The sequence below is a fragment of the Oncorhynchus gorbuscha genome, linkage group LG02 (genome assembly GCF_021184085.1).
Source record: "Oncorhynchus gorbuscha isolate QuinsamMale2020 ecotype Even-year linkage group LG02, OgorEven_v1.0, whole genome shotgun sequence".
In the NCBI taxonomy this organism is placed as follows: Eukaryota; Metazoa; Chordata; class Actinopteri; order Salmoniformes; family Salmonidae; genus Oncorhynchus; species Oncorhynchus gorbuscha.
This window is the reverse complement of record NC_060174.1, coordinates 35,774,223-35,827,491: the sequence shown is the minus strand read 5'-3', so window position 1 is coordinate 35,827,491 and position 53,269 is coordinate 35,774,223. Positions and strand designations below refer to the sequence as shown.

Here is a 53,269-nt window from a genome sequence, read left to right as displayed (position 1 = left end):
GGAATGAGGTAGTTGGGTGGGCTATGTACAGGTGCAATGATCAGTAAGCTGCTCTGGCAGCTGATGGTTAAAGTTAGTGAGGGAGATATGACTCCAGTTTCAGTGATGTTTGCAATTCGTTCCAGTCATTAGCAGCAGAGAACTGGAAAGAAAGACGGCTAAAGGAGGAGTTGGCTTTGGGCATTGACCAGTGAAATATACCTGCTGGAGCGTGTGCTATGGGTGGGTGTTGCTATGGTGACCAGTGAGCCGAGATAAGGCAGGGCTTTGCCTAGCAAAGACATAGATTACCTGGAGCCAGTGGGATATAAAGCGAGGGCCACCCAACGGGGGCATACAGGTCGCAGTGGTGGGTAGTATATGGGGCTTTGGTGACGACACGGATGGCACTGTGATAGACTGCATTCAATTTGCTGAGTAGAGTGTTGGAGGCGATTTTGTAAATGACATCACCGAAGTAAAGGATCTGCAGGATAGTCAGTTTTACGAGGGTGTTTGGCAGCATGAGTGAAGGAGGCTTTGTTGCGAAATAGGAAGCCAATTCAAGATTTAATTTTGGATTGGAGATGGCTAATGTGAGTCTGGAAGGAGAGTTTACAGTCTAACCAGATTTGACACACTGAACTCAGTAGTAGTTGGTGAACCAGACGAGGCAGTCATTTGAGAAACCAAGGAAGTTGAGTCTGCCGATAAGAATGTGGTCATTGACAGAGTCGAAAGCCTTGGCCAGGTCGATGAAGACGGCTGCACAGTATCGTCTTTTATCAATGGCAGTTATGAAATTGTTTAAGACCTTGAGCATGGCTGAGGTGCACCCATGACCAGCACGGAAACCAGATTGCCTAGCGGGGAAGTTACGGTGGGATTTGAAATGGTCGGTGATCTGTTTGTTAACTAGGCTTTCAAAGATTTGGAAAATATAGGCAGGATGGATATAGGTCTATAACAGTTTGGGTCTAGAGCGTCTCCCCCTTTGCAGTGGGGTATGACTGAGGCAGCTTTCCAATCTTTAGGGATCTCAGACGATACGAAAGAGCAGTTGAACAGGCTAGTAATACGGGGTGCGGCGGATCATTTTAGAAAAAGGGTCCAGATTGTCCGGTCCAGCTGATTTGCAGCTCTTTCAGAACATCAGCTATCTGGATTTGGGTGAAGGAGAAATGGGGAGGCTTGGGCAAGTTGCTGTGGGAATGGGTGCAGAGCTGTGACCGGGGTAGGGGTAGCCAGGTGGAAAGCATGGCCAGCCGTAGAAAAATGCTTATTAAAATTCTCAATTATAGTGGATAAATCAGTGGTGACACTGTTTCATAGCCTCAGTGCAGTGGGCAGCTGAGAGGAGGTGGTCTTATTCTCCATGGACTTTAGTGTCCCATAACTTTTTGGGACTTTGTACTACAGGATGCAAATTTGTTTGAAAAGGCAGCCTTAGCTTTCCTAACTGCCTGTGTATATTGGTTCTAACTTCCCTGAAAAGTTGCATATTGCGGGTGTTATTCGATGCTAATCAAATTTTATTTATATAGACCTTCGTACATCAGCTGATATCTCAAAGTGCTGTACAGAAACCCAGCCTAAAACCCCAAACAGCAAGCAATGCAGGTGTAGAAGCACGATGGCTAGGAAAAACTCCCTAAAAAGGCCAAAACCTAGGAAGAAACCAGGCTGTGGGGTGGCCAGTCCTGTTCTGGCTGTGCCGGGTGGAGATTATAACAGAACATGGCCAAGATGTTAAAATGTTCATAAATGACCAGCATGGTCGAATAATAACAAGGCAGAACAGTTGAAACTGGAGCAGCAGCACAGTCAGGTGGACTGGGGACAGCAAGGAGTCATCATGTCAGGTCGTCCTGGGGCACGGTCCTTGGGCTCAGGTCCTCCGAGAGAGAGAAAGAAAGAGAGAATTAGAGAGAGCATATGTGGGGTGGCCAGTCCTCTTCTGGCTGTGCCGGGTGGAGATTATAACAGAACATGGCCAAGATGTTCAAATGTTCATAAATGACCAGCATGGTCAAATAATAGTAAGGCAGAACAGTTGAAACTGGAGCAGCAGCATGGCCAGGTGGACTGGGGACAGCAAGGAGTCATGTCAGGTAGTCCTGGGGCATGGTCCTAGGGCTCAGGTAATGCAGTATGCCACAGGATGTTTTTGTGCTGGTCAAGGTCACTCAGGTCTGGAGTGAACCAAGGGCTATATCTATTTTCACTTCTACTTTTAAAGAATCAGTAGGCATCCTCTACTGATGGGATTAGGTCAATATCCTTCCAGGATACCCGGGCCAGGTCGATTAGAAAGGCGGAGCGTTTGACAGTGATGGGTGGTCTTTTAACCGCGGACCCATTACGGACGCAGGCAATGAGGCAGTGATCACTGAGATTCTGGTTGAAGACAGGTGTATTTAGAGGGCAGGTTGGTCAGTATAATACCTATGAGGGTGCCCTTGTTTGCAGATTTAGGGATGTACCTGGTAGGTTCCTTGATAATTTGTGTGAGATTGAGGGCATCTTAGAATGTAAGACAGCCAGGTTATTAATCATATCCCAGTTTAGGTCACATAACAGTACGAACTCTGAAGATAGATGGGGGGCAATCACTTCACATATGGTGTCCAGGGCACAGCTGGGGGCTGAGGGGGGGGGGGGGTCTATAAACAAGCAGCAACAGTGAGAGACTCATTTCTGGAAAGGTAGATTTTTAAAAGTAGAAGCTCGAACTGCTTGGGGCACAGACCTGGATAGCATGATTGATCTCTGCAGTCTCACTCTGCAGTAGATTGCAACTCCACCCCCATTGGCAGAATATGTTGTAGTTGGGGGTGGAAATGTCAGAATTTTTGGTGGCCCTCCTAAGCCAGGATTCAGACACGGCTAGGACATCAGGGTTGGTGGAGTTTGCGAAAGCCGTTTTATTCACTAACTTAGGGAGGATGAAAGGTGACTATAGAGGGGAGGACACTTCCATTCACCTACTAACAAATTGACATCTTATCAGTTTAGTGGCTTTTTCACGTTTGGGAAAAAGTCCATTGAAAGACTGTCCTTCCCGCCTCGATAGCCACCTGTTGGTGAGGAAGCACAAGTGTATCCTACCTCGGAAGAGTTTTGATATCTGGCAGTCCCCCTTTGAATCGGATAATGTATTGTCAGAGGAGGAAAGAATGCACACATTTAAAAACTATATGCTACTTATCCTTTCATCTATAAAATGTCTTGCACAACTTATCACTTTACACATTTTGGGATCCACTTCTGTAAACAATTTGCCTAATGGCATGCGAGTGGAGAAGCTTCTCATTTCATACAAGCACATTTTTCCAGACGCCTCTCCTCGATTACTTCTGACTTTAAAAAAAAAAGAGGCGAGGATGGAAGCGAGGACGCAGGAGATAAGCAAACCTAATTGAGAAAAGGCCCAGAATTGAGAAAAGGCCCAGGTCACAGAAGGTAGAGGATGGATTTTTACCAAATGAGAAAATGCCAAAGACTACCTTGGTAGTTACAAAACTGTTTCAAAATGGGTGCATGTTGCAGGTCATGCAATCATGCTGCAACATGTCAGGAACCACATTATGGTTTATGCTGTAACAGGAACAAACTGCTGTTTGCACCAATGTATTTAAATGAGTCATTTACCAAAGCTATTTATAATAACATTCTGTAATGGAGGCTGAAGGGGGGTAAAGTTGAAAAGATACAGTACTAATACATTCAAAGTAAACACGTGTATGTTTTATTTTTAAGTCTCCTCTCAATAGTGCCAGTACATGCAGAGGCGCAACATACAGTAGAAACCAGCCTGCACTAGATCCAAAGTGCTTTATTGTTAGTCCCTTCCCTCTACTCCCTTAGCACACAGACTGATCCAGCTGTAATAAAGCTGTATTTGATGGAAAAATAGTCCTCAATTTCACTCTAAGTATTCACAATCTTAAATTCCTCATAACCTGTGCTCGGGGCAGGCCTTGAGTGCCAGAGGAGATATTGAGGATGAATCTTAAAAGCCTTTTCCTCAATTCCTCAAAACAGAGTGAAACCCTCTGATTTGTTTTATTAAGGAGGCAGAGAACAGACACAAGGAATCAAGGAAAAGATTTGAGATTCTTCTATAGGTTGCATCAGGACTCATCAGGAGTCGTACAGTATCACTCATCCACATACTGTACATGTCACAGGTGTAAGACACTTGTCCTCAGCATCTCCATTAAGTCAGTCATTACCAGTACAACAAAGACTCTTAACATTCAGAGCACAATAACACTGGCAGGTCAATACGGATGAGCTCTGCAGTCTCTCTGGCATCTGTTGGTTCCCCGGTGTAGTGTCATGGCACAACTGGTGCACTTCCTCTACTAGTGATTGACAGGCAGGTGAGGGGGTGATAAGGGTTGGGGCTAGGCTGTGCTAGTCCTCTATGGATCGGATGTATCTCTCATAAGCCTTCTCATCCATCAGAGCATCTAGCTCCTTAGGGTTGGCAATGGTCATCTTCATCAGCCAACCTGTCCCAGCAGGGGTTACATGTCAGAGGTTAGCCTAGACATCAGCCCTGTTTGAATATTCTTTCTTTCCTAAAAATAGTCACTGATGTGTGCACGTGTAGACTAGAGTATGCATGCATGTCTGCAGGTGTAGTGTGTATGTATGCTCACCCTCTTTGTAGCAGGACTTGTTGACAAGGCCGGGGTTGTCTGCAAGGAGTGTGTTGACCTCTGTGACTTCCCCGGTTAGAGGAGAGTACAACTCACTAGCTGCCTTCACACTCTCCAATGCTCCAAACTCATCTAAAAAATGACAGCGATGGGTCAGGTCATGAATAGGTCTTGGGGAAGGGTGACTAGTATAACCCTAGAGGACCAGCAGTTGCGTTACCCTCCTCACAAGTCTGTATGGTAGTAATTGCTCCTTACCAGTCTGCGCCAGCTGCGTGCCAACATCTGGTAGTCCACAGTACACCACATCTCCTAGAGCCTCCTGCATGACAGATTTAGATAATGAGAAATTAACCAAATGTGTCACTTCATGATCCGTGTGCCACAACACACGCTAACATTGGGTATTTAAGACCACAGGTCCCAATGCGGCTCATACGAACCAGTGGGAGCATAGGCTCGTGAGAACTCACCTGAGCAAATTTGCTGATGCCAACCGTTCCTACCTCTCCCTCTACTCGTATCCATTCGTGTTTGTCTGTGAATTTAAGAGCTGCGGAATTCAAGAGAAAAGTCAAATTAGTTCCGAGTACACAAACGTAGACACAAACCGAAAAACAGTTATAGCTACACGCTTAACAAGCTACGTTACGGTCGTGCTATGCGTTCTTGCTATGAACCACCTGCGTTACGAGGTCCACAAGCCAAGTAACGTTACCTGATGAGAGTCGGGTGGTAGTGGACAAAGTCCGTAGTAAGTATGCCCTGGATACCAGCCCAGAGGGAGGTAGCTGTGCCAAACGGTAGAGCAAGGCAGAGGTAAAGTTGGAAGATAAGCAACGTAGCATCACACATGTAGCCATTATCGTCGCGTTTTGACGACTGCAGTGACTGTCGCCTTTTTTAGACGTCATCATATCAGACGCCACTAGGGGCGCGTTCAGCAGGCACAACGTTATGAAACGTTAGAGTTACAAATAGCCTTGTGGCATGTTTTATGTAAAACAAACATGCATTTTTGACATGTGGAATACAGATAGGCATACATCCAGAGAATAACATATTCATTTATTTTTTTAAATATGGACAATGGGAATAGAAAATACAAAGTTGTTGATTCGAATAAAGAGGCTTCAGGCTACCAAATAAAATGTTATTGGTCACATACAAATATTGTAGCGTAATTAGGTGATAGTGGGGTAAGCCAAGCCAATTTTTACATTCAGCATCACTCCGTCAAGGGAAATATAGTATTCTTACTAACAAAGATATCTATATATATTTAACAATATTGTGTATCCCTGAAAATAATCCAAATCCATGTAAACAACAGATTTGAAAACATAGCTTGTCCCAAAAAAAAAGTGGTCTCTTGGCACAACTTGCCCCGGGTATAGGGTAAGTTTAGCCCTTATCGTGACTCTCAGTTCCATTATACTAACTACCACCGTATGAGTCATAATACCCATAAAACCTAGTGGTCAAACAGTAAAATGGTTCCAATTGTTTTTCACATAGGGGATTTTGGATAAAGGCTTACCCTGGTGTGACTTTTTGATAACTGTGTAAATCTCTCTGGGACAAGGTGACTTTTCATCAATATATTCGCTGGTATTTAACACCCCCCCCCCCCCCCCCCAAATGAAAGACTAATTAGCTGCTAATGCGGCTATCACAAAGAGCTACAAATGCCCTGATGATCTGGATGAGACTGCCGAATCGAGGCAAAGGTAAGAATCTCTGTATTAACTAACTAAATGTAATAGTGAATAAATTGGCTACATTTCTTTAAATGGACAATTGTGTAAACTTTCTTGTGCAAGTTTATATGGACACAATACCTGTTAACAAACGTGTCAGCTAGAAATGACTTGCAGGAGCTTGCAGGGATTTGTAGTTTTGGATGTGTACTTTGATGCTAATTACCATTTTCAAATCTAAGAGTGAATAGAGCCAAATATATTGATGAAAGTCACCTTGTCCAATAGAGACTTCTATGGTTATAAAAACGTCATGCCAGGGTAAGCCTACATGAAACACAGCCCTTATTTTTAGTGTTTCTAAAATCCCCTATGGAAAAGTGAATGGTGGAAAAACAATTGGAACCATTTCCTTGTTTGACTGCTAGGTTTTATGGGTATTATCATACCTCCACTGTGGGGATCTACTAGACATACAATGTTAGTCATTGGATGAAGACATCTACTATAGGGGGGAGTTTTGTTCGAGATCCCTGACGCTCTGTATGAATATTAACATGTATCGCTTGCAGTGCAGTTTTGGAAGCACCTTATCTTACATATCAGCATTAAAGAAAATAAGGTTAAATTGATACACATCTTGATAGGGTTAGTGTTTCAAAACAGCCATATCTCCATGTTACAGTGCTTGTTTATGGAAAACAGACGACCACCTGTGCTAATTACTTAACTAGCTTGCTCTGAACACCTGTGTGTAAGCGTAACTTGGGAAGTGTAGTTTCCTTAGATGGAGGCACCCATAGTTGAATGGGTCTGTGCAAAAACTGTTACAGTAAGGGTATCTTTTTTATTTGAATGATTATTTCTCAGGATGAAAGATATGGTCCATATGTTTCAAAAGCTGCATCGCAAGCGATGATTATTTATGTTTCTAAACGTTAAAACACAGCGTCGGGATTGTAGTTCACATGAGGCAGTCGTGGGCGACGCTAACAGCTGAGACCTGTAACGAGAAAGAGGAATGCCGCATAGGGTTTTCAAGAACTACAGGGTAAGTTAAGCCGCCTACACAATTCTGTACTGAATTAAATATTACCACTACCTTTTTAAAACCATGTCTATCTTTATTTCCCAAACACTATATATATATTTTTTGTCTTTTAATAATTTTAATCATCTTTTAACACCGGTGTGACAGGTTTAACACCTAACAAAACACCTTTTAAAAAAACAACAACACTTTTAACATAGGCCAGGCCCTGTTGTTACCTCATATCCCAGCCATAATGCCTTGTGTTACCCCTGGGAAGAAAACACTTCAATTTGCTCAATTTGCCATTGGCTCAACTTACCCAACTTACACTTGGACTATATTAGCCCAAACAGCTATAAGGATGCACTTTCATGCTAGGTTTAGGGCCTCATATTGAAGCTAATAGAGACTGAGGAAATGATGACCTCTTCCTAAATATTTGGTCAAATGATTAATTTCGTTTATGGTTTCCTAAATTTACCCTTTTGGCTCAATTTACCCCACTCTCCCCTACAGGGCATACAGAAAGAGAGTATACAAGAGAGAGAGAGAGACTGTAAGTGAGTATTGAAGAGGCTTTTTAGGTCCAATCCCTCAGTACTTGTCACAAGCAGTCATCTGCAGATGATGTTCCTGAGAGCGTCCCTAGCAACCCAGTCACCCTCTGCTCAGTCAATGGGTTCAGAGCAGCACAGAGTTTAGTTTAGCTAACCTGCCTACACAAAGCTATCAGAGACTGGTAACACACACTCCCCTCACCATGGCGATACTGGGAAGGGAAAGTGTGTCATCTCGCCACCCCCAACCGTTCCCTCCGCCCCCTCTATCACTCCACTCTCACTCCCTCTCTCCTCCCTCCACTCCACCTAGTTGCCCCCTCCTGCTTTAATTCCCTCAATCCTCTTTGTAGGACTGACGTCTGCTACAGTCACAAACAGAGCTAAGACAAGAGAGGAGAGTGGAGGAAAAAGAGTCTGGTAGACTCAGAATCAAACTGCTCTTTGTCTCTCACACTTCCACTAGCTCAGCTCCCAGGGCTCTCCAGGACTCAGGGGGGGTGCTCTACCCTCACAGCATCCTCTCCTCGCTCCTTGTTGGGGCTCACCTCACTGCCTGAGGCCGGGGAACATCCAGGGGACATCTAGGTGACACTCACTCAGCCTCACCCAGGACCTGGGACTTCAGCTCCAGCTCGGCTCTCTAAAATCGGGTCCTCCTCAAAGGCCTTCTGAGCCTGCAACGTGACCCACCCTTCTTCTGTCTGACTGAGAGAGAGAGGGAACTGTCATTCTATCTCAGGCCTCAACTCCCATGCACTGTATCTGCAGAGAAGCTAGAAGACAGGAGAATACCCTAAAGACAGAGACCAGATGATTTCAATTTGTCCTACTGATATCGTCATAAGAGATAAGACACAGCAGTGTGAGTGTGTGTCTGTGTATTTCTTATAACGAGTGTGACACAGACCACTCTGTGTCAGCTGTGTGTTAGAGAAAGAACACACACTGGGGAAGACTTTTCTTGTGGCATTTGATGTGCAGATGTGTGAGTGACATGTCAGGTGTGTGACTCATTGTAGTTGTCAGGTATTGAATGTGCATTTGAGACGTGAGTGTGGCCTTAAGTGTGCGAGAGGCTTCGTTTTCCTCTGGATTTCTCTGGGATGGAGGGTCAAGGCTACGACAGGTTTGGTGAAGGTGAGCGTGACACCTACCAGATCGACTACCGCCGTATCGTTGGTGATACCGAGCCTGCTAGGCCGCGTCTCTTGCCCCTCGAAGGGGAACACACACACCCCAACGCCAACACCCATGGAGCCTACACACACACCAACCCTCACGGCCACGAGACAGCCGCGCAGAGATACAGCGCCACACGCATCCAAGCCGGATATGAACCTGAGAGGTGAGTCAGACACACACACACACACACACACACACACACACACACACACACACACACACACACACACACACACACACACACACACACACACACACACACACACACACACACACACACACACACACACACACACACACACACACACACACACACACACACACACACACACACACACACACACACACACACACACACACACACACACACACAGGTGAGAAACAAAACCGCTATACTGTGCCAGTCATAATCAGCTAACCTTCAATTGCCCTAACAATCAGGAACGAAGCCCTTACAGGGTCCCAGAAGCCACTAGTCTAGTGAATTACTGGCTTTCATCCACATGAACTACAGTAACTGCCAAAATATTAATATGCCAGTCAAGGTTTTTTCATTGAGGTGGTCAGTGAGCTTTATAAATCCTAGTTAGCTGCTACCCAAGAGACAGTGATGTAACTAAAGCTTCTTACCTGCTGCCTGACCATCACACAGACTGAGTTTCCATTGACAGGGTTATAGAGTCTGTAGGTTGGCCAACACATCCAGACTACAGAGCCAACGTATTTATGTAACCAAGAGGTAAACAACCACACTGAAGGTAAACTTGTGATGTTGTCCTTCATCCATCCATAATCATAAGGTGCTGAAGAAAGACCACTACATTCAGTGTATTCCCTTGTATCACGTAAAAACAAGGGTAGGTTACAGCCAGCTCTCCACATCAGTGATGTGGTTAAAAGAAAAATAGGTGGGTAAACTCTGACCGCTTGTCGCAGTGAAAAAAGTAATGCTCCTTATACTTTCAATGCATTTTTACGCAAAGTTGGATAAACTGTTGAGCAACAACAACAAAAAATGTAGTTTACTTACGATCATGTATTCTACCCAGGCGCTCTTTGAATTTTCACAAACAGTCATGGAGATGAAACATAAAGATGCGGTATTATGGGGGATTACATCATTAAATATGTCCATGTTTAATCTGCAGGGTGAAAACTACAAATCCTGCATTAGAGTAGATTCTAGAAGCTCTTCGCCTCCATTATGGTCAACAGGGTTATGCCTATGGACAGTATATGGGAGAGAGAAAAGAATGTAAGTGTGTGTGTGTGTTTCAGCATGGCTGACTATCTGATCAGTGGAGGGACAGGGTACGTGCCTGAAGATGGACTCACGGCTCAGCAGCTCTTCTCTGTCGGGGACGGACTCACATACAAGTAATATTTTGTATACATTCTACCAGAGTTAGAGAGCAGCATTTCCAATGATATTGATTGAAATTGCTATAATTGTGCAATTTAAAGTTATGAAAGAGGGAGTCCATGAAGAGGCCTTCAGCTTGTAGCCACACCCTCAACAGGTGTGTGGCGCTATCTATGACAGCGGTGCTGAAACACGTTGTTGCTGATTGCTGAATTGTTTACTTATGTGGCAACTACAGAAGTATAACAGATGTGCTCACAGTTCCCGATAACTCAGAGAGCTCTGAAACGCATGTATAAGACCCTGCCGCCAGGTTGACTGTTGTGGTCATATAATTTGGCAAACTTCAGAGCCAGACATCATGTTGCTGCCCCGAGAGTAAAAACAAACACTCACTGACTGCTGAGATGATATGGTGAGACCAGAACAGTAGAATAAGGATCATTATGCATCCTTACTTTAACACTTATTGTGCTCATTCTAATTTTATCAGCCCTAATGGAGGTTTACACAGAGAGACAATCAAATCGTCACATCCAGTACAGTGGGAGCATTATAAAGAGGCTTTATCTCCAATGCACACTGTGAGGGTGTATGTGTGATATGCAGAGTGGTTAAGGGTGTAGGGATGTGATGCTGTGCTGGCCAGGGGTTAGGGTTCAGACAGAGGACTGGTGATGGGAGGCAAGGAGTGGGGAGAATTCACCAATCAGTTTTCTCACTGTTTGGCAAAAGGACTTGTGTCTGACCGTACAATGTTTTCTCTCTCTCCCCTCCCCCTCTTTCTACAGTGATTTCCTGATTCTTCCTGGTTTCATAGACTTTAACTCTGATGACGTGGTGAGTTTGTTTGACCTTTTCATTGCTAATAACAACAAAGCTACATATACAATATTATAGCCGTGCTACAGCTTTAGTCAACTCCATTGCTGTTGTCTGGAACATACAAATAATAATATAATAATAATATATGCCATTTAGCAGACGCTTTTATCCAAAGCGACTTAGTCATGTGTGCATACATTCTAAATACATATGATATATTAACCAGACGTACATAGAAGTCGTGTGTGTGCAGCAACTTCTCTCATGTGGTCCTCTGTCTCTCTGAGGACTGGAGGTTGCTGAGTGTTTCTCTCAGTTGAAAAACGTGCACACACACACACACACACACACACACACACACACACACACACACACACACACACACACACACACACACACACACACACACACACACACACACACACACACACACACACACACACACACACACACACACACACACACACACACACACACACTTGAGACCTCAAAGGGATTCTGTGCCTGTGCAAACATGCCCAGGGCAAAACACACACGCACACACACACACACACACACACCGTGGATAGATGGCAGCATCCGTGCAAAACTGAAAGAGCGAACCACCACATTTTACTACGTTAAGGTAACTGGGAACATGGACGAGTACAAACATCCCAGCTATTCCCTCAGTAAGGAAATCAAACAGACAAAATGTCAGTACAGAGGTAAAGTAGAGTTGCAATTCTATTTTGTAGAGACTCCAGACAATCACGGATTTTGAAGGGAAAACAAGCCACGTCACTGACCCCGACGCCTTGCTCCCGGACAGGTTAAACACAATCAAGGATAACACAGTGCCGTCGCTCACGACGACTGTAAGCTCTCGTTCTCCGTGGCCGACGTGATTTAGACATTTAAGTGTGTTAACCCTCACAAGGCTGCCTGCCCAGACAGCATCACGAGCCGTGACCTTAGAGCATGTGCAGATCAGCTGGCTGGAGTGTTTACGGACCTGTTCAATCTCTCCCTATCCCAGTCTGTTGTCCCCACTTGCTTCAAGATGTCCAAATTGTTTCTGCACACTGCCTCAAAAGGTCAACATGAGGGCCCCAAAAGAGTGGGTGCTCAGCCCCCTCCTGTACTCCCTGTCTACCCATGACCGCGTGGCCACGGCCGTCTCCAACTCAGTCATCAAGTTTGCAGACGACACAACAGTAGTAGCCTGATTACAGCCTACAGGGAGGAGGTGAGGACCCTGGTGGAGTGGTGCGAGGAAATAACCTCTCCCTCAACTTCAACAAAATGAACGAACTGATCTTGGATTTCAGGAGACCACAGAGGGAGCACGCCCCCATCCACATCGACAGGGCCGCAGTGGAAAGGGTGAAAAGATTGAAGTTCCTTGGCGTGCACATAACTGACAACCTGAAATGATCCATCCACACTAACAGTGTGGTGAAAAAGGTGCAACAGTGCCTTTTCAACCTCAGGAAGCTGAAGAAATGAGTCTTTAGTCCTCTAAGACCCTCACAAACTTCTAGATGCACCACTGAGAGCATCCTGTCAGACTGTATCACCGTGTGGTACGGCAACTCCACCGTCCGCAACCGCATGGCTCTCCAGACAGTGATGCGGTCAGCCCAACGGTACACCAGGGGTACACTGCCTGCCCTCTAGGACATGTGTTCCCCAGGGGTACGCACAATGCTGTCGGGGTGATTCACATTTTTTTTTAAGTAGTTTTTTTCTCTCACCTGAGTAGCCTCGTTTCACTGCCAAAAATAAAATGAAACCATCTAGTGTTCAACGAAATAACAAAGACAATGCCAAATACGGGTAGCCTAGTCAAATAATTAACATCCAATCACATTAACCGTTACTCTCTCATGGGGATTCCACTAACGGTTCATATGTAGCCAAACGTAGCTGCTGCTCATTCTGTTCACTCGAAAAAATTATAAATGGTTAAAAAAAGTATGGCCCGCGTCCATAAAGACACATACCAGCTCTATTGGTAGTACTGCTACTACCAGCAGTACTACATCTACACCTGTCGACAACACAAGTTGTTCTGCTTCCACGAGCATATCCAATGCTAGCATCAGTAATTCTACATTTGTTGTTAGCCCAGCTAGCATGGACACTGGCTGCATCAGATTCACAACTGTCAAAGAGCTACTGCCCACTTACCCGGGAAAGCACTGAACAACAGACAGAGACATTGGACTATCGAAGAGGCGCAAATATGATGAGAACTACATTGATTTGTGGTTCACTTATATTGGGAGTAGTGCCTTTCCTCAGCCACAGTGTGTTATATGTGCAAAAGTATCTCATAACTCGATGAAACCTTCACTCTTGCACAGACTTTTAGAAGCAAAACATGCCAATTTCAAAAACAAGCCGTGGGAGATTTTGAGCGAGAATTAAGAATTTGAGTAGTAAGACATGAATAAAAGCAACAGATGCCATTAATAAGAAAGGGCTAGAAGCATTTTATATGGTGAGCTACCGAGTGGCTAGGACAGGCATGCCCCATACTACCGTGGAGGACTTAATTCTTCCTGCTGCCACGGATATGGCTGGGATAATGCTGGGGGAAAGGCCAAAAAAACTATACAGACAATTCCTTCATCAAACAACACTGTTTCATAATGCATCAGTGACATGGCAGGAGATGTTTTGAAAAACAATTACTGCTTTGCATACAAGCCAGTGAAATCTATGCGTTACACCTGGATGAGTCAACAGACGTGGCGGGCCTGGCACAGCTTCTGGTATATGTTCGTTACATTTATGGGGGGTCAATTAAGGAAGACATTTATGGGGGGTCAATTAAGAGGATATTTTTTAAGTACTGGACAGCTTTGTGACATTAATTGAACTTTGGTAGTCAAGATGTGTTGGTATCTGTACTGATGGCGCAAAAGCCATGACAGGGAGACATAGTGGAGTGGTAACGAGCGTGCAAGCAGTTGCTCTCGACGCCACTGCAGCATCCACCGAGAGGCTCTTGCTGCCAAAGGAATACCTGACAGCTTGAAAGATGTTTTGGACACTACAGTGAAAATGGTTAACTTTGTTAATTAAAGCAAGGCCCCTGAACTCTAATATATTTTCTGGACTATGCAATGATATGGGCAGCGATCATGTAACGCTTTTACAACATACAGAAGTGCGCTGGTTATCAAGGGCAAAGTATTACATTTTACATTTACATTTAAGTCATTTAGCAGACGCTCTTATCCAGAGCGACTTACAAATTGGTGCATTCACCTTATGGCATCCAGTGGAACAGTCACTTTACAATAGTGCATCTAAATCTTAAGGGGGGGGGGTGAGAAGGATTACTTATCCTATCCTAGGTATTCCTTAAAGAGGTGGGGTTTCAGGTGTCTCCGGAAGGCGGTGATTGACTCCGCTGTCCTGGCATCGTGAGGGAGTTTGTTCCACCATTGGGGGGCCAGAGCAGCGAACAGTTTTGACTGGGCTGAGCGGGAACTGTACTTCCTCAGTGGTAGGGAGGCGAGCAGGCCAGAGGTGGATGAACGCAGTGCCCTTGTTTGGGTGTAGGGCCTGATCAGAGCCTGGAGGTACTGAGGTGCCGTTCCCCTCACAGCTCCGTAGGCAAGCACCATGGTCTTGTAGCGGATGCGAGCTTCAACTGGAAGCCAGTGGAGAGAGCGGAGGAGGGGGGTGACGTGAGAGAACTTGGGAAGGTTGAACACCAGACGGGCTGCGGCGTTCTGGATGAGTTGTAGGGGTTTAATGGCACAGGCAGGGAGCCCAGCCAACAGCGAGTTGCAGTAATCCAGACGGGAGATGACAAGTGCCTGGATTAGGACCTGCGCCGCTTCCTGTGTGAGGCAGGGTCGTACTCTGCGGATGTTGTAGAGCATGAACCTACAGGAACGGGCCACCGCCTTGATGTTAGTTGAGAGCAACAGGGTGTTGTCCAGGATCACGCCAAGGTTCTTAGCGCTCTGGGAGGAGGACACAATGGAGTTGTCAACCGTGATGGCGAGATCATGGAACGGGCAGTCCTTCCCCGGGAGGAAAAGCAGCACCGTCTTGCCGAGGTTCAGCTTGAGGTGGTGATCCGTCATCCACACTGATATGTCTGCCAGACATGCAGAGATGCGATTCGCCACCTGGTCATCAGAAGGGGGAAAGGAGAAGATTAATTGTGTGTCGTCTGCATAGCAATGATAGGAGAGACCATGTGAGGTTATGACAGAGCCAAGTGACTTGGTGTATAGCGAGAATAGGAGAGGGCCTAGAACAGAGCCCTGGGGGACACCAGTGGTGAGAGAGCGTGGTGAGGAGACAGATTCTCGCCACACCACCTGGTAGGAGCGAGCTGTCAGGTAGGACGCAATCCAAGCGTGGGCCGCGCCGGAGATGCCCAACTCTGAGAGGGTAGAGAGGAGGATCTGATGGTTCACAGTATCGAAGGCATCCGATAGGTCTAGAAGGATGAGAGCAGAGGAGAGAGAGTTGGCTTTAGCAGTGCGGAGCGCCTCCGTGATACAGAGAAGAGCAGTCTCAGTTGAATGACTAGTCTTGAAACCTGACTGATTTGGATCAAGAAGGTCATTCAGAGAGAGATAGCGGGAGAGCTGGCCAAGGACGGCACGTGCAAGAGTTTTGGAGAGAAAAGAAAGAAGGGATACTGGTCTGTAGTTGTTGACATCGGAGGAATCGAGTGTAGGTTTTTTCAGAAGGGGTGCAACTCTCGCTCTCTTGAAGACAGAAGGGATGTAGCCAGCGGTCAGGGATGAGTTGATGAGCGAGGTGAGGTAAGGGAGAAGGTCTCCGGAAATGGTCTGGAGAAGAGAGGAGGGGATAGGGTCAAGCGGGCAGGTTGTTGGGCGGCCGGCCGTCACAAGACGCGAGATTTCATCTGGAGAGAGAGAGGGGAGAAAGAGGTCAGAGCACAGGGTAGGGCAGTGTGAGCAGAACCAGCGGTGCCGTTTGACTTAGCAAACGAGGATCGGATGTCGTCGACCTTCTTTTCAAAATGGTTGACGAAGTCATCTGCAGAGAGGGTGGAGGGGGGGGGAGGATTCAGGAGGGAGGAGAAGGTGGCAAAGAGCTTCCTAGGGTTAGAGGCAGATGCTTGGAATTTAGAGTGGTAGAAAATGGCTTTAGCAGCAGAGACAGAGGAGGAAAAGGTAGAGAGGAGGGAGTGAAAGGATGCCAGGTCCGCAGGGAGGTGAGTTTTCCTCCATTTCCGCTCGGCTGCCCGGAGCCCTGTTCTGTGAGCTCGCAATGAGTCGTCGAGCCACGGGGCGGGAGGGGAGGACCGAGCCGGCCTGGAGGATAGGGGACATAGAGAGTCAAAGGATGCAGAAAGGGAGGAGACGAGGGTTGAGGAGGCAGAATCAGGAGATAGGTTGAAGGTTTGAGCAGAGGGAAGAGATGATAGGATGGAAGAGGAGAGAGTAGCGGGGGAGAGAGAGCGAAGGTTGGGATGGCGCGATACCATCCGAGTAGGGGCAGTGTGGGAGGTGTTGGATGAGAGCGAGAGGGAAAAGGATACAAGGTAGTGGTCGGAGACTTGGAGGGGAGTTGCAATGAGGTTAGTGGAAGAACAGCATCTAGTAAAGATGAGGTCGAGCGTATTGCCTGCCTTGTGAGTAGGGGGGGAAGGTGAGAGGGTGAGGTCAAAAGAGGAGAGGAGTGGAAAGAAGGAGGCAGAGAGGAATGAGTCAAAGGTAGACGTGGGGAGGTTAACGTCGCCCAGCACTGTGAGAGGTGAGCCGTCTTCAGGAAAGGAGCTTATCAAGGCATCAAGCTCATTGATGAACTCTCCGAGGGGACCTGGAGGGCGATAAATGATAAGGATGTTAACCTTGAAAGGGCTGGTAACTGTGACAGCATGGAATTCAAAGGAGGCGATAGACAGATGGGTAAGGGGAGAAAGAGAGAATGACCACTTGGGAGAGATGAGGATCCCGGTGCCACCACCCCGCTGACCAGAAGCTCTCGGGGTGTGCGAGAACACGTGGGCGGACGAAGAGAGCGCAGTAGGAGTAGCAGTGTTGTCTGTGGTGATCCATGTTTCCGTCAGTGCCAAGAAGTCGAAGGGACTGGAGGGAGGCATAGGCTGAGATGAACTCTGCCTTGTTGGCCGCAGATCGGCAGTACCAGAGGCTACCGGAGACCTGGAACTCCACGTGGGTCGTGCGCGCTGGGACCACCAGATTAGGGTGGCCGCGGCCACGCGGTGTGGATCGTTTGTATGGTCTGTGCAGAGAGGAGAGAACAGGGATAGACAGACACATAGTTGACAGGCTACAGAAGAGGCTACGCTAATGCAAAGGAGATTGGAATGACAAGTGGACTACACGTCTCGAATGTTCAGGATGTTAAGCTTACGTAGCAAGAATCTTATTGACTAAAATGATTAAAATGATACAGTACTTCTGAAGTAGGCTAGCTGGCAGTGGCTGCGTTGTTGACTTTGTAGGCTAGCTGGCAGTGGCTGCGTTGTTGACACTACACTTGTTATGCAGGTGAATGAGGACCCAAAAGCGACTTGGCGAAAACAGAGTCTTTATTCCAGTAAAGGAAATAGGCAATACTCCTGGACAATCAGAGCAGAAAACAAAACATAAACTTAATTCCACTCGTAGTGACGAGGACAGACTGGAGACTCGACCATTAACTGTAGGTTGCCTCGGGAAGGCACCGACCGTAGCAGACTCAGACACCTGCTCACACGCAGCATCTGAGGGAAACAAGACACGACAGGGCGAGACAAAGACACAGCACGGCGAACATAATACAAGGATCCGACAGGACAGAAACGGAAAACAAGGGGAGAAATAGGGACTCTAATCAGAGGGCAAGATAGGGAACAGGTGTGAAAAGACTAGATGATTGAGTAGGAGAATAGGAACAGCTGGGAGCAGGAACGGAACGATAGAGAGAGGAGAGAGAGGGAGGGAGAGAGAAAAAAGGGAACGAACCTAATAAGACCAGCAGGGGGAAACGAACAGAAGGGAAAGCAAAATGACAAGACAATATAAGACAAAACATGACAGTACCCCCCCACTCACCGAGCGCCTCCTGGCGCACTCGAGGAGGAATCCTGGCGGCAACGGAGGAAATCATCAATCAGCGAACGGTCCAGCACGTCCCGAGACGGAACCCAACTCCTCTCCTCAGGACCGTAACCCTCCCAATCCACTAAGTATTGGTGACCCCGTCCCCGAGAACGCATGTCCATGATCCTACGTACCTTGTAAATAGGTGCGCCCTCGACAAGGACGGGGGGAGGGAAGACGAACGGGGGTGCGAAGAAAGGGCTTGACACAGGAGACATGGAAGACAGGATGGACGCGACGAAGATGTCGCGGAAGAAGCAGTCGCACAGCGACAGGATTGACGACCTGGGAGACACGGAACGGACCAATGAACCGCGGAGTCAACTTACGAGAAGCTGTCGTAAGGGGAAGGTTACGAGTGGAAAGCCACACTCTCTGGCCGCAACAATACCTAGGACTCTTAATCCTACGTTTATTGGCGGCTCTCACAGTCTGTGCCCTGTAACGGCAAAGTGCAGACCTCACCCTCCTCCAGGTGCGCTCACAACGTTGGACAAACGCTTGAGTGGAGGGAACGCTGGACTCGGCAAGCTGGGACGAGAATAGAGGAGGCTGGTAACCCAGACTACTCTGAAACGGAGATAACCCGGTAGCAGACGAAGGAAGCGAGTTGTGAGCGTATTCTGCCCAGGGGAGCTGTTCTGCCCAAGACGCAGGGTTTCTAAAAGAAAGGCTGCGTAGTATGCGACCAATCGTCTGATTGGCCCTTTCTGCTTGACCGTTAGACTGGGGATGAAACCCGGAAGAGAGACTGACGGACGCACCAATCAAACGACAGAACTCCCTCCAAAACTGTGACGTGAATTGCGGACCTCTGTCTGAAACGGCGTCTAACGGGAGGCCATGAATTCTGAACACATTCTCGATGATGATTTGTGCCGTCTCCTTAGCGGAAGCAAGCTTAGCGAGGGGATTGAAATGTGCCGCCTTAGAGAACCTATCGACAACCGTAAGAATCACAGTCTTCCCCGCAGACAAAGGCAGACTGGTAATGAAGTCTAAGGCGATGTGAGACCATGGTCGAGAAGGAATGGGAAGCGGTCTGAGACGACCGGCAGGAGGAGAGTTACCTGACTTAGTCTGCGCGCAGTCCGAACAAGCAGCCACGAAACGGCGCGTGTCACGCTCCTGAGTAGGCCACCAAAAGCGCTGGCGAATAGAAGCAAGAGTACCTCGAACGCCGGGATGACCAGCTAACTTGGCAGAGTGAGCCCACTGAAGAACAGCCAGACGAGTAGAAACAGGAACGAAAAGAAGGTTACTAGGACAAGCGCGCGGCGACGCAGTGTGCGTGAGTGCTTGCTTAACCTGTCTTTCAATTCCCCAGACTGTCAACCCGACAACACGCCCATAAGGAAGAATCCCCTCGGGATCAGTAGAAGCCACAGAAGAACTAAAGAGACGGGATAAGGCATCAGGCTTGGTGTTCTTACTACCCGGACGGTAAGAAATCACAAACTCGAAACGAGCGAAAAACAATGCCCAACGAGCTTGACATGCATTAAGTCGTTTGGCAGAACGGATGTACTCAAGGTTCTTATGGTCTGTCCAAACGACAAAAGGAACGGTCGCCCCCCAACCACTGTCGCCATTCGCCTAGGGCTAAGCGGATGGCGAGCAGTTCGTGGTTACCCACATCATAGTTGCGTTCCGATGGCGACAGGCGATGAGAAAAATAAGCGCAAGGATGAACCTTATCGTCAGACTGGAAGCGCTGGGATAGAATGGCTCCCACGCCTACCTCTGAAGCGTCAACCTCGACAATGAATTGTTTAGTGACGTCAGGAGTAACGAGGATAGGAGCGGACGTAAAACGTTTCTTGAGGAGATCAAAAGCTCCCTGGGCGGAACCGGACCACTTAAAACACGTCTTGACAGAAGTAAGAGCTGTGAGAGGGGCAGCAACTTGACCGAAATTACGAATGAAACGCCGATAGAAATTAGCGAAACCTAGAAAGCGCTGCAACTCGACACGTGACCTTGGAACGGGCCAATCACTGACAGCCTGGACCTTAGCGGGATCCATCTGAATGCCTTCAGCGGAAATAACAGAACCGAGAAAAGTGACGGAGGAGACATGAAAAGAGCACTTCTCAGCCTTCACGTAGAGACAATTCTCTAAAAGGCGCTGGAGTACACGTCGAACGTGCTGAACATGAATCTCGAGTGACGGTGAAAAAATCAGGATATCGTCAAGGTAGACAAAAACAAAGATGTTCAGCATGTCTCTCAGAACATCATTAACTAATGCCTGAAAAACAGCTGGAGCATTAGCGAGACCAAACGGCAGAACCCGGTACTCAAAATGCCCTAACGGAGTGTTAAACGCCGTTTTCCACTCGTCCCCCTCTCTGATGCGCACGAGATGGTAAGCGTTACGAAGGTCCAACTTAGTAAAGAACCTGGCTCCCTGCAGAATCTCGAAGGCTGATGACATAAGGGGAAGCGGATAACGATTCTTAACCGTTATGTCATTCAGCCCTCGATAATCCATGCAGGGGCGCAGAGTACCGTCTTCTTAACAAAAAAAAACCCCGCCCCGGCAGGGGAGGAAGAAGGCACTACGGTGCCGGCGTCAAGAGACACAGACAAATAATCCTCGAGAGCCTTACATTCGGGAGCCGACAGAGAGTATAGTCTACCCCGAGGAGGAGTGGTCCCCGGAAAGAGATCAATACTACAATCATACGACCGGTGAGGAGGAAGGGAGTTGGCTCTGGACCGACTGAAGACCGTGCGCAGATCATGATATTCCTCCGGCACTCCTGTCAAATCGCCAGGTTCCTCCTGAGAAGTGGGGACAGAAGAAACGGGAGGGATAGCAGACATTAAACACTTCACATGACAAGAAACGTTCCAGGATAGGATAGAATTACTAGACCAATTAATAGAAGGATTATGACATACTAGCCAGGGATGACCCAAAACAACAGGTGTAAAAGGTGAACGAAAAATCAAAAAGGAAATAGTCTCACTGTGGTTACCAGATACTGTGAGGGTTAAAGGTAGTGTCTCATATCTGATACTGGGGAGATGACTACCATCTAAGGCGAACATGGGCGTAGGCTTCCCTAACTGTCTGAGAGGAATGTCATGTTTCCGAGCCCATGCTTCGTCCATAAAACAACCCTCAGCCCCAGAGTCTATCAAGGCACTGCATGTAGCACCCGAACCGGTCCAGCGTAGATGGACCGACATAGTAGTACAGGATCTTGATGGAGAGACCTGAGTAGTAGCGCTCACCAGTAGCCCTCCGCTTACTGATGAGCTCTGGCTTTTACTGGACATGAATTGACAAAATGTCCAGCAAGTCCGCAATAGAGGCACAGGCGGTTGGTGATCCTCCGTTCCCTCTCCTTAGTCGAGATGCGAATACCTCCCAGCTGCATGGGCTCAGTCTCTGAGCCAGAGGAGATGGTTGCGATGCGGAGAGGGGAAACACCGTTAACGCGAGCTCTCTTCCACGAGCTTGGTGACGAAGATCTACCCGTCGTTCTATGCGGATGGCGAGTGCAATCAAAGAGTCCACACTGGAAGGAACCTCCCGGGAGAGAATCTCATCTTTAACCTCTGCGTGGAGTCCCTCCAGAAAACGAGCGAGCAGCGCCGGCTCGTTCCAGTCACTAGAGGCAGCAAGAGTGCGAAACTCTATAGAGTAATCCGTTATGGATCGATCACCTTGACATAGGGAAGCCAGGGCCCTAGAAGCCTCCCTACCAAAAACTGAACGATCAAAAACCCGAATCATCTCCTCTTTAAAGTTCAGGTAATTGTTAGAACAATCAGCCCTTGCCTCCCAGATAGCTGTGCCCCACTCTCGAGCCCGGCCAGTAAGGAGTGATATGACGTAAGCAACCCGAGCTCTCTCTCTAGAGTATGTGTTGGGTTGGAGAGAGAACACAATATCACACTGGGTGAGAAAGGAGCGGCACTCCGTGGGCTGCCCGGAGTAACAAGGTGGGTTATTAACCCTAGGTTCCGGAGGCTCGGCAGACCAGGAAGTAGCAGGTGGCACGAGACGAAGACTCTGGAACTGTCCAGAGAGGTCGGAAACCTGAGCGGCCAGGTTCTCAACGGCATGACGAGCAGCAGACAATTCCTGCTCGTGTCTGCCGAGCATGGCTCCTTGGATCTCGACGGCAGTGTTACGAGAATCTGTAGTCGCTGGGTCCATTCTTGGTCGGATCCTTCTGTTATGCAGGTGAATGAGGACCCAAAAGCGACTTGGCGAAAACAGAGTCTTTATTCCAGTAAAGGAAATAGGCAATACTCCTGGACAATCAGAGCAGAAAACAAAACATAAAAAACTTAATTCCACTCGTAGTGACGAGGACAGACTGGAGACTCGACCATTAACTGTAGGTTGCCTCGGGAAGGCACCGACCGTAGCAGACTCAGACACCTGCTCACACGCAGCATCTGAGGGAAACAAGACACGACAGGGCGAGACAAAGACACAGCACGGCGAACATAATACAAGGATCCGACAGGACAGAAACGGAAAACAAGGGGAGAAATAGGGACTCTAATCAGAGGGCAAGATAGGGAACAGGTGTGAAAAGACTAGATGATTGAGTAGGAGAATAGGAACAGCTGGGAGCAGGAACGGAACGATAGAGAGAGGAGAGAGAGGGAGGGAGAGAGAAAAAAGGGAACGAACCTAATAAGACCAGCAGGGGGAAACGAACAGAAGGGAAAGCAAAATGACAAGACAATATAAGACAAAACATGACAACACTAATCAAGTCGTTCCGTTGAGTGTAATAGTTTCTGCAGTGCTGCTATTCGGGGGCTAGCTGGCTAGCTAGCAGTGTTATTTACGTTACGTTGCGTTAAAAGAACGACAATAGCTGGCTAGCTAACCTAGAAAATCGCTCTAGACTACACAATTATCTTTGACAAAGACGGCTATGTAGCTAGCAATGTAGCTAGCTACGATTAAACAAATCAAACCGTTGTACTGTAATGGGGCGGCAGCGTAGCCTAGTGGTTAGAGCGTTGGACTAGTAACCGGAAGGTTGCAAGTTCAAACCCCCGAGCTTGACAAGGTACAAATCTGTCGTTCTGCCCCTGAACAGGCAGTTAACCCACTGTTCCCAGGCCGTCATTGAAAATAAGAATATGTTCTTAACTGACTTGCCTGGTTAAATAAAGGTTAAAAAAAAAGAAAAAAAAAAAGAAATGAAATGAAAATGTTCGGTAGACGTTGGCTAGCTGTCGGCTAGCTGTCGGCTAGCTGTCGGCTAGCTGTCGGCTAGCTGTCGGCTAGCTGTCGGCTAGCTAGCAGAGTCTCCTACGTTAAGGACGACAAATAGCTGGCTAGCTAACCTCGGTAAATTAAGATAATCACTCTAAGACTACACACTCTAAACTACACAATTATCTTGGATAGGAAGACCGCAAAGACAGCTATGTAGCTAGCTAACACTACACTAATCAAGTCATTCAGTTGAGTGTAATAGTTACTACAGTGCTGCTAATCGGTGGGCGTTTGCTAGCTGGCTAGCTGGCTAGCTGCTGGGCAAATAGCAGTGAAGATGACGAAATACGATAATTATGCAATTATCTTTGATACAAAGAAGGCTATGTAGCTAGCTAAGAAGAAATTGCTAAGATTAGACAAATCAAACCGTTGTACTATAATGAAATGTAATGAAAAAGTTATACTACCTGCGGAGCGAAGTGCCGATGTGACCGCTCGCTCCAACCCGGAAGTACACACAAGTATTGACACGTTTTTTTTTTTAATTGAGAAATGGGCTTCAAGTTCTTTACTGACCATAATTTTCGCTCGTCTGACCCCATGCATGATAACAAGTTTCTCACACAACTGGCCATCTGGGTGATGTTTTTTCTCAACTGAATGATCTGAATCTAGGATTACAGGGACTCTCCGCAACTATATTCAATATGCTACTCAATGTGCAATGATTAAGCAGTTGGAGCTCTTCTCTGTCTGTATTAACAAGGACAACTCACAGGTCTTTCCATCATTGTATGATTTTTTTTGTGTGCAAATGAACTCAAGCTTACGGACAATGTCATGTGATGTAGCGAAGCACCTGAGTGAGTTTAGTGCGCAATTACGCAGGTACTTTCCCGAAACGGATGACACAAACAACTGGATTTGTTTTACCTTTCATGCCCTGCCTCCAGTCCACTTACCGATATCTGAATGCGAGCCTCATTGAAATTGCAACAAGCGGTTCTATGAAAATGGAATTTAGTCAGAAGCCACTGCCAGATTGCTGGATTGGGCTGCGCTCAGAGTATCCTGCCTTGGCAAATCGCTCTGTTAAGATACTGATGCCCTTTGCAACCACATACTTATGTGAGAGTGGATTCTCGGCCCTCACTAGCATGAAAAACTAAATACAGGCACAGACTGTGTGTGGAAAATGATATAATACTGAGACTCTTTCCAATACAGCCCAACATTGCAGAGTTACAGTGCCTTGCGAAAGTATTCGGCCCCCTTGAACTTTGCGACCTTTTGCCACATTTCAGGCTTCAAACATAAAGATATAAAACTGTATTTTTTTTGTGAAGAATCAACAACAAGTGGGACACAATCATGAAGTGGAATGACATTTATTGGATATTTCAAACTTTTTTAACAAATCAAAAACAGAAAAATTGGGCGTGCAAAATTATTCAGCCCCCTTAAGTTAATACTTTGTAGCGCCACCTTTTGCTGCGATTACAGCTGTAAGTCGCTTGGGATATGTCTATCAGTTTTGCACATCGAGAGACTGAAATTTTTTCCCATTCCTCCTTGCAAAACAGCTCGAGCTCAGTGAGGTTGGATGGGGAGCATTTGTGAACAGCAGTTTTCAGTTTTCAGGTCTGGACTTTGACTTGGCCATTCTAACACCTGGATATGTTTATTTTTGAACCATTCCATTGTAGATTTTGCTTTATGTTTTGGATCAATGTCTTGTCGGATGACAAATCTCCGTCCCAGTCTCAGGTCTTTTGCAGACTCCATCAGGTTTTCTTCCAGAATAGTCCTGTATTTGGCTCCATCCATCTTCCCATCAATTTTAACCATCTTCCCTGTCCCTGCTGAAGAAAAGCAGGCCCAAACCATGATGCTGCCACCACCATGTTTGACAGTGGGGATGTTGTGTTCAGGGTGATGAGCTGTGTTGCTTTTACGCCAAACATAACATTTTGCATTGTTGCCAAAAAGTTCAATTTTGGTTTCATCTGACCAGAGCACATTCTTCCACATGTTTGGTGTGTCTCCCAGGTGGCTTGTGGCAAACTTTAAACAACACTTTTTATGGATATCTTTAAGAAATGGCTTTCTTCTTACCACTCTTCCATAAAGGCCAGATTTGTGCAATATACGACTGATAGTTGTCCTATGGACAGAGTCTGCCACCTCAGCTGTAGATCTCTGCAGTTCATCTAGAGTGATCATGGGCCTCTTGGCTGCATCTCTGATCAGTCTTCTCCTTGTATGAGCTGAAAGTTTAGAGGGACGGCCAGGTCTTGGTAGATTTGCAGTGGTCTGATACTCCTTCCATTTCAATATTATCGCTTGCACAGTGCTCCTTGGGATGTTTAAAGCTTGGGAAATCTTTTTGTATCCAAATCCGGCTTTAAACTTCTTCACAACAGTATCTCGGACCTGCCTGGTGTGTTCCTTGTTCTTCATGATGCTCTCTGCGCTTTTAACGGACCTCTGAGACTATCACAGTGCAGGTGCATTTATACGGAGACTTGATTACACACAGGTGGATTGTATTTATCATCATTATTCATTTATGTCAACATTGGATCATTCAGAGATCCTCACTGAACTTCTGGAGAGAGTTTGCTGCACTGAAAGTAAAGGGGCTGAATAATTTTGCACGCCCAATTTTTCAGTTTTTGATTTGTTAAAAAAGTTTGAAATATCCAATAAATGTCATTCCACTTCATGATTGTGTCCCACTTGTTGTTGATTCTTCACAAAAAAAATACAGTTTTATATCTTTATGTTTGAAGCCTGAAATGTGGCAAAAGGTCGCAAAGTTCAAGGGGGCCGAATACTTTCGCAAGGCAATGTATGTGCATCCTTTCAAGCACACCCTTCTCATTAACCGGTGATGAGTTATTCACAATTTTCAATCAACAAATAAAGTTTTATATGTAAGATGGCTAAATAAAGAGCAAAATGATTGATTATTATTATTTGTGCCCTGGTCCTATAAGAGCTCTTTGTCACTTCTCACGAGCTGGTTTGTGACAAACTCATTCTCATATTTAATAAATGTGTAGTGTGTGTGTGTGGCAGGCTTACAATGATGGCAAAAATCAACATTTGAGAGTGCACTGGTCCTGGTGCTAGAGAGGGTACGCAGCTGGAGGTTGAATGTTTGAAGGGGTACGGGACTATAAAAAGTTTGGGAACCACTGCTTTAGGACATCTACAGCACCCGGTGTCACAGGAAGGCAGAAGATCATCAAGTACCTCAGCCACCAGAGCCACGGCATGTTCACCCCGCTACCATCTAGAAGGCAGAGACGGTACAGGTGCATCAAAGCTGGGACAGAGAGACTGAAAAACAGGACACTGTTAAATAGTCACCACTAGCTGGCCTCTGCCCAGTCACTTTTTAATAAGATTTACATACTGTTTTACCCACTTCATATGTATATACTGTATTCTAATGAAGGCTCAATCTATATAACTACTGCTGTACACACCTTTTCTATTCATATACTGTCCATACTGTTTATACACACCATCATATGAGTATATACTTACATTCCGGACTCTGACATTGCTCGTTCTAATATTTCTATATTTCTTCTTAAATCCTTTATTTATTTTGGGGGGGGATTTGTGTGTATTGTTTTGTACTGCTCTGTTGGACCTAGGAACATAAGAATTTTCTCTACACTTGCAATAACATCTGCAAAATATGTGTTCTCGACCAATAGAATTTGATTTGAACAACACTGATGAGAACAACAACACTAGTCCCTCATGGCTGCGAGTCCGATTCATGTCCTGTGTAATTGCTTTAGTAGGCTACAGGTGCTGGTGTTTTTAGCTTGTTTGTTCTTTACTGCCAGAAGGGTATATCCCCTGTGGTATTTGACTGTATAATCAGGATTTAACAGGGACAGCTCATGTCCATGGTGCCACCTAATGGCAATGAGGTATTGCATGTTCTGATTGGTCTTGCCTCAGTCACAGATATTTGGTTGACAGGATGCTATTATTTTTGTAGTTACGTTTCTTTTCCATCCCTGTAATGTGATATTAGTGTGACGTTGTCTACTTCCTGTTCCCAGGACCTGACTTCAGCTCTGACCAGGAAGATCACCCTGAAGACTCCTCTAATCTCGTCTCCCATGGATACAGTCACTGAGTCCTCCATGGCCATCGCTATGGCTGTGAGTATAGAGCCACTACACCTTCTCACCCAGCCAACACCAATAAGACAAGGCCACAAATCTGTCACAACACTTCATATACTAGTGGTATTTTTGGTTGTGGGTTTTTATGTATTGCGCCCCCCAAAAATGTGTGATAATACCTGGACTCTGGTATATTGAAGTCTCATTGGGCAAACATCTTGTTTGGCTAACCCTGATTGGTCAGTTCACTGTGTGTCGTAGCTCATGGGCGGGATCGGGATCATGCACCATAACTGTACTCCAGAGTTCCAAGCAAACGAGGTCCGCTTGGTCAAGGTAAGATGGAGGCTAGCGTTGGACAACCTACAGATATATATTGATTTACAAATATATTGATATACCACTACATCAACAGTATAAAGTCTCATGTCAAATTACATTGTGACAATGTAACAGTATGTGTATACACTCAAACCTCCTGGTACATTTGCTGAATAATGTTTCTTACATTATTTATTTGTGGTCAGAAATTTGAGCAGGGTTTCATCACAGACCCGGTGGTAATGAGTCCTCACCACACGGTGGGAGACGTGTTCGAAGCCAAGGTCCGCCATGGCTTCTCTGGCATCCCCGTCACAGAGACGGGAAAGATGGGAAGCAAGCTGGTGGGTATCGTCACCTCCCGAGACATCGACTTCCTTTCAGAGAAAGACCATGACAAACCCCTGGAAGAGGTGTGTGTTTGTGCTTGACATGTTTGAAAGACATGTTTGTTTGGACATACAGTCATTACAATTGTCAACACATGTATTGTTAACTGGGTGACTTGTCATATTGAATACTATTCCTGTGAGGTTTAAATGTATGGTTGATTCTTGCAGGCCATGACAAAGAGGGAAGATTTAGTGGTTGCACCAGCTGGTGTAACACTGAAAGAAGCCAACGATATCCTGCAGCGCAGCAAGAAAGGTACCATATGGTAGTAACAGAATGTTCTGTAGAGACTTTTTACTCAGACAGGACATGATCAAATATCTATCTCTGTTTGGTAAATGAAATAATATTTAGAGAAGTTCTCCTTTTGTGTCCTCTGTCTCTCTTAGGTAAGCTGCCCATAGTGAATGACAGTGATGAGCTGGTGGCCATCATAGCAAGGACAGACCTGAAGAAGAACAGAGACTACCCTCTGGCCTCTAAAGACTCCAGGAAGCAGCTGTTGTGTGGAGCTGCCATTGGAACCAGAGAGGAGGACAAGTACAGACTGGACCTGCTGATGCAGGCTGGTGTCGACATGGTGGTGCTGGTGGGTCTGGGGAAGGAGTTGGGTTATAATATTGTATTTTTGCGTTCCACTCCTCTAACCCATGTCTGTTTACCATGTAGGACTCCTCTCAGGGGAACTCTGTCTATCAGATCAACATGATCAACTACATCAAACAGAAATACCCTGAACTACAGGTGGTGGGAGGAAACGGTGAGTCTGCTCTCCTCTACTTTCTCTAGCAATGCCTCTCACGTTAATCTCTCTTGCATTTCCACTCTCTGTCTCTCTCTCTCTTTCTCCCCATCCTCTATTTTCATTCTCTGTAGTGGTGACTGCAGCACAAGCTAAGAATCTGATAGATGCGGGTGTGGATGCTCTGAGGGTGGGGATGGGCTGTGGCTCCATCTGCATCACCCAGGAAGGTACGGAGAGACAGAGCAGAATAGCAAATGGGGAGGGAGAAGGAGAGGGAGGGAGGAGAGAAGTTTGACTGTTCAGTTAAAAATACAAACTATTTGTGAATTGCTGACATGTTGCTTTGTGCTGTGTGCCAGTGATGGCATGTGGGCGTCCCCAGGGTACATCAGTGTACAAGGTGGCAGAGTATGCCAGGCGTTTCGGTGTGCCTGTCATCGCAGACGGAGGCATCCAGACCGTTGGACACGTGGTCAAAGCTCTCGCTCTCGGGGCATCCACAGGTGTGTGTGTGTGTGTGTGTTGAACCCACCCAGCATATTTAACCTTTTTCCATAAACAGGAAAATCCACATCATAGGCTACTATTGATGGTCAGACTTTTACCTCCTTTCACTTCTGACACCTGACCTCTGTGCCCTCAGTGATGATGGGGTCATTGCTCGCGGCTACCACGGAGGCCCCGGGGGAGTATTTCTTCTCGGACGGCGTGCGACTAAAGAAGTATCGCGGGATGGGCTCCCTTGACGCCATGGAGAAGAACAGCAGCAGCCAGAAACGCTACTTCAGGTCGAGAGAGGGAGACAGATTGTTTTGTTTATTTTCAGTAATAGTGCTAAGGAGAGAGATGTGTGTAACTTCACAGTGAGGGGGATGTGTGTGTGTGTCTCGACAGTGAGGGGGACAAGGTGAAGGTGGCTCAGGGTGTGTCAGGGTCGGTCCAGGATAAAGGCTCCATCCATAAATTTGCCCCCTATCTCATTGCTGGCATACAACATGGCTGCCAAGACATCGGAGCCAAGAGCCTCTGCATACTGCGGTTTGTCTATGAACAGATGTCAGACTGTGTTATTGTATTCCACTTCTTTGATAAGATCTGTGTGTCTCTGTTCCATTTTTTGTGATGTATTGTTGTATGTTATTCCAGGTCCATGATGTACTCTGGGGAGCTGAAGTTTGAGAAGAGGACCATGTCAGCTCAGGTTGAGGGGGGAGTACACGGGCTGCACTCGTAAGTCTGGTATCGCTTACACATCCTTTCCTCTGGAATTCCTTATAGATCTTGTGCTCCTCTCCTCTGTGATCGACTAACCTGTCCTTTTGTCTCATGTTCTGTCCGACGTGTCCTTTAACTTTAACTTTGCTCTGGGTGGTAGTGCGTGTGTGTGTGTGTGTTTGTTCTCACCAGTGGCGTCCGTATCTCCTTGACTACATGTTTAGGAGTTGCTACTTAAACCGGGGATTGGCAGTCTTACCATACGAGGTCCATTGTGGGTGCAGGCTTTCGCTCCAGCCAAAGCAGTAACAGCAGATGCAAGTAATTACGTTTTGACTATGATTGGTTAATTTATTGTGCTAGAATTGTAACCGCTCTAGCTGGGGCCTAATCCTGCAACCACACTGGCCATTTGCGGATATACAGTGCATTCGGAAAGTATTCGAACCCCTTCCAGGTTTCCAAATTGTATCACATTACAGCCTTATTCTAAAATGTACCTCATCAATCTACACAAAATAACCCATAATGACAAAGTGAAAATAGGTTTTTAGACATTTTTGCAAATGTATTAAAATTGTAAAACAGATAACTTATGTAAATAAATACTCAGACCCTTTGATATGAGACTTGAAATTGAGCTCAGGTGCATCCTGTTTCCATTGATCATTGAGATGTTTCTACAACTTGATTGGAGTCCTTGGTCAGGGAGGTGACCAAAAACCTGATGGCCACTCTGACAGAGCTCCAGAGTTCCTCTGTGGAGATGGTTGTCCTTCTGGAAATTTCTCCATCTCTGCAGCACTCCACCAATCAGGCCTTTATGATAGAGTGGCCAGACAGAAGCCACACCTCAGTAAATGGCACATGACAGCCCGCTTGGAGTTTGCCAAAAAAGCACCTAAAAACTCTGACAACAAGATTCTCTGGACTGATGAAACCAAGATTAAACTCTTTGGCCTGAATGCCAAGCGTCACGTCTTGAGGAAACCTGGCAACATCCCTACGGTGAAGCATGGTGGTGGTTGCATCATGCTGTGTTTTTTAAATTCAGTGGCAGGGAATGGGAGACTAGTCAGGATAGAGGGAAAGATGGAACGGAGCAAAGTAGAGAGATGCTTGATGAGAATCTGTTCCAGAGCGCTAAGGACCTAAGACTAGGGTGAAGGTGCACCTTCCAATAGGACAACAACCCTAAGCACACAGCCAAGACAAAGCACGAGTGGCCCAGCCAGAGCCATCTCTGGAGAGACCTGGAAATAACTGTGCAGCGACGCTCGACATCCAACCTGATGGAGGTTGAGAGGATCTGTAGAGAAGAATGGGAGAAACTCTCCAAATACAGGTGTGCCACGATTGTAGCGTCATTCCCAAGAAGACTCAAGGCTAATCGCTGCCAAAGGTGTTTCGACAAAGTACTGAGTAAAGCATCTGAATACTTATGTAAATGTGATATACAGTGCCTTGCGAAAGTATTCGGCCCCCTTGAACTTTGCAACCTTTTGCCACATTTCAGGCTTCAAACATAAAGATATAAAACTGTATTTTTTTGTGAAGAATCAACAACAAGTGGGACACAATCATGAAGTGGATGACATTTATTGGATATTTCAAACTTTTTTAACAAATCAAAAACTGAAAAATTGGGCGTGCAAAATTATTCAGCCCCTTTACTTTCAGTGCAGCAAACTCTCTCCAGAAGTTCAGTGAGGATCTCTGAATGATCCAATGTTGACCTAAATGACTAATGATGATAAATACAATCCACCTGTGTGTAATCAAGTCTCCGTATACAGTTTTATATCTTTATGTTTGAAGCCTGAAATGTGGCAAAAGGTCGCAAAGTTCAAGTGGGCCGAATACTTTCGCAAGGCACTGTATATATATATTTTTTATACATTTAAAAAAATTCTAAAAACCTGTTTTTGCTTTGTCATTATGGGGTATTGTGTGTAGATTGTAGAATTTAATCAATTTTAGAGTAAGTCTGTAATGTGGAAAAAGTCAGGGTCTGAATACTTTCCCAATGTACTGTAATTGCCTACCCCTGAGTATAACAGTAGTACTGAAGGAAGTTAAGTCAAAATGTCTTCTCTCTTTCTCTTACTCATGCTCTCATCATAGATATTATTTTGTGCCATGTAAGTACATTCTCCCTGTGCTCACAACCTTTCCTACTGCAATTTTCTCTTTGTTATCTTTTTTGTTTTCAGGAAGACTCAGGGTTAGAAGTACAGATAAGGACTTTTTAAAGCCCTAACAACTTGATAAAACCCTCAATCTAGAATATCTAGTCTAATATGAGTTTCAATGAGACTTGACTTGCATTCCTGATTGTTGCCTGTGTGTTGTCCTCCTGTAGTTATGAGAAGCGGCTATACTGAGGGAGGAGCGAGAAGAAGCACACGAGCAGCTCCCAGCGTACCCCCACCAGCAGCCACCAGGCACAACAGAAACATGTGACCTACCTATGTGACCTACCTACAACCACTACTCAATTCAACCATCACATAACCTTTTGGCTATACATAAGACCGCTGACTCCTCTCTTCTCCTCCCACCCACTATCACTCTCTTTCTCTGTGTTGTAAGATGCTTTTGAGGGACCATAAAGGCACCTCTGACTTGATTGATGTTATGACATAATCTACAGGGACTAGGGACTAACGTTCAATGGTCACATGTACCTGGGTCATGGCACAGAGCCATCAGGCTGTATAAGGTATGTAGCGCATGTAGAACTGTGAATACTGTGAACTACTTTACGTACCCTGGAACTCTTTATACCAGTTTTGGTTGATCATGTTCCTATGTCTCAGATGTATTTGAATGTAGAGTAGTGTTGATGACCATATGGAATAGCCTAACGGTCTGTTAGTGTGGCTCTACTGTAGAGAGGACCAAAGCCACGGTAGGCGTTAGCCTTCAATCAGGGATAACCACAGCGCCTTAAGACTGCACATGGAGTCTATACTGTGGATAGTGCTGGAATCTGTTTTTCATTGGATTCTCATCAGTTTGAAGAAAATAAAAAAAAAAGAAAGAGAACCACACATTTTTTTCGTGTGAAGTTCACTAAGATTTGGGATGTGTTTTCATTCATGTTATGTTGTGTTTTCTGATGGCAGGGTGATTGTACAGTGACTTTGGCCTAGTCTGTGGTGTTAATAATATGATACGATGGATTTGAGTGCATTCGGAAAGTATTCAGACCCCTTCACTTTCTCCACATTGTGTTGCGTTACAGCCTTATTCTAAAATGGATTAAATTGTTTTTTTTCTCATCAATCTACATGCAATAGCCCACAATTCCTGATATTTAATCCTAGTAAAAATTGCATGTTTTAGGTCAGTCAAGTAAGTGAAATGTCAGAATGATAGTAGAGTGATTTATTTCAGCTTTTATTTATTTCATCACATTCCCAGTGGGTCAGAAGTTTATATACACTCAATTAGTATTTGGTAGCATTGCCTTTAAATTGTTTAACTTGGGTCAAACGTTTTGGGTAGCTTTCCACAAGCTTCCCCCAATAAGTTGGGTGAATTTTGGCCCATTCCTCCTGAAAGAGCTGGTGTAACTGAGTCAGGTTTTGTAGGCCTAATTGCTCGCACACACTTTTTCAGTTCTGCCCACACATTTTCTATAGGATTGAAATCGGGGCTTTGTGAGGGCCACTCCAATACCTTGACTTTGTTGTCCTTAAGCCATTTTGCCACAACTTTGGAAGTATGCTTGGGGTCATTGTCCATTTGTAAGACCCATTTGCGATCAAGCTTTAACTTCCTGACTGATGTCTTGAGATGATGCTTCAATATATCCACAATTTTCCTCACTCATGATGCCATCTATTTTGTGAAGTGCACCAGTCCCTCCTGCAACAAAGCACCCCCACAATATGAGGCTGCCACCCCCGTTCTTCACGGTTGGGAGGGTGTTCTTTGGCTTTCTAGCCTCCCCCTTTTTCCTCTAATCATAACGATGGTCATTATGGCCAAACAGTTCTATTATTGTTTCATCAGACCAGAGGACATTTCTCCTAAAAGTGCGATCTTTGTCCCCATGTGCAGTTGCAAACCGTATTCTGGCTTTTTTATGGCGGTTTTGGAGCAGTGGCTTCTTCCTTGCTGAGCGGCCTTTCAGGGTATGTCAATATAGGACTTGTTTTACTGTGGATATACATACTTTTGTACCCGTTTCCTCCAGCATCTTCACAAGGTCCTTTGCTGTTGTTCTGGAATTGATTTGCACTTTTCGCACCAAAGTACGTTCATCTCTAGGAGACAGAACGCGTTTCTGACCTGAGTGGTATGACGGCTGCGTGGTCCTATAGTGTTTATACTTGTGTACTATTATTTGTACAGATGAACGTGGTACCTTCAGGCATTTGGGGGAAAAAATTGAGGTCTTGGCTGATTTCTTTTGATTTTCCCATGATGTCAAGCAACGAGGCACTGAGTTTGAAGATAGGCCTTGAAATACATCCACAGGTACACCTCCAATTGACTCAAATGATGTCAATTAGCTTATCAGAAGCTTGTTAAGCCATGACATCATTTTCTGGAATTTTCCAAGCTGTTTAAAGGCACAGTCAACTTAGTGTATGTAAACTTCTGACCCATTGGAATTGTGATACAGTGAAATAGTCTGTCTGGTAACAATCGTTGGAAAACTTGTGTCATGCACAAAGTAGACGTCCTAACTGAATTGCCAAAACTATAGTTTGTTAACAAGAAATTTGGTGGAGTGGTTGAAAAACACTTAGGTTTGAGTCATTAAAACTAGTTATGTAAACTTCCGACTTCAATTGTATATAAAAAATAATAATACCTTTATTGAAGCACCTTTGGCAGCGATTTCAGCCGTGTCTTTCGCATGACGCTACATGCTTGGCACATCTGTATTTGGGGAGTTTTTCTCATTCTTCTTTCACTCTCAAGCTCTGTCAGGTTGGATGGGGAGCGTTGCTGCACAGCTATTTTCAGATCTATCCAGAGATTTTAGATTGGGTTCAAGTCCGGGCTCTGGCTGGGCCACTTCTGCGTTGTCTTGGCTGTGTGCTTAGGGTCATTGTCCTGTTGGAAGGTGAACCTTCGCCCCAGTCTGAGGTCCTGAGTGCTCTGGAACAGGTTTTCATCAAGCATCTCTCTGTACATTGCTTGGTTAATCTTTCCCTTGATTCTGACTAGTCTCCCAGTCTCTGCCGCTGAAAAACATCCCCACAGCATGGTGCTACCACCATAGGGATGGTGCCAGGTTTCCTCCAGACATGCCGCTTGGCTTTCAGGCCAAATAGTTCAATCTTGGTTTCATCAGACTAGAGAATCTTGTTTGTCATGGTCTGAGAGTCCTTTAGGTACCTTTTTGGCAAACTCACTGAGGAGTGGCTTCCGTCTGGAAGCCACTCTACCATAAAGGCCTGATAACTAAAGGTAAAATACATTTCAAAAATTGATGAAGTGCTGCAGAGATGGTTGTCCTTCTGAAAGGTTCTCCCAACTCCACAGATTAACTCTGGAGCTGGGTCAGAGTGAGCCCCCCCCCCCCCATTTGCTTGGAAGAGTCTTGGTGGTTCCAAATTTCTTTAATTTAAGAATTATGGAGTCTACTGTGTTCTTGGGGACCTTCAATGCTGCTGAACGTTTGTTGGGTAGCCTTCCCCAGATCTGTGCCTCGACACAATCATGTCTCAAAGCTCTACGAACAATTATTTTGACCTCATTGCTTTGACATGCACTGTCAACTGTGGGACCTTTTATATTGATATGCGTGTGGCTTTCCAAATCATGTCCAATCAGTGGTGGAAAAAGTACCAAACTTTCATACTTGAGTAAAATTAAAGATACTTTTTTTTAAAGAAACGACTCAAGTGAAAGTCACCCAGTAGAATACTACATGAGTAAAAGTCTAAAAGTATTTGGTTTGAAATGTACCTAAGTATCAAAGTAACATTTCTTTTATTAAGCAAACCAGACGACACGATTTTCCTTTTTAAATTTTTTTATTTACGGATTGCCAGGCGCACAGTTCAACACTCAGACATGATTACAAATAAAGCATTTGTGTTTAGTGAGCAGAAGCAGTAGGGATGACCAGGGATGGTCTCTTGATAAGTGCGTGAATTAGACACTTTTCCTGTCCTGCTAAACATTCAAAATGTATGGGGTTCTTTTGGGTGTCAGGGAAAATGTATGGAGTAAATTGACATTTTCTTTAGGAATGTAGTGGAGTAAAAGTTGTCAAAAATATAAATAGCAAAGTACAGCTATCCAAAAAAACTACTTAAGTAAATATCTTTAAAAGTACTAAAGTAATTTACACCACTGCAATCAATTGAATTTACCACAGGTGGACTCCAAGTTGTAGAAACATCTCAAGGATGATCAATAGAAATAGGATGCACCTGCACTCAATTTGGAATCTTATAGCAAAGGGTTTAAATACTTATAAAAATAAGGCATCTCTTTATTTAAAAAAATACATTTGCAAAATTTCTAAAGACCTATTTTCACTGTCATTATGGGGTGTTTTGTGTAGATTTGAGGGGGAAAAAAATTAATGTAATACATTATAGATTAAGGTTGTAACATAACAATATTTGGAAAAAGTCAAATGGTCTGAATACTTTCCAAATGGACTGTACATGGTGGCCACAATATAATACTGTATACCTAGTCATATATGATACTGAGGTCTGGTTTCCCAGACACAGGTTAAACCTAGTCCTGGACTAAAAAGCATGCTCAATGGAGAATCTGTGTTTGGGAAACCAACCTTTAAATATCTTGTTTACCAGGGTGAATGTACTGCTAATACCCTGTGGCAGTGAGTGAAGAAATGTGTTTTTTACTGATGAATAGTTTTACTGATGACACAGATTTAATTTCCTCAATTTCCTTCCTGTAGAAGACGTGCAGCTAGTTTATAACAGTATAACTGTCAGTTAAATGAGTGACCCACCTGCAATGACAGAACTTCTCCCAGTTTGTTGTGTTTAATCTTTGTGTGAAGTGAACATTAGGTGATGAAAGTTGCACAAAAGTTGTTTTTGTTTTCTCCAGAGGATATACTACAAATCAGGATCAAAGCCAGAAATAATGGCTGAATTTCTTGTTCATTAAGTACTAAACTTTTTAGATATTTTTTGTTGTTGTTTTTGAGTCAATTATACCATGTCAATTTGTAAAACATGTAACTAAATGTTCTGAAATAACTTTCTTAAGTTGGCTGGCTAACTCTTTGATCATGCTTTGCATTTTACACCTCTGTTGATTTCAACCTCGGACTTTAATTCCTTAATGCTGTACCATGCTATTGCATGAACCAGAATAAAGAAGTTAACTTGAATATAATATCTACTATTCTCCTTATTTTGTGTATGTACAGTATCTGCTATGTTGTGGTTACACTGCCAAAACGGTATGTTGAGTCGGATACATGATATCATTACATCAGCTGCTGCCCATGTCATTCCTGACATGGTGATATTATCCTTTTTCCACACCGGCAGAGGGCAATGTGATCTTTGTTTTCATCACACACTCCCTTCCTACCCTTTCCTCATTATTTCACTCATTTCCTCCTCTCTCCATTTGTCTCATCCAAAGTTGTCAAAAGCTGTTTTAATAGCAACATAAACCACACTCAAGGCTTACACAACAGAGTTGTGGCTAGACGAACTGAGATTTCATTCATGTGTAAACTATTGCTGTTGACTACAGAACAAACAAGTAGTTCAACTGAAACAACTCTCTCTGTGATAGGGCCTATAGATGATGACAATGTATACAGTCAAGAGTCCATAAAGGTCTACCTAGAGTGTCACCCATACTGAATTTATTGTACAGTTGCGGCCAAATATATTGGTACCTTTCGTAGCCCTTTCCTGCAGTCAATAACCAAAGCGCCCTCTTTGGCCTCATGGGTGGTATGTTTTTGCGATTTTTCAACAACGAAAATCTGGTGATTCTGTGTCAAACAGTTTTGTTATATTTCAGTCTTCTGTGATGCATATAAAGTGTAATATTGGAATGCAAACTGAAAATGGAATACATTTCAACTCCATATCTGACATGGTAAACAGGCGTCTTCTTTTTTTATTTTTCAAACCCATAACCATGTGTGTGTGGTATATACTTTTGTTGCAAAGTGGATTTGTTTAAGCCTACCAATAATCACCATGTGTGACCCTGATTTAGCCCACTGCAGTAAAATGTTAAAGAATTACTATTTATTTTCAAATAAGTTGAAATTGAAAAAAAACGTATTGGATTTTCCTCAGTACAGAACCTATTTTATTTTTGTAAACACAAGTTCACAATTTTAATTGAGAAAATAAAGACAAACGTCATTAACAAAATGATTGCCATCCCGGAGCTAGTACTTGGTTGCACAGCCTTTTGCCAAGATAACTGCAGACAAGCACTTGCAGCCATCAATGAGCTTGCTGCACCTTTTCTACTGGCAATGTGGCTCTCTTTTCAGCAGCAAATTGCTTAAATTGTTCTATGTTTTAAGGGGGTGCCTTCCACCAACAGCTGTTTTCAGCTCTTGCCATAGCGTATGGATGGGATTCAGATCTGGACTATGCTGCCCACTCCAGAACAGCATCTGTTCTTGAACCTGGGTCTTTTTTTAATGTGTGTTGGGGTCGCTGCTGGGAGACCCACAACCTTCAACGGAGACACTGGGTTGAACATTGGATCCAAAACACCTGATAATCTTATTTCGTGATGTGCCGCAAGTAGCCTAGTGGTTAGAGAGTTGGGCCAGTAACCGAAAGGTTACCAGATTGAATCCCCGAGCTGTTTTGTACCTGAACAAGGCAGTTAACCCGCTGTTCCCTGGTAGGCCGTCATTGTAAATGAGAATTTGTTCTTAACTGACTTGCCTGGTTAAATAAAAAATCTAATTAAAAAAATGCCTTGCTCACGGGTTCCAAAACCAAAAACCTGTGGCATTTGTCACTATTTTCTCCATTCAAATTGTAAACTTAAGTAAACTCAAATGTGGTTCTGCAATGTTGAAAATCCAATAAAAAGGTGTGGAGAAAAGTTATTCTTATTTTTGAAGAAATCAGGAAATATTTAAGAGAAGTGCAAGGGTGCCAATATATTTGTCCGGAACTGTGTGTTCGTATTACTAGAAAGAATATTTTTTTCAAACATCATAAACAATTTGTTTATCATTCCTCGTCTACGATGCATGACATACCAGTAGAACTCTTTTCCATGTACATTGTATTTACAATAAAACATTTACTGAGTATACCAAACATTAGGAACACCTTCCTAATATTGAGTTACACCCTCCACTGCCCTCAGAAATTCCTTAATTTGTCAGGGCATGGACTCTATAAGGTGTCGAAAGCATTCCACAGGCTGATGGAACGTTCTTGACACACACAGGAAACTGTTGAGCATGACACAAACTGGTGTGCCTGGCACCTACTACAGTACCCCGTTCAAAGGTATATTTTGCCATTCACTGACTGAAGTGGATTTAACAAATGACATCAATAAGGGATCATAACTTTAACCTGGATTCACCTGGTCAGTCTGTCATGGAAAGAGCAGGTGTCCTTACGTTTAGTATACTCTATATTTTACACAGTCATCAATGATATATACACCGTAAGACACCGCGTTACACATTGTAGAGAAAGGGTTAGAAATATCCGAGGTTGAGCTGTTTTTCAATTAAATTAAAAACGTTGAGTGAGATCTTTGCTTTGGTATCGGGTTCCATTGCTGCATTTGACACTTGAACACTAGTATAACTAGTATAATATAATGGTTTATACTGCTGTTGTGACATAAACAGGTACGGTTGTATTGCTTGGTGGTAGGACACCCGTTGTAAATTCTTTATAAACTGTTTATTAAAAAACAGCTATAATGTATGAGTTACACTTTATGTTCCCTCTCCCCCAGTAGATGGCACTAAAGCATAACGTGATCTTGCATATTGGTATGGTTATCATCAACACTACACTGACATTTCGTATTCAAAGTTCTTCAAATCAGTTCTACTTTGGTTGTTTCAGTAAGTTCATTGTTCATTTAGCACATTTTGGAACTAACTGTACAGTTATACACAGCTTATAACTAATCAAACATAACTATCTATAAGTCTATTTTCTATGTGTAGAATCCCCATAAAACGACAACTGATAGTTAGTTCTACCTCTGTGCACTTCTGTTGTAGCAGTGAAAAAGCTGCTTGATCTGAATGCTAACATCACTCAAACACTAAGTGTAGCGTATTAGTTAAGTCCTTAGCTCTCACTAGAGGTCAATATATAATCTCTGTGCATTATACATGTCATATCCTTACGTCCTTGTGGCACATAGATGACGCATGGTTCAAACCCTGTAGCATCTGCCTACAGGTCAATAGTGTCACTGCACACGCTAAGAGCATCGATCTGTCGGCACACGTTGACGAATTCCGCTTGTATGGCCGTATCCCGTTCTAGCAACCTGCTTTCACTCAGGTCCTCTCTGCCCTCCAGCCGCCCCTCTCCCCGACTGTCCTGAGAGGCCCAGCTGAGGGTGTGGTAACGTCTGTGATAGATAAGGTGGGGGTGTGACCATGCCCCTCCTGTCCCTGAGCTGGAGAACAGACCCTGGGAAGACCCACTCAGGGACTCCTGGCACAGATAGCTGGAGTTACTACCTCTCCACCAGCAGGGATCGTTGTGGCCTGGGAGAATGCATCCCGGCTGGGGAGGCCGTGTAGGAGACATATCCACATCTCCACAGGAAGAGGTCCGGTAGAGGGGACTGTCAGCTGAGCTGTTTCCAGGCCATGAGGCACTCTGGCTGTGGTGGGAGCCAGGGGAGTTCAAGGAGAGGCTGGAAGAGGCGTGGAACAGCCTGGAGGGGCTGAAAAGGCTGTGAGGGAACAGAGTCTCGCTGTACAGGGCCTGGTCTATGCTGCGGGACAGGTCAATGGGAGAGGGGGGGTGCAGGTCCACTGTGGAGTCAGTGTCCAGACATAGACTACCCTGGGAGGAGTCCTGGGACTCAACCCCAGCTTGAAGTCTCCCTGGTGGGCTTGGAGGATCAGGGAGGTTGAGGTGTCTGGAGGTTTTGGTCTGGCCAGGGTGGGGGTTGGGGTTAGGGTTAGGATGCAGGTTCAGTCCATTTGAAGAGGGTTCCATTAGTGTGTAGAGGGGGAGGGCTTCGGACTGGCGCTTCCTGATGACATCACACACCACCTGCTTCTCTTTCTGCCCAAGGGACCAGGGGTAGTGAGGGGGGAGGATGGGAGAGAGGGGAAGTGGGTGGCTAGGCCCTCCTGCCGGCGAGGCACAGGGCAGCCGCGCCCAGGACCCCTGACAGGTGTTGGTGTTGAGTTTAGTCCGGGAGGAGGAGTTAGAGTTGGAGGAACAGAAGAGGAGGGGCTGAGTGCCGATGATTGACAGGGCCAAACACACCCCCACCTCACAGAGCCTGCAGCCCAGGTGGTATGCCCACCAAGGCCAGGGCTGGAACCCTGCCCCAGCACTCACCCCTCCGAGCCCTAATGCATGTAACATCCCATACAGCTGAAATCCCCCACACCCTAACAGGCACAGAGCCCCTCCCACTCCAGCCCTTGCTGCCCTTCTCCACTCCTCAGCCTCAGCGAATGGGCACCGGGACAGCCGCCCCACCATAACTGGTGAACCTGTTACCTCTCCCTCGCCGTCACTCAGCCGTTGGATGTGTTTGGCGTCTTGTCGTACATGGCAGTAGAAGAGGAGGAAGGAGCAGGGGAGGAGGAGGCAGAGGATGATGAACATTCCCTGGGGGAGCAGGAGGAGGACAGGGAGGCTGGGGAAGACATGGAATAGAGCTATGGAGCCCAGGAAGGCCCCGAAGTGTATCAGGGAGAGGAAGAACAAGAGACAAGGCCTGGGCAGGGTGGAGAGAGGGAGGGAGAGAGAGAGGGAAAAATGAAGGGAGAGGTGCATGCGAGAGCGGAGGGAGAGGAGGAGGAAGCAGACGGAGAAGGCAGAGGTGAGGCAGGGGAAGGGTAGTTCAGAGAGGAGGAGAAAGCCCAGAGCAGGCAGGTGGTCCTGGTGACTATAAGCATCATACAGGAGAGAGAATGCTCTAGTGCCTCCGGTGACCAGGAGGAACAGATGCAGCAGGGTAAAGTAGGAGCTTCCTGGGGGGCAGCGCAGGGGCACACCTAACAGGCAGAGTACAGATATCAGACCTAATGCAGTGAACACAGATCCCAGACCGTAGATGTGGGCCTCCCAGGCAAAGCCCCAGGTGGCCATAGCTGAGTTCCAATCAGAATACAGAGGTACAAAGAGAGGAGGGGTTAGAGACAGAAAGGGGCGCTGGGATTGATTGGAGATGATGTCATCGGGGTAAAAGGGGCTCCAGGATTGATCAGTTGTGTTGCAGGGTGTGGTTCTGGTGTCAAGGCTGCAGTCGACGAGAGCCGACTCATTGGTGGCCGACTTTGGCCACCCCTCCTCTGGAAACACACCTGCAAAAACAGAAACAAAGATTCTTGAAACTGATGCCCAAATCAACCACTTGCCCCTGGAATTTCATTGGGTGAAATATCAGGGAGAGGGAGAGAGAGAGAGAGAGAGAGAGAGAGAGAGAGAGAGAGAGAGAGAGAGAGAGAGAGAGAGAGAGAGAGCTAATCCATTATAAAAGTACATTCTTGTAACTGGGGATCTCTAACTGGGTCAGAGAGAGAGAGAGCCCGGGGAGAGAGAGAGAGAGAAAGGGTGGGAGGGAGGGACAGAGAGCAAGAGAGGGAGAGAGAGACTGTGTTCAGATGAGGTAGTATTGACCCCATTTGTGGAACTATTTATAATCACAAGCACACTCTTATAACTAGCATTACATCAATAATAACAGTGGCAAGAAAAAGTATGTGAACCCTTTGGAGTTACCTGGATTTCTGCATATATTGGTCATCAAATTGAATCTGATCTTCATTTAAGTCACAACAATAGACAAATATAGTGTGCTAATAACACACAAATGATTGTATTTTTCTTGTCTATAGTGAATACATCATTTACACATTCACAGTGTAGGTTGGAAAAAGTATGTGAACTCCTAGGCTAATTGAAGTCAGGAGTCCGCTAACCTGGAGTCCAACCAATAAGACGAGATTGGAGATGTTGGTTAGAGCTGCCCTGGCCTATAAAAAACACTCACAAAATTTGAGTTTGCTATTCACAATAAGTATTGCCTGATGTGAACCATGCCTCGAACAAAAGAGATCTCAGAAAACCTAAGAGCACAGTGCAGAATGCTTAATGAGGTTAAGAAGAATCCTAGTGTCAGCTAAAGACTTATAGAAATCTCTGGAACATGCTAACATGTCATTGTTCTGTTGATGAGTCTAAGATATGTAAAACACTAAACAAGAATGGTGTTCATGAGAGGACACCCCGGAAGAAGCCACTGCTGTCCAAAAAAACATTGCTGCACACCTGCAGTTTGCAAAGGTGCACCTGGATGTTCCACAGCGCTACTGGCAAAATATTCTGTGGACAGATGAAACTACAGTTGAGTTGTTAGGAAGGAACACACAACACTATGTATAGAGAAAAAAAGGCACAGAACACCAACATCAAAACCTCATCCCAACTGTAAAGTATGGTGGAGGGAGCATCATGGTTTGGGGCAGCTTAGCTGCCTCAGGGCCTGGACAGCTTACTATCATCAATGGAAAAAAGGATTTCCCAAGTTTATCAAGACATTTTGCAGGAGATTGTTAGGTTATCTGTCCGCCAATTGAAACTCAGAGGTTGGATGATGCAACAGGACAATGACCCAAAACACTGATGCAACAGAAGAATATACGCCTTCTGGAGTGGCCCAGTCAGAGTCTTGACTTCAGCCCGATTGAGATGCTGTAGCATGACCTCGAGACAGCAGTTCACACCAGACATCCAAAGAATTTTGCTTAACTGAAACAGTTTTGTAAAGTGGAATGGTCCAAAATTCCTCCTGATCATTGTGCAGGTCAGATCCGCAACTACAGAAAACGTTTGGTTAAGGTTATTGCTGCCAAAGGAGGGTAAACCAGTTATTAAAACCAAGGGTTCACATTATTTTTCCAGCCTGCACTGTGAATGTTTACATGGTGTGTTCAATAAAGACATGAAAATGTATAATTGTTTGTGTGTTGTTAGTTTAAGCAGACTGTGTTTGTCTATAGTTGTGACCTAGATGAAGATCAGATCAAATTTTATGGCCAATTTATTCAGAAATCTAGGTATTTCCAAAGGGTTCACATACTTTTTCTTGCTACTTTATTCTATACTATATGTCTGTCCACTATGATTACATAACATCTGAATAATGTAGACAAGTTCATTCCCTATGTGCCCTATACTTCCAGCGCCGACAGAGATGGCCGCCTCGCTTCGCGTTCCTAGGAAACTATGCAGTTTTTTTTTTTTTTACGTGTTATTTCTTACATTGGTACCACAGGTCATCTTATGTTTCATTACATACAGTCGAGAAGAACTACTGAATATAAGAGCAGCGTCAACTCACCATCAGTACGACCAAGAATATGAATTTCGCGAAGTGGATCCTGTGTTCTGCCTTTCACCCAGGACAACGGAATGGATCCCAGCCGGCGACCCAAAAAAATGACTTCGTAAAAGAGGGAAACAAAGCGGTCTTCTGGTCAGACTCCGGAGATGGGCACATCGCACACCACTCCCTAGCATACTTCTCGCCAATGTCCAGTTTCTTGACAACGAGGTTGATGAAATCCGAGCAAGGGTAGCATTCCAGAGGGACATCAGAGACTGTAACGTTCTTTGCTTCAAGGAAACATGGCTCACTGGAGAGACGCTATCGGAGTCGGTGCAGCCAGCTGGCTTCTCCACGCATCGCGCCGACAGAAACAAACATCTTTCTGGTAAGAAGAGGGGCGGGGGCGTATGCTTTATGGTTCACGAGACATGGTGTGGTCACAACAACATACAGGAACTCAAGTCCTTCTGTTCACCTGATTTTGAATTCCTCACAATCAAATGTCGACCGCATTATCTACCAAGGGAATTCTCTTTGATTATAATCACAGCCGTATATATTCCCCCCCAAGCAGACACATCGATGGCTCTGAACAAACTTTATTTGACTCTTTGCAAACTGGAATCCACATATCCTGAGGCTGCATTCATTGTAGCTGGGGATTTTAACAAGGCTAATCTGAAAACAAGACTCCCTAAATTGTATCAGCATATCGTTTGCGCAACCAGGGCTGGCAAAACCTTGGATCATTGCTATTCTAACTTCCGCGACGCATTTAAGGCCCTCCCCCGCTCTCCTTTCGGAAAAGCTGACCATGAGTCCATTTTGTTGCTCCCTGTCTACAGACAGAAGCTAAAACAAGAAGCTCCCGCGCTGAGGTCTGTTCAACGCTGGTCCGACCAATCTGATTCCACACGCCAAGACTGCTTCCATCACGTGGACTGGGATATGTTTCGTATTGCGTCAAACAACAACATTGACGAATACGCTGATTCGGTGAGCGAGTTCATTAGAACGTGCGTTGAAGATGTCAATCCCATAGCAACGATTAAAACATTCCCAAACCAGAAACCGTAGATTGATGGCAGCATTCACGTGAAACTGAAAGCGCGAACCACTGCTTTTAATCAGGGCAAGGTGACCGGAAACATGACCGAATACAAACATTGTAGCTATTCCCTCCGCAAGGCAATCAAACAAGCTAAGCGTCAATATAGAGACAAAGTAGAATCGCAATTCAACAGCTCAGACACAAGAGGTATGTGGCAGGGTCTACAGTCGATCACGGATTACAAAAAGAAAACCAGCCCAGTCACGGACCAGGATGTCTTGCTCCCAGGCAGACTAAATAACTTTTTTGCCCGCATTGAGCACAATACAATGCCACTGACACGGCCCGCAACCAAAACATGCGGACTCTCCTTCACTGCAGCCGAGGTGAGTAAAACATTTAAACGTGTTAACCCTCGCAAGGCTGCAGGCCCAGACGGCATCCCCAGCCGCGCCCTCAGAGCATGCGCAGACCAGCTGGCTGGTGTGTTTACGGACATATTCAATCAATCCTTATCCCAGTCTGCTGTTCCCCCATGCTCCAAGAGGGCCACCATTGTTCCTGTTCCCAAGAAAGCTAAGGTAACTGAGCTAAACGACTATCGCCCCGTAGTACTCACTTCGTCATCATGAAGTGCTTTGAGAGACTAGTCAAGGACCATATCACCTCCACCCTACCTGACACCCTAGACCCACTCCAATTTGCTTACAGCCCAAATAGGTCCACAGACGATGCAATCTCAACCACACTGCCCTAACCCATCTGGACAAGAGGAATACCTATGTGAGAATGCAGTTCATCGACTTCAGCTCAGCATTTAACACCATGGTACGCTCCAAACTCGTCATCAAGCTCGAGACCCTGAGTCTCGACCTCGCCCTGTGCAACTGGGTACTGGACTTCCTGACGGGCCGCCCCCAGGTGGTGAGGGTAGGTAACAACATCTCCACCCCGCTGAGCCTCAACACTGGGGCCCCACAAGGGTGCGTTCTGAGCCCTCCTCTGTACTCCCTGTTCACCCACGACTGCGTGATGCACAATCGAGAGCATCCTGTCGGGCTGTATCACCGCCTGGTATGGCAACTGTTCCGCCCACAACCGTACGGCTCTCCAGAGGGTAGTGAGGTCTGCACAACGCATCACCGGGGGCAAACTACCTGCCCTCCAGGACACCTACACCACCCGATGTCACAGGAAGGCCATGAAGATCATCAAGGACAACAACCACCCGAGCCACTGCCTGTTCACCCCGCTATCATCCAGAAAGCGAGGGCAGTACAGGTGCATCAAAGCTGGGACCGAGAGACTGAAAAACAGCTTCTATCTCAAGACCATCAGACTGTTAAACAGCCACCACTAACATTGAGTGGCTGCTGCCAACACACTGACTAAACTCCAGCCACTTTAATAATGGGAATGTAAAATGATGTAAAATATATCACTAGCCACTTTAAACAATGCTACCTAATATAATGTTTACATACCCAACATTATTAAACACATATGTATATGTATATACTGTACTCTATATCATCTACTGCATCTTTATGTAATACATGTATCACTAGCCACTTTAACTATGCCACTTTGTTTATATACTCATCTCATATGTATATACTGCACTCAATACCATCTACTGTATCTTGCCTATGCCGCTCTGTACCATCACCCATTCATATATCTTTATGTACATATTCTTTATCCCCTTACACTTGTGTCTATAAGGTAGTAGTTTTGGAATTGTTAGCTAGATTACTTGTTGGTTATTACTGCATTGTCGGAACTAGAAGCATAAGCATTTCGTAACACTCGCATTAACATCTGCTAACCATGTATATGTCACAAATAAAATTTGATTTGATTTGATTAACATCTGCCTACTGAGCTCTACAACAAGACCTTCTCTGGTCTCTTCTCTTTGTGTGTGCGTGTGCGTGTGTGTGTGTGTGTGTGTGTGTGTGTGTGTGTGTGTGTGTGTGTGTGTGTGTGTGTGTGTGTGTGTGTGTGTGTGTGTGTGTGTGTGTGTGTGTGTGTGTGTGTGTGTGTGTGTGTGTGTGAGAGAGATGTGAGACACAGAGCTAACCCAGTTCTGTCTCCCTCCCTCTTAGACCTTTTACTACCCTCTACCTATGCTCTCTACCCCTCCCTGGCTGGAGAGGCTTCTACAATGTCATATATAAAACCACCAGTCCACTGTGTTTCTCATTCACATCTCATTTACTGTCCTCAGTAACACATTAACAGTCTCCCTCAGTGTAGCTATTTAAGAAGATAGGACAGCAAGGGAGAGAAATAAAGTGTCTGTGACAGAGTAGAAAAGAAGAGGAGAGTGAGAGGTGGTAGCGATGGATGGAAGACGGAGGGGACAGATGAAGGGGAGATTGAGGGAGGAGAGAAGGAGGATTGATGGAGTGGGAGAGATGGAGATGAGAGGAGAGGAGAGAAGGAGAGGAGAGAATGAGAGGAGAGAATGAGAGGGGAGAAAGAGGGAGAGGCTTCATGATATCAGAGGTAGGATGTCATGAACAGAAAATATATAAGGGGTTACTCTCATCACACTGCCACAGTAAATCAGTACATTCACCACCAGTATTTTACAAATCCGAAAATAGGTCAATTCTGCCAAATATCCTATAAATACTAGGGGAGACTATTCTTACCAACACCCTGAGGGTGTTGTAAAAGTGGACATATCACTGTGACATGGGGGTGAAGGGATGGGGGTTGGATACTCTTACTTGTGTCTGTTCCTGTTTCCTCTGTGAAGTCCTGTAACTCGTCTCCAATCCTTTCCACCATGATATCTCCCTCCAGTATGTCTCTCTGTTGAGTGGCTGAGAAGTCCAGAGCTAACAACTCTCTGTTTGTGGCCTGGGCTCTGGGTTGGTGTTGGTCCGAGTCAGTTGTAGACCCTAGCTCTGCATTCACTGTGGCTGGTGATGTAGGTCTAGTGAGTGGATTAAAGCCTTGGGTCTCTGTGTAGTCACTGATAGTTCCCCGAAACTCGTCTTTGTTGTCCTTTTTCTCAATTTCCTTGGGTGCCAATGTGGGGTCTTTCAGCCCTGGAAACGAGTCCAGAGAGTCGGCCATTCTGGCTCCAGCGGTGGGGACTACAGGAGCCCAGGAGGGCCATACAGTGCTGTGTGAGGCCAGTACTGGGTCATCGATCTGTGTGTCTGTATGTGGGTGTGATAGTGCCTTTGTGGTGCCCTCTGGGGCCAAGGTAAAGGCTTGAAGATGGAGGAGAGGAGCAAGGGAGAGGAGGAGAGAGGTCCACATCACAGAAGCCACGATGGAGACCCTATAGTGTAATATTCTCTATGAAGTCACATGATTCCCAACGAACACTTTTTTCACCTCAATGCCACATACTTAAGAATAGGCTCACCTGCAGAACACAGACAACACACACCTCAAAGTCAAATAAAACCACATATTTGTCACATGCTTCGTAAACTCCAGGTGTAGACCAACAGTGAAATGCTTACTTATGGGCCCTTCCCAACAGTGCAGAGAGAAAGAAAATAGAGAAATAATAGAAAAGTAATAATAAATACACAATTAGTAACGATAACTTGGCTATATACATGGGGTACCAGTACTGAGTCGATGTGTAGAGGTACGAAGTAATTGAAGAAGATATGTATATATAACTAGGAATAAAGGGACTACATAACATGACAGATAATAAACAGTAGCAGCTGTGTATGTGATGAGTCAAAAAAGTTAGTGCAAAAAGGGTCAATGCAGATAGTCCGGGTGACTATTGGTTAACTATTTAACTAACTATTTAGAAATCTTATGGCTTGGGGGTAGAAGCTGATCAGGGTCCTGTTGGTTCCAGACTTGGTGCATCGGTACCACTTCCTGTGCGGTAGTAGAGAGAACAGTCTATGACTTGGGTGCCTGGAGTCTTAAAAAATGTTTAGGGCCTTACTCGCAGTCAGCATACAAAGAAACTAAAGCAGTGTCCTCTCCTCCTCCACTAGAAAAAACAAACTCTCCCATGTATGCATGCATACCTACTTTAGATTTAGTTCCTGCCTATCTCTGCCAATGTACTCAGAAAGTAGCACTGCACTCACCATAGATACGCACAGCAACACCAACCACTTTAAGCTATCCCTCTCCATCATTCTCTATTCTTTGTCTCTTCACAATTCCCCCACCCCTGCCTCAGTCTTCTAGACCCTCTTATTGTTCAGACAGCAGACAAATACCACACATACACACACATTTGTAGTACTTACTATGCTGCATCCTTCTGCTCTCCATCAGACAGGACAGGTCCCAGCTCAGCCAAGCAACAACAATCCCCTCTGTCCCACACCACACTGCTGCTGCCTCCGCTGCTGCTACATAGATCCCTCCATCTGTCTGTGTGTGTGAGAGTGTGAGTTATAGGCTCACTCCTCTTCTCAGTATCACTCACATACTCTCCCCCTCTCTCTCCGTCCCTCCCTCGTTCAGTATCTCTCTTTTTCTGATGTGTGCCAGGAATGCATGGTTCCCGTGGATACACCTCACTGTAAATTATTTATCTGTGCGGTCTGGTCGTACACACACACATCAGTGAGAATAAATCATTAATTGGAGGATGGCACTGTGCATATAGAATTAACTATCAGATCAATACAGTGTATTGGATGTAATTTGCGGCTTGAGTTTAAACCAACCCTCTCCGTGATACTTTACATAAAAGCAATAGTCAGTGTAAAAGTGACTACAAATTAAAAGCATGTCACAAATGATGGTAAACACATCACAAGGAATTTGTAACTTGCTTGTGAGCCTAGCACGCACAACTGGTGTTTTATATTGTTATGGGGCGTGTGTCCTCTGTCATCACACCATCTATCTATCTCTCGTTCTCGCTCATATGTATACATACCCACTTCTCTCTGTCTTTATTTCTTGTTATCTGTTTCCTTCTACTCAACATGTTGATGTCATCAGACTCTGATAGATATAGCACTGCATCTCCCTGGGGGGTAAAGTTCAGGCTCATGTCCTCATTTAATTCCTCTGGGAATACTTGAATATAAACACTTATCCACATACTGTACCGTGTTAATCTGTGTACATCTTCAATCTGTACTCTGACTGACCAGAGTTGAATAGGATGATATGGGCCATTGTATTGTATCTACAGTATATTATAGATCTGCTCTGCTAGTATACGACTGACTGGGGGTTGGATTATGGGTGAGCGTCATTGATTACAGCAGTGCATTCACAGAGCATGAACCAATGCGTCTAGCCACCGTCTATGCAATACCATAGAGCAATAACAAAGCTGCATTGAGATATAGTATTCAAGGATGTTCTTTTTTTTATACTGACCAAAAATAAATAGGATTTAGAGCAATGATGAATGGATCGTCTTCAGCCTCAATATCTCCTCCATCTCTCCTGTCTGTTGGTCAGACTATCAGGCAGGTTTGCCCTGATGGAACATGAAGCTCTTATTTATTCCTGTAGATACTGTAGAGCAGCTCGTCCCTGACCTATTTATATACCTGGGGAAGATCAAACAGACACACAGGCCGGCAGGAAGACAGCCATCGGTGTAGAATGAGATAGTTTGGTCTCAGGATTGAGGCATTATCTGTCCCTGGGAAACAGCAGAGTTAATGATCCATAACCAGAGAGAGGCCCAATAATTGATCAATGATGGATCAATAACAGTAAACAGGACCTGCTCACAGTGGGGTAAGCCTAGTGGTGGAGGGTCACAGAGTACAGGGTAGTCACCTGGGTTGAAAAACTTACCAGGCATTAAACCAGGGGTGTGCTGTACCACTCAAAACTGTGTTAGCCAGCTGAGCTGAAGCTCTGGGACCAAACACCGGTCTTCAGGTTTCACACAACAGTTGGCCAGCCCTGCTGTAGGGGGTTAGGAGAGCTACACCAGAGCCGACTGACACTCGTAGTGATGACCGCACAGGAGGCACCAACCAGCCAGAACTAAGGGTTTCAGGAGAGGAACAATGACTGACCAAACACATGGCCTCAGCATTGGGCATGGCCAACCCCCCAAAAATTACCTACACACACTTAAAAACAGGAGAACACACACAAGCTTGCACAGGAACACACACTTCATGCACATGCAAACCACGCACACACATAAACACACCACGCGTACACGCACATGCACACAGACATCAAGCACACCACGCCTGAGCGCGCATACACTGTCTGCCTGCATGGCTGCTGAGTCAGGCCTGACAGGGGATGAGTTGTCCAAACTGGGGGCCCAATGTGTTCTATGTGTGTGAGTCAGAAAGGCAGCATGATTTGCATGTCAGAGAGATACAGGCCAGCTCATATCTGGCAATGAGAATTACAGCAAAAGCTGCAGAGCATATTGTAACAGCCATATTCAATGAATTAAATACTCTTCAAACACATGGTTGTTTCAACTATGAGAAAATAACACACGTTAAAATGATTGAGGATAAAAGCATAATATATAATTACAAACGTTATGTATTTCCATTTGGGTCCTCAACTTTCAAGTTCTTCAATTCTGAATTCACAAATGAAAAGTTACAATAATGCATTCATCTACAGATTTCTCCTTGAAAAAAGCACAGCCTTCCAATTTTCTTAAGGAATTAAAAAGATACAAGCGTTTTCGCTCACTCTGAAAAATAATTCGGTTTTACAGTAAAGGGCTGGTTAAAAATACAAGGGACTGTCACTAAACTGTTGACGACACTCTAAAATGAAACCGTTATAAAATCTTCAGAATTAAGTGATGAAACCTTATTCAATGAAAATAAAATGGTCTTTGTTTGGATAAGAATTAGAGTGCTCAAAAGTATTTATTTAGCTCGTTCTTTAGATGACCTAACGATCATCGCCCCCATGTGTAGGAACGATTTCACCGGCTTGGGACATGAGTACAGAGTTGCCAACTCATTTTCAGGGTAATTGCTAGAAGCAGGTTGATTTGTTGCTAAATGACGTTGTGATATCATTGCGTGATAACGTAAAAATTTGTCATTACATTGAATACACAATAACGTTATTCAAATTAACTGGCCAGCTTGGCTGATATTTGTTCAGGCACAGACTCCCACTCTTTTCTGTACAATTTTGGTTGCGACATGTTGATTGATGTTGTAAGTTCTGTTCAAGATCAAACATTCGTGACCAACTATGTTCATTGGGTTTGACTCGTCGGACTCGTACTACTGCTGCTGCAGTCAGCCGACAATGATTTGCTGAAAATGGTGCTACGTCTATGCACGAGCTGAGCGCA

At 45.2% G+C, this 53,269-nt stretch overlaps 3 protein-coding genes across 9 annotated transcripts; 1 reads left to right on the top strand and 2 right to left on the bottom strand.

Annotated features, from left to right (window-relative positions):
• Nucleotides 1-3,704: 3,704 nt before the first annotated feature.
• LOC123992641 (glycine cleavage system H protein, mitochondrial-like) lies at nucleotides 3,705-5,550 on the bottom strand. The gene is made up of 5 exons (XM_046293966.1): nucleotides 5,365-5,550; nucleotides 5,120-5,199; nucleotides 4,905-4,968; nucleotides 4,647-4,778; nucleotides 3,705-4,496 (listed from the first exon to the last, which is right to left on the bottom strand). The coding sequence occupies exons 1-5, from the start codon at nucleotides 5,507-5,509 to the stop codon at nucleotides 4,399-4,401; spliced, it is 519 nt and encodes a 172-aa protein (XP_046149922.1). The 5' UTR covers nucleotides 5,510-5,550; the 3' UTR covers nucleotides 3,705-4,398.
• Nucleotides 5,551-8,192: 2,642 nt separating this feature from the next.
• On the top strand, nucleotides 8,193-33,916 carry LOC123992631 (inosine-5'-monophosphate dehydrogenase 1b). Of its 3 annotated transcripts, none has more exons than XM_046293934.1 (16): nucleotides 8,193-9,284; nucleotides 10,400-10,498; nucleotides 11,276-11,324; nucleotides 27,695-27,796; nucleotides 28,022-28,096; nucleotides 28,288-28,494; nucleotides 28,642-28,729; nucleotides 28,864-29,063; nucleotides 29,144-29,234; nucleotides 29,351-29,446; nucleotides 29,579-29,722; nucleotides 29,863-30,007; nucleotides 30,114-30,257; nucleotides 30,366-30,449; nucleotides 32,559-32,575; nucleotides 32,797-33,916. In XM_046293934.1, exons 1-16 carry the CDS (start codon nucleotides 9,043-9,045, stop codon nucleotides 32,895-32,897), a joined length of 1,884 nt encoding a protein of 627 aa, XP_046149890.1. In that variant the 5' UTR covers nucleotides 8,193-9,042; the 3' UTR covers nucleotides 32,898-33,916. The 3 variants fall into 3 exon arrangements, with proteins under 3 accessions (XP_046149890.1, XP_046149898.1, XP_046149909.1); XM_046293942.1 differs by lacking the exon at nucleotides 32,559-32,575 and adding an exon at nucleotides 30,659-30,755 and having other exon boundaries at nucleotides 32,797-32,911; XM_046293953.1 differs by lacking the exon at nucleotides 32,559-32,575.
• A 5,979-nt stretch (nucleotides 33,917-39,895) lies between these two features.
• LOC124001551 (proline-rich transmembrane protein 4-like) lies at nucleotides 39,896-50,464 on the bottom strand. Of its 5 annotated transcripts, none has more exons than XM_046308466.1 (3): nucleotides 50,250-50,463; nucleotides 48,738-49,229; nucleotides 39,896-42,921 (listed from the first exon to the last, which is right to left on the bottom strand). In XM_046308466.1, exons 1-3 carry the CDS (start codon nucleotides 50,272-50,274, stop codon nucleotides 40,817-40,819), a joined length of 2,622 nt encoding a protein of 873 aa, XP_046164422.1. In that variant the 5' UTR covers nucleotides 50,275-50,463; the 3' UTR covers nucleotides 39,896-40,816. The 5 variants fall into 5 exon arrangements, with proteins under 5 accessions (XP_046164422.1, XP_046164397.1, XP_046164414.1 ...); XM_046308441.1 differs by having other exon boundaries at nucleotides 48,738-49,387; nucleotides 50,250-50,462; XM_046308458.1 differs by having other exon boundaries at nucleotides 48,738-49,300; nucleotides 50,250-50,462.
• Nucleotides 50,465-53,269: the final 2,805 nt, after the last annotated feature.

Excerpts from the sequence above, each read along its gene's own strand:
- LOC124001551 (XM_046308441.1), bottom strand. The coding sequence starts at position 49,278 with ATGTGGACCTCTCTCCTCCTCTCCCTTGCTCCTCTCCTCCATCTTCAA. Across the intron at positions 42,922-48,737 it reads GGAAACAGGAACAGACACAA|GTGTGTTTCCAGAGGAGGGG; the intron begins GTAAGAGTATCC and ends CTGTTTTTGCAG.
- LOC123992641 (XM_046293966.1), bottom strand. The coding sequence starts at position 5,509 with ATGGCTACATGTGTGATGCTACGTTGCTTATCTTCCAACTTTACCTCT. Across the intron at positions 5,200-5,364 it reads TACCACCCGACTCTCATCAG|CTCTTAAATTCACAGACAAA; the intron begins GTAACGTTACTT and ends TGAATTCCGCAG. Across the intron at positions 4,969-5,119 it reads GCATCAGCAAATTTGCTCAG|GAGGCTCTAGGAGATGTGGT; the intron begins GTGAGTTCTCAC and ends TCTGTCATGCAG.
- LOC123992631 (XM_046293934.1), top strand. The coding sequence starts at position 9,043 with ATGGAGGGTCAAGGCTACGACAGGTTTGGTGAAGGTGAGCGTGACACC. Across the intron at positions 28,097-28,287 it reads ACGAGGTCCGCTTGGTCAAG|AAATTTGAGCAGGGTTTCAT; the intron begins GTAAGATGGAGG and ends ATTTGTGGTCAG. Across the intron at positions 28,495-28,641 it reads ATGACAAACCCCTGGAAGAG|GCCATGACAAAGAGGGAAGA; the intron begins GTGTGTGTTTGT and ends TGATTCTTGCAG.